Source organism: Telopea speciosissima, chromosome 2 (genome assembly GCF_018873765.1).
Source record: "Telopea speciosissima isolate NSW1024214 ecotype Mountain lineage chromosome 2, Tspe_v1, whole genome shotgun sequence".
Classification (NCBI taxonomy): domain Eukaryota; kingdom Viridiplantae; phylum Streptophyta; class Magnoliopsida; order Proteales; family Proteaceae; genus Telopea; species Telopea speciosissima.
Window position 1 is genome coordinate 78,540,786 of NC_057917.1, and position 72,089 is coordinate 78,612,874.

A 72,089-nucleotide genomic window follows, 5' to 3' on the forward strand; every position below is an offset into this window, starting at 1 on the left:
TATATTGATTTCAACTCTAATGTGGAATTTGAGTCTCTACAGTAATAATAAAAGAGTACCCATAAGCTGGAAAGCTAAGATTAAGAAGATTATGACCATATAACATTTCCAAACAAAAAAAATTAAATGAGGAAATGTATTGTCTATTAATCCATTAGTGATAGATAGGTTTGCTACATTAATCCTCAACTATAAATTATAGAATTAATATGAGAGCTAATTATTTCAATCAATTCAGATAGGTTTTCTGCATTATTTCAGTATTTGGTCTTGGTTGACATTAAAATCTTTACCAACATTTAAATGCATAAAGACTCTCCAAGGATTAACACACCTTGGTTAGCTAGATCATCTAATTCAATGTTACTTAAGAAAATTATGATAACTAATGTTGTTTGCTTAATTTCTAGCTCCCTGGGTCAAAGACTTAATTGGATATAAGGAAACTTTTGGGGAAGCTACTTGTCTGATTAAGACAGGTACTTAGTTTAAGGGTTTAACTCTTTCTGAACTTCTATTCAATCAGTTCAGATGGCCAATGCTACAACTATGTCAACATCATGTGGATTACAAAATCTTTAAAAGATTATACAACATGGTCCACCATGATTGTCTTCAACCTTAACTATGGTTTAAGGATTGATAGGTTAATTTTCAGAATTATTCCAATTTTTTTCCTCTTGATTGAGACATTAGAATGCAAATAGCATAGACAAAGTAGAGTAACAATTTCTTGTTATAACATGAGTTGGTATTTGAACAAAGATGTAAGCTAATTAAGGAATTACTGAAACCATTCCTCACCTTAATGATAATGGGAAAATAAGCTTCTTTTATTTGAAAATTCCAATTTAGTTCCTTCAATCTGAATCAAATCACTCCTCCTTGTTGGAGCATCTAAAAGCCTCTGTTGAACATGGTCATGCCACCTCGAACGACTTTCTCCTAATACTTCTTAGTTTTTGCCACCCATCCTTCTCAACATCCTCATCACTGCTACAGTGAGTTTATCTATATGATGCTTCTTAACTGCCCAACATTCTGCACCATACATCGATCATAGCTAGTCATATGACTGTTCTATAGAATTTTCCTTTAAATTTTAAAAGAATACGCCGATCATATACCTCTCCACCTCATCCATCCTATTTTAATTATCTTTCCTGAGAGGGGAAAGAAAAAAAAATGTGAAAGAGCCCATAGGTGTTATGGAACTCTTAAGTTTTCATTCTTTGATAGTTCACAAAGGGGTTTTTGTGCCACCATAATATCTACCCGGTAGCCAATTAGAAAGAGCCCAAATTTTGTGGAGAGATATAGCTTAAGTCCCATGCTGACATGTTAAGTTTTGGTCTCTCGAAAGTGATCATTTAATTTCGTAGGACCTTTGTCCTTTTGGATTTTTCAATCCAAGACCACAATGTTCATCTATGGGTCTATGGGTCTGGGCCCACTCCCGGGCCCATTAAACCCTAAACATGGCCCACATTAAATTTAAACCTTGAACTCTTTTTTTTTTTCTTTTTTTTGAACTCCATTGACCCTAGTAATTGTCACAGCAAGAACAGTCTATTGTAGACTAAAGCGAATCTATTGTAGACTAAAGTTAAACTATGAGTTGGCAGTTCCAATTTATCCTTATTCAGTCAATGAACTGGTTATTTTTAAAAAATAGTAGGATCTCTCTCTCTCTTGCTTGGGTGTTGGCAAAGTGGTTGGTGTTGGGCATTAAAAGGACAGCTTTTAGGTGGTTTGAGTGTTAACACAAACATCTTTTAGATATAGAAGTCATCTACTATGGAATTATGATTCTTCCTTTTTCTTTTCATTACCAATGCTTATGCCCCATTCAAATATGAGTTCAAACCTAATAATTGAGTTCTGGATTTGGTTGGATTTTTGTCTGGTTTAAACTCTAATCAAAACTTTGGCTGTAACAAATTGTGGAGTAAACTATTAGAAGCTTTCTAAGATTAAAAACTCATTTTTCTTAATTATCTAATTAAGTCAGATTTAGAGAGCCTAGATCCAAATTAGAACCAATCTAAAGCCATCTTATCCCATCAAATGTGAAAAGGTCCCACTGGTGGTTGTACCATCTCAACCATTTTGATGCATTTTAGCATTATAAGAATTCAAGAAAAATTAAACAAAGACAAACATGTATTTCACATTTTATACTTACAGAGTAGACACCAAACACTACCTTACAACCAAATAGACAGAAGATTTTTAAATTTAGGAATAAAAGTTAGGTGGTTACTTTGCCTGAGGCAAAGCAAAACCCTTTTGTTTTAAAGAATAAAAAGAAGTGATTAAATTTAATCCCACTTTTATACAAACCACCAGACAAAGAGATCCACCAAAAAATCATTTAAGTTAAAGCCAATTGATTAATGAAGTCCCCCTTAAACACAAAAGATTAAAAAAAACATCTGTTTGTCGGGTGAAAAGAGGTTGTAACTTCAAAGAGATGCTCTCATGCAATTTTTATATTGGGTCAAAAAAAAAAAGGAATAGTCCTAGGGTCCATACAAAAGTCTATGGACTCGGACTAAATACCCTTAATTTGGAATCTCTTTTGAAGTAGGATCAGATACATTACACTACAGTCTCCATCAAGGATGATATGCCTCAATGTAAGGATCATTGGATTGGGATATTTTACCTCCATCAGACGCACAATAAGAATGAGCTGCCAAAAAGTGGCTTTAAAGAGTATCAAAAGGGTAATCTTGGAAAAAAGCTTAGGTTTTCATCAAACCTTGTTCAGGCAAGTTTCCACTAAAACTCATCCTTATAAACCAACTCATAAGGTAAGGAGACTCTAAATTATATCAATCCACATCAAATCTCTTCCGTAATCGATGTGAGATCAACCTCCATATGGATCGTAACAAGATTCCCCCTATCGATGATCAGCATCTGTCAACTATCTTTTTCCTTCTCTTACGTATATGATGCCAAGGTAAACAAGCTCTGTGCCTGTTCCTATCTCCCTTGCATTATTTTTAGTCCAATCCTTTTCATACCTATACCCCTCAATGTATTGGTGGCTTTTTCCTACGCTTAGTGGTGCCCCACCTCATCCAAACCGTCCAATTGTGAAATCTCAATCAATTATATCAACAACCCTTTAACAAAGATTCCAAAGCAGTGAGTTTTAGTTTTGGTACAAAGACTTGGGTGTGGACCCTATGTCTTATTCTATCATGAATCATGATCCCTTTGAATTAGGGTTTTCTATCTATTTTTAATTAGCTCCCGACAGCAATTCGTGCGTGTGGTGTTTGGCTCTTTGGGGGCCATGGGACACTTTCTGCGGCTTACCTACCGCTATATTTGGCGGTGTCCCAAGTTGTTGCAGCGCATCAGGCAAAGCGAATCTCTGCCGTTGGATTTTGATATCTCTTCTGCCACATTTGGCTTAAGTACAGAGAACTAGACTGCGTCGGTGATCTGTGCATGAAGAAACGAGGAAAGGGACTTAAAGTGAGTCCCAAAGCGTGGAGTTTAGATCGCCAATTCCTCGGCCGAAAAATCGCCGGTCGGAAATCCACAAAAAGGATTGGATAATCTTGATATGTGGGGCCCGCGTTTTGGGGTTGGGGGAGGGGGGGGAGAAAGTGTTAAGAACCTCCCTCCCTTTCCAAGGTACAATGATTGTACAGTAGTACACCTGGCTTGGCTTCCCATTCTTCGATCATGTGTTTTTTTTAATCCTAATTTGTTTTTGGCAAAAGAATGTTACCGGTCGTGTAGCGGCTGCACTGATAATGAACTAATGAGAGTGCTCACAGAAGTATTGGTTTGGATATATTTTTTTGTTTTATTGGAGATTGAATGGTCTTTTCACACACTCTTGTGTCACATGATCGATTAATGTTCTTTTTCCCCTTATTACTTTTATTGTAAACATGCTTCTAAGTAGATCTCAGTGGCAGTGATTTACATTTGAGGATTATATCCAAGATTTACAAACATAAATTCGGGATCAAGATTGGTCCTAGTTAATTCCGATCTGATTTGCTCTAGATCGGCTCTAATTGATATTTTAGCGCTCCAGCCATTAAGGATCGAACAAATTAGATTGTCTGATGGCCAATCCCAATCCAAATCGACTGATCTAATCTTGATTGTTGAAACCCTACTTGCATCGATCTTATCAGGCGAGTTAATTCATAAGTGGCTAGGGTCAATCTAGGCAAATATTAGTCATATCAACCGAGTTAATTCAAGATCGTTCAAGAATGAAGTTACTCTTAAGTCTAATTTCTAAATCAGTGGCTCCAAGGTGTGGCAATGGTAATGCCAATTCACCAATGAGGGGATTGATTCATTCATTTCAATCACAAGTACAGGATCGAAAAAGTCAATTTGAGTATTACACCTGGGTTTGACTTCCAAGGAAAGGTGTAGCTCGAGCTAGTTGGGGTTCTACCACATAATTGAATGATATTCATTTCGACCATTGGAGAAAAAGGATATGGTCTCCCCCTCCCCCCTCCATTTTTTTTTTGTATTGAGACATATCTGTAAATATCCTTGCATGTATATCAATACTTTAGACATTACTATGCATTCTTCTAACTATGAGTAGGATCAGATAATTTAAGTTAGAAAAACATAAAAATCGATGACTCGGATTTATTTTGTGCTCTTTAGAAACATCAACTTCCATTATTAAATAAAGAGAATTCATGACCGATTCCCGTATAAACATCCGAAATTGATATTAATCAGAGTGGGTCAACCTATTACAATTTGAATCGGTCGGTTCTGATCCGATTTCTGAACATGGGTTATGGCCGACGGCCCGAGTTCCACCCGAATCTACAAAAGCTAAGGTGAGGAAAAAGCTTTTAGATCCTTGATATGATAAATCATATGGACGACAAGGGTAGGACAAGCGAGGTGTGGCCCTTGTTTAGATATCCTCCCAAACTCAATCTTGTTGAAATAAACCAAACAAGGGATCACTCAAATCATGCCCATGTGGAAATAACTCCGTACCTCTGACACTGTTGTCTAAAATAAGGACACGTGGAGCAAGACAAATCTCTCTCTCTCACATTTAGGATGTAATAGTCAATAGATCATTGGATGAATCCAAGATCCAGCCTATTTGAGAGAGAAAGAGAATAGAAAGAGAGGGGATAAGCCTTTAAAGTATTTGTTTTTGAAAGAAAGAAAATTCATTGAATCAAGGAGTCGGTACAAACAATGGCTTCTGTCTTACACAGTCGAAGAAGCCAAAGAGAGGTGAGAAGCCAAACATTTGGGGACTTAACCGAAAAGACTGACCTGGCCAACGAATACAGGACCTAGTTATTAATTCTATGAATTATTCGGATGAACCGAATTTGCTAACTATGATACTGGGTGGATTTTATTGGTTTTAATCCACAAAACAATTATATATACATAGTTTTCTCATTACAAGAAAGACATATATAGGTAGGTAGGATTGAGTTTTCCTCCACTCCACCCATGGTGAATGGGATCTCATTCACCAAAGGGTGGGAGAGAACCGGAAAAGGTATTGGGAGGGTATTTTGGAACATATGAAAACTCTCGGAGGGGTTTGTGAACTTTAGGATGGTGGGTGAACAATCCTCTATGGGTGGAGGGAAATCTAGTCTTAAGTAAATTTACTTGATAATCATAAACATTGGGTCATATAGTAAATAGAAGATTCATTCTATTTTGAATAAAACGGGAACAGCAAAAAAAAATATTTGTTTATTGAACGGCTTGGATGGTCAATATATGGTTAAACATTTCGAAAATAGTAAAAAAATTGAGAATGGATGGTACACGTTTTACACGTTTAAATTTGAAAATATTGAACAAAAAAAAAAGCATAAATTATGAGATCAATTTATATTTTCTATTAATTAAATATTGGATGATGGTTTCCTCCAGGCGAATTAGGTTTCCCCAAATTGAATCTTCAAATAAGGGGAGAGAAATTTAGGGGATAGGATGACTGCAGGGCTTTGGGCGTGAGTCTACCACAAGGTTTCACACGCTATGCGAAACCTTAATTTTCCCTTAAATATGAATAAGGAAAAAGAACTATATCCGGAGTGTGGCCTACGCCGCTCTTTCATGAGTCTATCTCTCTCCTCCCCATGTGAAAAGACATCTCTATCCTGTTGTTTTGAGAATGAGACAGATAGACACATGAAAGTGCTGGCCTACGCCACACTCTAGGATAGAAAACTACTTCCCAAATGAGTATTTGATTTATTAATTATGAATTTATAATCATAGATATGTAATACCCTCATAAACTGTAATTCTTACATATAAACTTAATTCATTAAAAATTGCATAATGTTAAATTGTAAATTACATAAGATATTGTAGTATAATAAGCGAATCAGATACTTATAATAAAAAATATAGGCATATCATTTTCCCAAATATTCGCAAGGAAAAAGATAAAATCGAAATAAAAATTTAATTTCTGGATAAGACTATGCATGGTGTTCAGATCCTTTACGGTGCGCTGCCCGTAGCAGCTTGAGTGGCACAGACACAGGGCGCAGCGCAATGACCGCCTTACCTCTGCCTAAGCACCTTGCCAGAGCAGGGGTAAGGCGGTCATTACGTTGCGCCCTGTGTCTGTGCTGCTTAGGCCGCTACAAGCAGCGTGCCATAGAGGATCTGAATCCGCGTGACTGTGCACGAAAACTTTAGTCATTTTTTTATATAAAAAATGGGAAAAAAAGTCGCAGCGCGACCGATAAAGTTGGATAAGCGCACCGTTATATGCAACGGTTAAATCTCAACCATTGAGATTTAACCAGTCGATCTTAACCGCTGAGTTTTCAACCTACAACCGGCTCTCCTACCAAGTAGGGTTCCATTCTCTCTCCTCTCTCACAACGCCGCAAACCATCTCTCCAACAATTCTCCAACGGCTCTCCATCTCTCCGACAATCAGCTCAAGATTACAGGCGAAGGGCGATGACTCGAGTCTCCACTGATTACAGGCCTTAGCATCACCGAGCATCAACAACTGAGTGAGATTTGAAGCTTTGAAATCACATCTGGCGACATCACATTTTCATGGTTCTTCAAGGGGTCGAATCTCATAGCAGAGGAAGACTTGTGCAACAAGCACTTGGGGTTTGAGTGGCCCTAAGGTGGGGGAATCTTAACTCTAAAGCTTGAGGAACAAAGATTGGTGAGGGAGGAGATCGAACCAATATATCTGGGGCTGCTACTACCGTCTAGAATAGAGCTTGGAAAGAGGAAACAGAAGAAGAAGCAGAAAAATAAGAGGACAAGAAGAATAAATCAGAAGAGGGAAGAGATGCACGCAAGGCTCCTGACTATTTCCATTTCAGCAGTTTGATGTTTTCCTCATCAAACTGCCTTGTCGCTTCTAATGTCTCTGTGTATGTGAGCTTGTTGTTGAACATGAAGAGTCACGGTAGTTTCTTCCCGTCTGGTTTTGATCATGAACCTTGTTTGTTTGTGTGCTTTGGTTAAGAAGAGATTCTTGTTAGAAGAAAGCTACTAACCTCTCGTTTAAAGAGAAACAGGCAAAAAAGGAGAGTTTTTTTTTTTTTTTTTTTTCTTTCTTTAATCTGCTTTGACCATGGAGATTTTAGAGGTTTAAAGAGAAGAGATTCCATTTCAGGTTTCCTAGTTTTTGGGTACTGGATAATAAAAAGCTTAAAATTGAAATCCCTATTTTTTTTTTCTGTATGTTAAGCGGTGTTGGAAATCAGTTTTGCCAATCTCAACTTCTGTGTTACATGGCGGTTTCATGGGTTCAATGGTTTCTGTAGCCTCCCAAATATTGCAAGTGAGTTCGAATTCGAAATTATACTCTTATCTTTGAACGATTAATCAAAAATCTAATGTTTTCTCTATTTTCCATTTTCTGCTACACATGGGAATAATAAGTTTGGGGGAATCCAACAGACGAAGCGATGCTTAGGAAGAGATCCACATCAGTGACCAGTAAGCAAGTTCTCATGGCTGATCATGCCTCTCTTCCATCTCCCACGGACAGATACATCAGGCATGCTTCGTCTTTCTTCAGTTCTCCAAGGCAGTTTACAAGTTTTGCTGCAAAGGGTTTTTCTGAGACGGATGCAATGGTGAGTCCAACTTCAGTTCTTGACATTAAACCATTCTCTGGTCCTGGAACTCCCACTTGGTCCGACAGAAACATTATTAAATCCCTAGAACTCAATCTGGAGAACAAGCATCCATGAGTATTTGGTATTGTACCCGAGAGGCGATTGTCATTCAATAACAGTGACCTTAGGGATTTAAATCTAGAAATCTGCTCTGGGACTTACCCGTCAAACTATTGTGACCCAAGTCGAGCTCCCTCTTCTAAACCCAATTGCCCCCTCGTCGACGAGATCGAAAATCCCCCAAATCACCTCAAACACTCCCCTGGAACGAAGAAGAATAGGAAAAAGAATAAACTTGCTGTCACGGTGAGCAAGTTGATGACTTTTTTTATTCAACGACTACGATTAAGAGATAAAAAAATATAAACAATTCAGACTAAGCCGTTGCATTTAATGTTGCGTTTAACGAAATTACCCGTAGCCCTGCTGCCACCCACTCATAAAAAATAATCGGAACCATTGACAGCCAAATTTTGACCTTCCAATGCCAACTCACAAGTAGGTTGATGGTAGGGCTTTGTAGAAGAAGCACAACACCCAAGAGATCCATCTCCCCCACACGTACGCCAACAGCAATCCATATCCTTCCGTGAGTACGGAAGGCAACGGCGGCCTTTAAGTCGCCACCTGTCATGTTTTTTCTAAGTAACCTTTTTTATATTAGGGGTATTTCCGTCAATCCAGTCCTTTTTCATATAAAATCTCCGACGTAAACATTCACTAACACGTGTGGCAACCGCAAAATGTGAAATGTCGGTAGCCGCTGAGTCAACTAAAACCCCATGAGTCAAAGTGACAATTAAAAAATCGTCATCGCACGATTTAATCGCCACCTCCGAATGTTCCTGCTAAAGTGCGCCTTTCTCCCTTCAAAACTCCCACTATATAAACAACTCCATAGACCTATCCTTCGTCACCTCTGCCCCTTCTCTCTAAGAACTCATAAGCTCTTCAGCTCTTCATAAGCTTCTAAAGCTTCACTTCTCTCTTACCCAAAAAAAAAAAAAACCTTTACTTCTCTGCAACAAATGGCGGCAGCTCCCATCCTCGACTCGACCTTCGGTGTTGACAAGCTCACTTACGAGATCTTCTCTATCCTTGAAAACAAGTTCCTCTTCGGTTACGAAGATCAGAAGCTTCTTCACTCTGGAAAACCAGAAATTCCAGTTGAAACACTAAAGTCCGGAAAGAATGCTACCGGAAAGGTCAGAATTCTCTCCATCGACGGCGGTGGTGCCACTGATGGCATCCTAGCTGGAAAATCCCTTGCGCATCTCGAAACCTATCTACGCAAGAAATCCGGCAATGCAGATGCTCGGATCGCCGATTACTTTGACGTGGTTGCTGGCTCCGGTTACGGTGGAATTCTTGCGGCTCTTCTATTCACTCGGGGAAAAGACGGCCGTCCAATGTTTACAGCCGATGAGGCACTGCGATTCATTGTTCAGAATCGTCGGAAAATCAGTCCTTCCTCGCCGGTCGGTGCATTCCGGCGGATTTTCCGATCGTCCAAGGCTGAGAAGCTGTTTCGCCGGACTTTTGGAGAGTCAACGCTAAAGGATACGGTGAAGCCGGTTTTGATTCCATGCTACGATCTCTCAACTCGTGCGCCCTTCCTGTTTTCCCGCGCTGATGCGTTGGAAACTGACAGTTACGATTTCAAGATGTGGGAGGTGTGCATTGCCACCTCGGTAGATCCGACGGTGGTAGGAGCAGTTGAGATGAAGTCGTTGGATCAGAGAACTAGAATCCTGGCCGTCGATGGTGGGGTTGCAATGAATAATCCAACAGCTGCAGCGATCACGCACGTGTTAAATAACAAATACGAGTTTCCGTTCTGTGGTGGTGTAGAGGATTTGCTCGTGGTGTCGCTTGGAAACGGTGAGTCAGATTCCGGCTGCCGGGATCTCACACCGTCGGCGGCGGAGTTCGTTAGGATCGCTGGTGAAGGTGCTTCCGATATGGTGAGTCTCAACTCCCAACTTTCAAATTTCACCCAACAGAACACTTTTTGGCTCAGCTGTACGCTTTGTGTCTTTCCAAATTTTTAAAAGACTGAAAGGACAAAAATGCCCTTGGAATCCTTTCCATTTCCCAACTCAAGTTGAATTATTAGTACCGCTTTAATCTTTAATTAACTCTAATCATGAATGTCTTAACCTAATCATGTTTGTTCTTTTGCTGTTATTCATTAGGTTGACCAATCTGTTTCGATGGCATTCGGTCACGCCCTGACAAATAACTATATTCGAATTCAGGCGTCCGGAATTGATGCCGGAAAGTACCCAAAAACCTTGAAATCGCCGGCAAACGGGGAAGCTATCTTGGGCATTGCAGAAGAGATGTTGAAACAAAAGAATGTTGAGTCTACACTCTTTAGGGGGAAGAAGATCACCCAGAACAGTAATTCAGAGAAGCTTGAGTGGTTTGCAGGAGAGGTAATTAAGGAGCATGAGAGGAGAAAATCAAGTAGTCTCCCTACAGTCATCTTCAAGCAATCATCCCCTAGAACTTCATCTGCTACTGTATCTACTGAATCTTCATATTAGATGTTCCCAGCACTATTTGTCTTCTTCTTCTTCTTCTTCTTCTCTGGAAGGCCTTAATTTGGTTGATCTTGTAGGTGCTTGCCGCTCTTGATGAATCAAAACATGAGGGTCTGGGCTGAGCTAATTACTGTAGGGTTTTAATTAGGTAGAAATAGTGTTGAATATGTAAATGAGATTAGGGGAAAATTTGTTGTAATTAAAGGATTTCAATTCTGAACAGAGTGATCTCTACCTCTTCTATCTTTTCTTCATTGACTCCCAAAGGGTTTCTTTTGTGTTTGGTCTAAGCATCCAGAAATTTCAATTTTTTGCCTAATATGGTGAGGTTTAAAATCTATTAAAAGCATCTACAAACCTTTAAAATTGCTTCTTGGTGCATTTTTTTCTTATTAATAAAACTCCTTTTGGGGGGAAGGAAATACAAATGTAGTGAAAAAAATAATAATAATAAACGACAAGCATACTAGCATATCCCTACCCATATGAGTTGATCCGGATTCCATATTGAGGTCAGATCTACTACCCACATGGGGACGAGTGGGGATAGATCTAAACCCTCCATGGGGGTGTGAGACCCACCTCTAAAGTGTGGGATCCACGCCCCATGGAGGAGTCAGATCTATCCCCATCCATTTCCATGTGGGTAGTTGAAATGAAGGATGATTTAGACAATCTGAAGGGTTGGATACATTTGGTATTCCTGAATTAATCGTCTATATCAAGTCTTCTATCCCTAAAATAATAATAAAAAAATGAAAAAAGAACATTATCCCACGCCAATTAAACATTTACACCCTCTCATGTATTAGCATATTGCCTTGTGTTTTTTGTTATTTATTTATTTTTTTTTAAAGTTTCTTTTTTCACTAGATTGTCCTAGTTTTATTTAACCACTTAGGCAATTCCAATTCGGAAATTTACAGGCAGTATGCATTCCTAGAAATCATACGAAACACAACCTTAATTCAAATGTCCACTATGCAATTCCAAACACTTTCAAAGTACAACTATATAATTCATTTTCTTTAATGACGATTTAGAGTTGAGATATTCAGGGGTCAAGTGCCCGATCGAGATCCATAAAATCTTGAGGTTGAGAAGATGAGATGATTGATCTACGTTAAATAAATAAGGAATCTAGCCAGATGGTTAAGATCCTTAGTGAAAGATTAAGGTTGTGTTGGGTATGATTTCTTAGAATGCATTGTCGTACTACAATGCATTCCAAGAATACATACAAAACATATATACATATAAGTACCTATCCACAAAAATCACATTTATCCAAATTGCCATGGGGCAAATATTGATGTTGTCTCCAGTCTTTCCAGACTAGAAAAACTATCACGTTTTAGAATCCTCTTTTTGCCATATGAAAAACTTTATTTTATTGTAGTTAAACTATGTAGAAGGTGGGTCCTATTTGTGCATGTGTCATTTTAGAATTCCAAGTTGTCATTTGATAAAAAGAAATTGGGGAAGTATTTCACGGGGAAGAGCGCGGATCTTGTGCATGAGTAAGCCAATGGGAGTGTGCACAGAAGCATCAATAGGGGCTGCATTTCTATCGTTCATGGGGGTGGGGTGGTCATTTTGCCACCTTAAGTGTCTGGACAGTCACCACGTCCCCCCCCCCCCCCGAGTTCTTTTTTCCTATAAATTATTAGTCCTAGTAGCTGTTATGTCACAATCTTTTGTTCAAAGAAAAAACTAATTATACAAAAAATACTACACATGACCTGCACGCGGGTGCAAATTCTTCGTAAAAAAAGGAAAAGAGAAGAAAAGAAAAAGCATTTAATGTGCATGGCTATAAAATGTTTTTCTTATGAATGTGACCCATAATGTTCAGTAATTATTAATCAATTAATTTTGCATTTAATTCTCATCTCAATGACTAAGACATATATTGATGTAAATTATGGTCAACAATTTGCTATGTCATGAATTTATTTTATTCATTTAATGGGGATTGGGGAGGGAAGAAAAAGATTTAGAGGGGTAGGGAGGGAAGAAAACAAAAATACCAACTGTCTTCTATACTTTTCATTGAGGAACATTTCTATAATTGTACACTTGCATGGTTACATGGCCACGTGGAAGAGAGACAAAGAAATTTTTGACCATTGGATATATATGGAATGGTTATGGAATGATTTTGAATTGGACATTTATCTAATTTTAGTGACAAATTCAATTTTATATCATCGATTGCATTTTTCACAATTGCGAAGGTTTCATTGATTAATAGTCATTGTAGGGACGGCTACATTGATGCAAATTAATGTCAATAATGATGCACTATAGACCTCGACCTAGACCAAGTTAAATGTCATGAATTTATTTTGTTCATTTAATGCGGACGGAAAAAAAAAAAAAGAGAGGGGGTGGAAGGGAGGAAGGAATCAAAAAAGACCAACAGTCTTTGGTACTATCCATTGAAGAAGAATTTCTTTCACTGTATTTAGATGTGTTGTGTGAAAGAGAAACATAGCAATTTTGATTATTGGATATATATGGAATGTTTTTAGATTGTCCATGAGGCATTTTTCATGGTATTCTTTAACGGCTATTTCTTTTTAATCATTTCAAATGTTTCATTTTTCTATTAGATTCTCAAAGCTTTTGAAAGTTGATGAATTCTTATTTGGGCTCAGACAAGAAAAGGATTTTGGAGTCCAATTTGCAATGTAATAGATATTTAGGTTATTGCGCTAAAGTAGGCACTCTTTAGCACAATAAATATTTTTTTTTATGAGAATTAGAACAATAAATGTTGTTTATGTCTAGTTGTGACCGTCTTCAATGTGAAGAGTTGTTTTGACCATTTTTGACCGTTTGATTAGTAGGGTGGCATTTTAACTCATGACGTGTCAAATCTTATATTAAACTCAATCATAAGGTCTATCATGTATTGGATGATCTCTTTTTATATTAATTATCAACTATCCAAATTTTTTGACAATTGTTAACTTCTGAATTATGTCATGCGACATTTTGCTATTAAATTGAAGTCATACCTACTCAAATAGAGGGTTTTATGGACAACATTGATTGTGACAATATTTTCTTAGGAGCATTTACCATCACTTTGGTCTGTGACAATCCCTCCGCACCCCCCGGAAAAATAATACAACAAAGAACGGTGATGTGTAAAGATTAAAAAAAAATCAAATGGTTATCTAGAAAGGATAAAAAATAATAAATATTAAAGGAAAGAAATAGTTTCTTTTCACGAATGGCGAAAAGAATCGAGGGTTATAATTCTCCCTTATTGTACAAAGCTATACATCGCACTTATTAAGAGTCTTATCCCAACTGTAATGAAAACAAGTTATCTCTTTACCATGGGTGAAGAGAAACTCAATCCATAAAAAAATATATTTATGTGTATTTATTTGTAATTAACCGTAATATCTATTTGATTTATGTGTGTTTGTTTATGGTGACACATTACCGACATATTAAATAAAAGATACCCAAAATTTAGATAGATTGTGCAATCCTTAGGAGGCATAGAATAACAAAATTGCTTCTTGTAAATGCATAATAAATCCACCTAGAATTTATTATCAAGCTAAGATCTTTGATGTAGATTGGCCATGTATCTAATTTAGGAGACAAATGCACTTTTAGATCCTCTATAGCTTTTTTCGTGGTATTCTTTAACTAATATTTCTTTTTAATCATTCCAAAGGTTTCATTTTTCTATTGGATGCTCAAAGTTTTTGAAAATCGGTGAATTTCATTCAGGCTGAAATTTGACATGCGAGCAAAGGATCTTAGAGTCAAGCTATCCACAAAACCATTGCCCTCTAGAGCTATGGATGTTGTTTATGTCTAGTTTTGCTCGCGTTTAATGTGAAAGGCTTATTTAGTATAAATATTTATTTTAAACCTAATATTTATACCAAACTAAATTTATCCACTCTGATTTCTATCTATCTGTGTTTGTACAAGCATGAAAAGTTTTAATGGAAAATTTCAGAATTTGGTAAATAATTACTGGAGCTCACCAATGACATTTATAATGTAAATGGCAGAAGGTAGAAATCACTGATTAAGATTTACAGCATTCGAGAAAATGTAGTTGGATCCCATGGTCAGATTGGAAATGCCATGTTAGAAGAACTTAGACTCCATTCAATGGATCTCACCAACTTAGACTCTCTAGCCCAAACGTTAATGTAACTTTATTGCATTTACTTGGAGATAGTTGAGGTGGGAAGAGAAAGAAACTTATGAAGAATAATTCATGAATTTTTTTTTAATTCTCAATTTAAAAATAGATTGAATGGCCCTTCTCATTAATAATTTATTGAATATTGATTGACAGAGCAGATCCATCAATATGATACTAGCTAGACACTTTAAAAAAAACCAAAAAATTTAACTGACTAGTCTCCATTGAACAACCAAATGAATTCAGTCAAAATCCAACAAACTCGATTGAGTCATCTTGTGATCAATTATGATAGACTATTAGTAATTGGTCCAGCAGTGGCGGGAGCCTCGTGCATTGGATCTGACTACATTTCTTTTAAAGTGTCTCAAATCTCAATTTGAATTTTCTTATGAATTGGATAATCTAATAAACTTCAGTTAATTTTTATAAAAATATAAATATTAATAAAAACAAACGACAAGTCAGACATTGTATTCTTCTTGGGAAAAGGTTGCGCATACCACTAGGGTACCCAACATGTATCATCCTCTCTCCTCCTCCTTTGAAAAAAAAACCCCTTAACTTCTTGTGTCCAACCCTTGTGATTGGTTCATGCTGCTAGCTTACAGAAAGCTAGCAACCCTCTCCTATTCTTCTTATATCATAATAAAATTATTAAATATATTTGTTTTATATCTATCAGTTATGATTATTAAAGGATTATGTTCTAAAATAGATTATCATTTGAGTGGTTCATGGATATATTGTTATTTGAATTTTTTGTCCAATCATTTTCCAATCACCAATAGGTATTTAAATCCATATATATATAAAAAATTTAGTTATATGGTTAAAAATCTAAATAAACAAAAAACATATCACTCTAGATTTTCTACAATTTTCTTAAATCCCTTGATATTTGGTTAAACCATGCAACCCAAAAAAAAAAAAGGTGACCCATTAAATACAAACAGGTAAGAAAATAATTATTAGCTATTTGCAAGTCAAAAAACCCATCATTTTCTCTATTTTGAGTAATATGGCATGTGGGCCTCAAGAAAAATAAAACTCCTATAAGGCCCACTTTGGCTCAAAAAGGAAGGGAATAAGACCTGAGCATCAGAATAGAGTAAAGTCCGATGTCCATATACTAAACCGACAACGTAAATACAGCCACCACTGACACCCACAGATTTCCATGAGATTACGAACTCATGTTACTATGTTTTAAGGTGGTCCATGGGCTTAGGCTTGCTTTGATGTTTAGGTTGTTGTGGTGGGAGTGGGATACCCTACATGGGCCTTTTGGTTTGTAATACCATTTAAAGCCACCGTTTTTTTTTTGAAATTTAAATAGAGTGACTTTTTATTTTTGGTTCAACCTACCGAGGGCCCATAGGGCATTAGGTACCCATGTTGAGGTTCCACTTGAAGAAAATTATTTTATATCGGATGTGAGTAGCATGATGTGAAGATTTGATTTGAGCATCCTATCTCATGGAGGGGAGATTGTTGGATTCTATGCGAAAGCAATTATCGCACATTAGATATGAGTTGTGCGATGTAAAGATTTATAGGAATTTGGGCACTAAACATAGAGACTCGGATATTAATACATAATCCTCAGCCTTTTACTGTCGTAAAATGCAGATTTGGTTCAAATCGGTCAGGATCGATCCAAAAAACCCTAGAATCGGAAAACTAATTGACCAATTCACCAATCCAACTCCCATAGCGACTCAGTTAAGTAATATAAATAATGTAAGTCATTTTCTTCCCCTGGAAATGTTTAAGCACCAAGAGATAACTCAAAAAGGTATGTTGATTATAGTTCATAGTTTTTAGAACCGGATTATATAGAACAAAAACGTGTCGAGGGACCGGCTTTTGGTCCAACCTGGTTCTTCTCCATTAAACCGGAAAACTGCAAAAATAGGGAATGATTCATAATCGAGTGGCTCTTGGTAAAGTTTTCTCTAGTGGGGAGAAAAAAAATTATTCCATGTTGGCGCTTGAGTAATTCAAAGTTAAGGGAAGCGTATCTGTGGGAAAGCATGGCACTTGCACGTGCATGGGCCAATAGAAGCACACGCCAAAACATCAGACGGGCAATCATTTTCTCCATCATGGGGAGGAGGCAGGGCCGTCATTCACTCATTCCTCCTCTCTTGCCTGGGCATGGGCCGTACAGTGCCACACAAGAAACATTTCTCCTTCAAATTATATTAGCTAGAAACCCTACAAATTCAAATTAGAGTCGTTAGACATAAGAATAGAACCATTCCATATTCTTTTTTAAAAGAGGAAAAGCAATTCTTCCTGCTTTGAGCCTTTTTAGCGGTTCTTTTTATTTGAAACGAAGTTCTGGAGATCTTGTGGCAATGGGGAGAGGTTTGACTCGTTAGGGTGGTCCAAAGAGTTGGTTTCGTTTCCGTGGTCCCTGAAAATCAAACTGCAAGTAGTGTGTCACCCTTCATTGGAAAAAGAATCTCTTTCGCAATGATAATTTCATTTGCTTATTAAGTAAGCTTATATTATTGATAGACATTTGTCCAAAAGTAGACGAAATTATATAATTATAAGCACGTGCTCATGGTTGGTGAGGTCTGAAATAGAGAGAAGCTCTTGAACCTTCAATTCTTATTGAAATAGGTAAAGCCTTATTTGGATCTTTTATTTTCTCCAGTTTTCTGTCCGGTCCAGTTCCTTAGTTCCTCTAAAAAGGAGGGGCAGGAATGACCACCCTATTCCTGTCCAAATATTCTGTCCGGATGGGATCCACCACTCCCTATTAGAAGAATTGGGGAACTAAGCTGGACGGAGAATTCGAGGAGATAATTTTCCAGCCTTATCCCAATAAGTCCAAACTATCTATCAAAACATGGCAGTGCAATCAAGGTTCGTAATACCGGGATCGTTCATGATTCATAACAATCCGGATCAGTCAAAATCGTCTTGGATTGACAAAAAATGACTAAAATCCAAGTTTTTTTGGATCGGGTGTTGTATCAGTCATAAAAATATTAAAAAAAAAAAAACAAAACAAGGCATAAAACGGTAATCATTCCCTAATCCTTTTTTTTAGATTGAGCTTACCTTTTCTACGTCCTCAACCTCACCCTCTACTGCTATTATCTAAAAAAGCTGTAGGTTTTGTGGGATGAATCAATGTTTTCATGGAATGAAATCTTCCCGTAATAGATTCCTAATCCAAATGGTAAGATCCCCGCCCCCTTTCATTCACGAATTGGAGGCTAAGTCTCAAAAGACCGGCATGAAAGACTGAAGAACATGAAAATCTAGGTTTTAAAACCCAAACTACCTTAAGTAAATCAATGTTTATATAGAATGAAATATTCCCTTAATCGATTCCCTGGTCAAAACTTAAGATCCCCCATTTTTTCTTGCGGATTTGAAACCCCAAATCCATGAATCACAACTTGAAAGGCTCGGGATGAAGAAATAATATGGGTTTTAAAACCCAAAAAGGGACAATATATCGGATCGGATCGGCCGATCCAAGGAACAATCTAGTACAACCTTGCCATATCAGTCTAATCTCAGGATCAGCCTCGACCGATACCGATCTGATCCGAGATTACGAACCATGGGTGCAGCCCTCCGACATCTCTTGAGAAACCTTGGTCAACTGATGAATGCATATGATTTTTCCATTTCAGTCGACAGTTACAATGAGACCGCATTGTCCAAAAGTCTTTAAGGGGTGATAGACGTAATTGTTTGAAACCATAGGGGTGGTAAATGTAAATTTTCCTCTTGTAATGTGAGTAAAATATTATAGGAAGCTTGTTCTTGGGTACTTGGAGGAAAAAAAATTCAGTGATTTTTATTCACATAGGAGAAAAACTACCTTGATCCTTATGCACACAATAAAGAGTTTTTCATCATGATATCTATCTACATTGAGTTAGATTATTGTTATTAAGAAATTACTTTTGACAAAACTAGAGTATCTAAACATTCTTTGGCAAAGTCCAAAAATCTTGAAAGAACGGGAAATATACTCTTTGGCAATTTCGTCAGTGAATAAGGCACTCTCTAGTTAAATCAACAAAAATAATGAATCAAAAAAGCACTCTTTGGAGAAGTCCAAAAATTCTGAAAGAATGAGAAAAACATTCTTTGGCAATTCATAGCTATAAATAAGGCACATTTTGATCAAATTCACTAGAACAATCATAAATTGGAAAAACTAAAAATTGACACATTTTCTGGCAAAAATCTCGTAGTCCTTATTCACCAAAGAGAGAGACTATTTTGATCCTTGTTCATTTAAAGTCGATCGGAAACACTATCTTAAGAAGTCACATATTAAACATTCTAGGACGACCTTGTTCACTTCATGTGGACAAGGCTGCGGTGATCGGTGTGGGTATTTGATCAAAAACCTAGATCCTCCATACTTAGCCATCTTTTCCTTGTTTTAAATATTTGATTTTTTTTTTTTCCCGTTAAAAGGTCATGTACATTAAAAAGAGAAAAAATTAAAGTACAATAAAAACTGAAAAAAATCAGAAACACCAAACAAGAACTACCAAATGAGAAAAATATTTGACTCTTTCTATAACATTGAATTTATATCGTTCATACATCTTGGAAAAATCTAATCATGCATTGATTTGAGATATAATTTGATTGTTTTGCTTTTTAACAATTTTATATCATATTCTTACCTTTGATTAAATACATATTAATTGTGTTAACAAGGTTGTGACAATTGGTGTGGCTTTTTTATCCAAAACCCAAATCCTCAACGCTTACCCTATCTTTCTTCATTCTAAATATTTAATTATTTTCATAATGTTGGATTTATAGTGTTCATATATTTTTGAAATATCTAATCATAGGTTGATTGGAGATCTAGTTCGATTTTATTTATTTGTTTTATTTTTTTTCCTTTATGCAAAATTTTACCATTTTTTCATCGTTAGTTTAAACCACCTGTTAATTGCGTTGACAAGGCTCTGCCAATTGGTGTGGGTCTTTGATCTAAAACCGTAGATCCTCCATGCTTACCTTATCTTTCTTCGTTTTAAATATTTGACAATTTTCACAACATAGGATTTGAATTGTTCACATGTCTTGGAAAAATCTAATCATGGGTTGATTGGAGATCTGGTTCTATTTTGTTTATTTGTTATATTTTTTTTTCCCCTTAAACCTAGATCCTCCCCCTACATTTCCTTATTGTAAATATTTGACTGTTTTCATAACGTTGGATTTATAATATCCATATATATTAACCGTTTCCTTACTGTTGGTTTTTAACGTATAATCATGATTGTAGATGAATGATGCCTGGCTCCAAGGGCTCCCATTCCAGTGTCCACGGGGTATCTGGTTGCGCTCTGGCAGGGGAGGCAAAAGTGGGGAAGAAAGTATTTTATTCTTCTTATATCAAATAAAATTATGAAATATATATTTGTATTGTATCTATCAATTATGATCATTAGAATAATTATGTTCTAAAATAGATTATGAAGGGAGTAAAATAGCTTTGCTGACTCCCTGACAAGGAAGGCACTATCAATAACATGCACGATAGTTTAACCAATTTTCGATCCATGAATCGTGGACATGTGTTCTATTCCATCCATGTATACTCCACGTTAATCTCAATAAAGTGATCTTTCCACACAAAAAACAGATTATGATTTTCACTGTTTGAGCATATGGCAATGGGCCTCAAGAAAATAAAATTCATCTAAGGCCCACTTTGGGTTGAAAAAGAAGAGATTAAAGACCTGAACATCAGAATAGAGTAATTTGTCAAATCGGATATCCGTATCCCAAAACCGACAACGTAATACCGCCGCCACCGACAAAAACAGATTTCTATGTGATTGCGAACTCTCGTTGCTTTGTTCTAAAGGTGATCCATGGGCTTGGGCTTTTATTTCTGTTTAGGTTGCCGCTCTACATGGGCCTTTTGGTTAGCAAAACAATTTAAAGCCACCATTAAAAAATAAAAATAAAAATCCAACTATACCTTTGACTGATTTTTTTAATAATAATTTATATAAAATGACTTTTTTTGGCTCAACCTATCTATGATCCATAAGTCACTAGGTGGGTGCCCATGCTGGGTTCCATGCAAAAGCAATTATCTCACATCGGATGTGAGTAGTCCGATGTGAAAACTTATAAAGACTTGGACACTTTTTCTCTAATGACTAGTTTTAAGGATAAATCCTACCCAAGTCTCAATAGTCTAAGGAGTTGGCCTGAATGGGGGTGGGTCTCAGGGCTAGTGACAACCAACATTGCTATGTGCGGGAGGGGTGTCTCAGTGTCTGGTGCAAAGGAGTCATGCGATAATACAATGTTCTTTTTCCTACAGATAATATGAACCGGATTATATAACAAAAACATGTCGAGGGATCGGTAAATTGCAAAAATAAGGAATGAATCACAAATGAGGGGCTTGTGATAAATTTCCTCGTTTTGTCTTGAATCTGTAAAAAAAAAAAAAAAAGAAAAATGATCTGAGTTTCTCCAGTTTCAATCAATTTTCATTGAAAATGCAAATCTATAATGGACACTTGGACTGTGTTTCATATGCATTTTTAGAATACAATTCCAAGTCAATAATGCATTTCAAGAAATCATATCAAATGTAGCCTTAGCTTTCCACCCATGAGCTTAAACATCTGGGCTTATCTAACATATATTTGTCATCTCACTTTCTCAATCTTAACATTTTTTGAGTCCTGGGCACCCCACCCCCTAAAGAATTTAACTTTAAATCAGGGTTAAAGAAAATGAACTATACAACTATACGTTGGAAACATTTGGGATCATTAGTGGATGTTTTGAAATTAAGATTGCATTTGGTATGATTTTTGGAATGCATTATCGATGTAGAATCTATTCCCAAAATGCATATCAAATGCAATGGTTGAATAGACGGGGAATCATGTTTCAACCCATTTTGCTTTGGATGAATAAGAATTAAGAAATCTTTCTAAATAAGAAGAAGTAGAAAAAAATTTACAATTAAGAAATCCTGCTTTAAAGTCTCCGGCTTGCATCGTTTGTCATTATCTCATTAATTTTTTTTCTTCATGCTGTTAATGTACTATTTACTATATGTTTTCTCACAAAGGTTTTTGTTTTTAATTTTTTCTCTCCTTTCAACCACGTCAATCATATAGGTGATACCATTTCCTGCACTATCATTGGTATAATTCAAATTTACCAAATTATCACCACAAACTTTGTTGGATTAAAAATGGATTTAAACCAGGAAAACAAACCAAAATGTGTCACTTTGACTTATGAATTGCAAATCTTACATCGACTCTTTCAATTCAGCGTTGGCGCTTGAAGAAATTGAGTTATATTAGAAACACAACAAATTCAAATTAGAGTTGTCAAAGAACCTAGGATGGTGGCTTCAACCACTGGTGTAGGAAAACTTTCTCCAAACAAAAAAATCCTAGAAATGCACTAGTAGTTGAAGAAGTTGGATTCAAAAGATCCACAGGAATATAAGCCAGAGAAACTCCCCAGTCTCCCCCCGAACATGCACTTTTGGGGGTTGCCCCCACAAGCTAACTTATGGCCTATGGGGCATTTTCAGGCAATAGGATTTTAAACGAAATAATTTCATTGAATATTGCTTCTTAGACTTTAAAAGCTAGCTTTTCAACTTATCTAAGTTTAAAGGACATGCCCAACCGGATCTTTATCCCCTTCAATTCCCTGCCCAGCCCAGTTCCTTCAGTGCTGGTAATACAGGGGGCGCAATGCCCATCCTACCCCTGCCCAAACACTCTGCTTAGGTGGGGTCCACCTCCTGTATTACAGGCACTGGGGGGAACTGGGCCAAGCAAGGAACTAGAGGACATAATTTTTCTAGCCATTTTCTTTTGTTTAGAATATTCATAATAGAAGCCCGATGAGCTTGAAAAATCCTTTAACCTTTAGGCATGGTACTTCTCAAGCTCGAGGCAAAAAAGATTTCAAATATATTTTGAATGACATGGGCAAGCTTAGAAGCTTTATTATTACAAGGGTTAGGATTCTCTTGAGGAAACGACATAGAGGAGTACACCAATGAGTTGCACCAAAATGATATTATATCTTGGTGGGCAGCAAGGTCATTTCAAATGCTTAGTATATAGATGGACAAAGAGGTGCTAGCATACCTTATCGGCTTACCCTAACGACTTGGAGAATCTTTTCCATTATTTACACAAGGCAAAAAGAAAGGCTGGTTGATCATGTGCAGCTTGCGCCCAGATACCACCCTGCTTCATACAAAAGGAAAAAGGGTCGGATCCCCCTATTGCCGAGCTGCCCGTACTACATCGTTCACCCCAGACACACACAAGGTGGCGAAAAGACCACCTTACCCTTATCGAGCGCCTTGCCAGAGTGGGGGTAAGGTGATCTTTTCCGCTTTACTATGTGTGAGATGCACAGAAGTAGAGGCAGCTCGGAAGTAGGGATCCACATCCAAGGAAAAATCCCCCATATCCATGCTCCCTACCTGTCCTCTTATCGGCCCCCACGCAGGTTTAGGAGCCACACAATTGGCTAAGTTTTTTTTGCTAAGATCTGGGAATTTTACATGTGACTAGAATGGCAGGTGTGGTCCGTGTGGAGCTCCATATTAAAATGGTTCTGATCCAACGGTTTTAAGCCGAGGTAACAACTGTTTCTATCTTCCTTGGGAGCATAATATTTCCCATTTATGTACAAAGGCTAAAACCCTTCTTCTCTCCTTAAACCCCCGGCTGTTCTCCGCCCACTTGACCACTTCGCCTCTTCTTCCCTTCTCCTCAGAACCCCAATTCAGTTCTCGGGGGTTCTCTATCAGTAAACTCCGTTAAATCTCATATCTCTTTGGCTCTTAGGGCCTTTACTGTTACTGTATTGAGTTTTAGAGATTACAAACACATTACACAAGATGAATCACCTGTTCAGGAAGTCAGCTTCGATTGCTTCCTTGGCATCAAAGCAGACTCGAATTGCTTTGATCTCAGTGGGGTCATTTCGTTTTGCTCCAGATGCAATAGCTACTGAAACTATTAAAGACGCTGTGCTTAGTGGTGGATTTCTTTCATCTTCGTGTTGTGAGTTTCGGGCGAAGCTTGGGTTTGGTTTGGGCGTCAGAGATTTTCATCTTTCGACTGTTCCGTTGGAATTTAGAGCTTCAATAGCTGCAAGAGCGGAGTATGCGGTTGATGATTACTATGATGAGGAGAAGTCTTCGGGGACGGTCGGTGGTGAGAACGAGGAGGGGCTTGAGATTGCGAAGCTGGGGATTGCTCCTGAGATTGTTTCTTCTCTCGCAAGGAGAGGAATCACTAAGCTTTTCCCAATTCAGGTATCATTTTCAAATGCACTGCTCTGCTGCTGCTGCTTTGGTTTAGAATTATAGGACCTAAGATTCAACACACTCAACTGAAATTTTGAAAGACGAAGGGAAACAAGTGTTTCTCATAGTCTTAATTTGTCATTTTTTTCCATTTCCCTACCTTACAAATTGTGAAGGTTTTCCATTTGTCCTTTGTTTTGATTCTCTCTTCCCCCCCCCCCCCCTCTGTATCAGCGACCAATGTGCTTAATCTCTCTGTAGAAATATCATCTTGAAATGGTTGAACCTGCTGTTGGAAAACATGGGCAACTTGCAGTTTGCAACATGCTTATATTCTGTAGGAGGATTTCAATTGATCACTTTGAATTTGAGTATATATGTTGATGATACCCCATGAAACTAAATGGGACTCCAGTTAATCAGGGGTGTTCAGGGAACCAAATCTCAGACTTCCTCTGTTTTCATGTAGAGTAGCACTTTACTTTAACTTTGTTTACAGTGGTCCTTTCTAAGCATGCCTATTGCATGCTATACAATAAACATCACCAAAATGGGCGCTATACTTCGGTTATCGTTTATTCATTGAGGAACCATCCCCCACATTGTCTAATAAATCCTAGATACTAATTGATCCCCCTCATTGTCTAATGAACCCTAGATACTTATTTACCTACATGTTTCTCTTGATTTTAAAAAATTGGTTCTATTACCTGACCCATAATACCATTGCAGCTCTATTTATTTATTTAATTCTCCTGACCTTTTTTGTCTAGAGAGCTGTGTTGGAACCAGCAATGCAAGGCCGTGACATGATTGGCCGGGCTAGAACAGGAACAGGGAAGACTCTCGCTTTTGGGATTCCCATTATGGATAGAATAATTCAGTTCAATGCTAAGCATGGGTATGTTGCCTTCTGCCACATTAAGTCATTTATTCCACAAATTTTAAGTATACTGGTACGGTAAATTAGGTTTTTTGTTGGCAGAGAAGTATGCTTAATTTGAGTTGTGATGTTTCCTCTCCTCTTTATACATTAAGAAATTTTCTGTCATCTATTCAGTCGTGGGAGAAATCCTTTGGCCTTGGTATTGGCTCCAACAAGAGAGCTTGCTCGGCAAGTTGAGAAGGAATTCCGTGAATCTGCCCCTAATTTGGATACACTTTGTGTTTATGGAGGTGTGCCAATATCGCAGCAAATGAACACTCTTGATTATGGAGTTGATGTTGTTGTTGGCACACCTGGTCGCATTATTGATCTGCTTAAGAGAGGTGCCTTAGTTTTGTCTGAGGTTCAGTTTGTCATTCTCGATGAGGCAGATCAAATGCTTGCCGTGGGCTTTGATGAAGATGTTGAAGAAATATTAAAGACGTTACCTCAGAAGCGTCACAGCATGATGTTCTCTGCCACAATGCCAAGTTGGATAAGAAAGCTCACCCAAAAGTATCTAAATGATCCATTAACTATTGATCTTGTGAGTATGCATTTTACTTTGGTTCATGTTCAGTTGATAAATCATGAAAGTATCATAAAGCTGAATCTCTTGGGAAATGTTTAGTGGGAGCTTGGATTTATATCTTGAAGTATGGATGTAGTTGACCATGTTTTGTTCGAACTAGAGACACTGAATCTTTATTCTGTTGCATGAAATGGCGTAATGAGATAGCTTGCTTTGTTCGTTTTGTATTTGTCTTTTTTTTGGGGGTGGGGGGGGGGGGTGGGGGGGTGGGGGGGAAGGACCCTGTGTTGGGGGAACGATGTCTTGTATTCTGTCGCTTGGTTTGTGGGTTGATTCCAAAGGGCCTTTTTTTTTGGTAGAATTCCAAAGGGCCGTTAAGAGGCCATAGGCTCTGAAGAACAAATTTTGAGGGCTATTTTTCAGTAAATTTCCAGTATAGGGCTTCGTTATAAATATGTAGCAAGTGTTCTTTCTCTGTAATACAATCTGAGGACGAACGGCTGTATACCTATTCTCCATTGATAGTGAAACAGATCTCATCTTACTGTGGATGTAGGCAATCTTGCCAAACCACATAAATCCTTGTGTTCGTTTGTGTGATTCTTGTTTGCGATTTCCATTCTTTTCTGCATCGTTTTAGGTTCGTTTTCAACAGCCTGAAGGGCACAAAATATGGAAATGCTCATGTATTTCTTTTTGGGGTGTGAAATTTTATCTGTTGCAAGTTTCTTTACCACTTTGATTGCAAACCTCTTTTGTATGAACCATGTGATTTCTTTTGCAGGTTGGAGATTCTGATCAGAAGTTGGCAGAAGGGATTACTCTATATTCAATTGCATCAGACATGTATGGGAAGGCATCAATTATTGGTCCTCTGATAACTGTATGACTCCAGAATTTCCACTTGCTTTGCATCCTTTTCCTGCTTTTTTATTTTCTTGAAGCAGCAGCATTCTTGCCTTGGAATCATCATGCAAGCTTGCATGCTAACCTAGTTCCTGTAACTGAATTACTATATTGAATTACTTAACTTCCCCTCCAATGAACCCCAAGGAGTACTATGCGAGTCTTCAGTTTAAATTAGTCTCTCTCTCTTTCGCTCTCTCTCTCTCTCTCTTTCTCACTTGGTGGCAATCTCATTCTTTTTAGGAGCATGCAAAAGGGGGAAAATGTATTGTTTTCACACAAACTAAACGTGATGCTGATCGCTTGGCATATTCTATGGGCCGCAGTTTTAGATGTGAAGCTTTGCATGGGGATATCTCACAAAATCAGAGGGAAAGGACACTTGCAGGCTTTCGGGATGGGAGCTTTAATATCTTAGTTGCCACCGATGTGGCTGCCCGTGGACTTGATATACCTAATGTTGATCTGGTAAGAGGTTTCCTCATTCTGGCTTTTAAAAACATTGAATTAACAGCTTGGTTCTGTAGTTTATGTATGATATTGTTGTCATTATGGCATTCAAGTTTCCTTGTATAGTTTGGAGGAAGATAACCCAGGCCATAACCTTTGTTACCATACAATTCTTGTTCCCAAGACATACACCAAATGATCTCTTAATATCCTTTATGATGTAGATAAACTATGCTGGAAGCAGTATAGCCGCAAGAAGAAGAAAATTCAGGCCCTTCAGTAGGCCACAATTCTTCAACTGAACCTATTTTGGTTCAGGCCAAACCAGCCTTGGTCTGGGTGTTTGCTGGTTCGCCCAAAACCAGAATCGTGAGGGTTATTTTGTAGTACTATTATTAGTTAGCCTAGTTACTAATTTGGATACTTAGTAGTCAATCTTTAGTTTGTAATTTTATTTGTTCTATTTCCTTGATGTAGAAGGCATAAGTACATGTGTGGGCCTATTTTAGTTCTTTCTATTTTGTCGCTTTCCTTTCTAGAGGTGTACTACAATCCTCTTTATATTGTAAGTGGGCTTTAGAGCCTTTCTCACAATTTTGATAGTGAATAAATATTGGTCTTGTGCCTTTGTTTTTGCTGTGAGATGCAGCTGTGTGGTGAGATGCCCTATTGGTTAGTGGAATACTGTCCAAGTGATGCAGATTCATGGCTGAACCGGCTTGACCCTTCTAGCAATCTAGACTGAGATGAACTGTCCAATTGGGTTTTTTATTCAGTAGGATATTATAGTTATTTCTTTATTTAAATTTATTATTGGGATTTTATCTTGTAATCTGTTACTTTGAATGGGCTACTTAGTGGTAGAGTTCTTTCCATGTTTTATTTTTAGAGTTTTATTTCAATTTTGAGTCCAAGTTAGAGTCTAACTTGTGTTTTAGTCTTGGTTAAGGATTAGCATTATTTGGTCTAGTTAGGAATTTTTCTTTCTCTTAAAACCTTGCTGGATTTAATAGGGGTTGGTAGTGCGACTTGATATCCGAAGTATTATATACTCATTGGACCTCTTACAGAAGAGATCCCTTCTTTGAAGTGGCTCCTCCTTACCACTGGTTTTCTGTTTGTGTTGTGAGGTTGAAGAAGACTCCTTCATCCCACGAGTCTTTAGTCTTTTTTTTGTTAATTTTATTCCTTGAGTTTCCAAAATACCCCCCCTTTTCCTTACTTTAGTCTCTGTTAGATTGACTTCTTTAATTTACAGAATCGCCATTCACTCACTATTTGAGTTGTGTAGTATTCTGGTGGGTCCATAAGCGATCCAAACCTGATTATTGGAACCTCGGATGCATCACCAAGGCCATAGGGGAGAGGCCTTGATCATATCCCCTTCTTCCCTTGTTCTTTTACCATATCTCTTGCAACCTTATTCCTCTTCTGAAGCTATTCAAGACCTATTTTTGGAGCTGTGTTCACTGTCCTGCTGTACCATCGTGGTGGAGTTGCTGTTGGTGATATCAATGTCCATTGAAATCATCACTACCTCTTGCATACCCTGCGGCATCTTCTCTTGGAGTTCCATTGCAGAAGTCTTCTCTTCCATATATCTACCAGTCTGCTCAGCAGATCCTTGTAGTGTTTTGAAGAGCTCATCAATTGTTGGAGACCTTCCATCAATCAGAAATTAAGCCCCATCTAATGGTTAGTTCTGCGACCAGTAAGTTACTAAATCTGAACCTACTTACTAATTTCATGCCTATGTTTCTATCTCTGAATCTTACCATCAGTTTGATGATATATTTGGGGAGATATATCCAGCCATCAATCCTTACCTCTGGTTCTAATGTGGTATTGATCTGTCCAGCAGTTTGTTAGATCTTGGTTGTTGATAAATCTGAGACCTACTTTCTATTTTTGTTCTCTCCATTTTAGCATCCTGTATCTCCATAGTGGACCAGAATTTGGGCTTGATCCAAGCCTTGGTTCTTTAGTCATCGACCCCCTTTCTTTTGCATGAATTGTACCCTACAGTTCTATTTGTGGGTGCGGTGTAAGTGTGTAACTACTTGCTGTTAAGTTGAGTTTAGCCCTATCACTTGATGGTGATGCGCAGTGGTGCTTCATGTTTAGAAACAATGTTAATCCAGTCTGTATATAGGGATTTTCTTTTATGATATTATTTCTTATCTATTCTCTCTATTTAAAATTTTTTTTTGGGGGGGGGGAATGAATCTTCTCTATACTCTCATGTTTAATCTCTGGTAGTTTGTATTGTCATAACCAGGATGCATCTTTGAATTGGATTTAGGTGAACATTGAGGCCTCTGAGAAGCCTTTGAGTTTTCCCTGTACAGGTTTTAGTAGTTGGTTACAGGTTCCTTAGCCCACAATAGCCATCTTCTGCAAGAAAGTAGTCATTTTTGCAAGGAACAATGACATGAAATTCCAATTCTGAAGGTGAAATTTAGAAATCTAAGGGGCGGGAGGATACTGACTGCTTATTTGCTTGGTTTAAAATCCTATACTTCGTGTGACTGGTTTTTGTTGCTTGTTAAATGTGTGAGATTCTTATTCCCAGGAAGGTGTTTGCTACCTGTACCACTGTTTCATGTCTGTGACAGATGTATATTAGTATTTTCATCTTTTAGGCATACACAGATGAGATAAAAACTACTTGCTTTAAATGTAGTTGCAGCCATAAGAAGATGTATAGCATCATTCGATACATTTATCTTATGGAAGCATGCTTACATTTCTTTGCCATAGTGGTACATAATTTGGAGCATTTGCTTTTGGGACTTCTTGGCCACTACCCAGTAAATTTCCTTGACCAAAATCTTGAGATGTTTACAGTATATTGCTGACTCCATAGCAGTCACAGCATCTAGGCGACCCAAAGCGTGGAAGGGGCATGGACGCAAGGCGACACCAACAAAGAGACCAAGGCATCCAAGGTGCCTGGATGCCTAAGCAATGACAACTATGACTTGCTCTTTCAATGTCGTTTGCTGTGTGGACCAAGAGGTGCCATGGTTGAGAACTTTTGGTATGGTTGGCATCATGCAATTGAAGGCTTTGAAGGATCTCTCCAAGATAGTTCCTTCCCTTTAGTGGAGGAAAGCTAATTGGGAGGCTGACTTATTGCTCTTTTTAAATGGTCAACTGACTTCCTGATGTGTTATCTGAGGGCTATGAAAGCAAAAGTGAAACATTCAAGCATAGTTCCTACCTTTTGTTTGTTTACAGCTGCTATTTTCCCTTTCTTTCTCTTGTCTGACTACTTAGTATGGTTTGTTGGTGCAAATTTTTTTTTGGGAAGACTAGTTGAAGGCTATTATTGTTTTCGGAATCTGTTTCTCCATTGACTTCCCTAATCACCCCCACCTCTCTCTCTCTCTCTCTCTCTCTATATATATATATATATATATATATGGGGCTGCCGTGAAAACTCATCAGAAATGTGTTGGTTCTTCTCTAAGTACCACACGCATGGAAATTTGACTGAAGTTGCTGAAAGGAATGAATTGGCAAAAAAATGAAACTTCTTTTCTCTTTGAGGGTAGAGGCCACTGCAACCTGAATGCCCCAACAAAGTAGCCAGATATGTTGAATTGTTTGTCAATGTGACTATAGGTGGTTAACTAATTCCTTTTGCATATGAAAAGTTTTTTCCTTCTAATAAAAGGTAGGGTGACTGCTTAATATTGTTGTATTCTTTTATGATAGTATGTGAAGAACAATCAAACCAAATATATTTTTTAATTTTGCCACCAATTCGTCTATCTGAAGGCATCTATGTATGTGTATCTCATCCTCATATTCTTTGAATGTCTTATCTGAATTTTATGCATGCTTTAATTTAGGTGGGCTTATGTGATGCATTATTTATCTTGCATTCTCATTTTATGCATAAAATTTTACTTCATTTACCGCTATGCGAAATACTTAAGTATTTCTTGTTGTTCTGCTATGTATTTTCATCTGTTTTCCAACTTGACTTTTTTTATGTTCAGGTGATACATTATGAGCTTCCAAGTACTTCCGAGATCTTCGTTCATAGGTCTGGCCGAACTGGACGTGCTGGAAAGAAGGGAAGTGCTATTCTGATTTATACAGATCAGCAGCTGCGAGCTGTCAAAATGATAGAGCGGGATGTGGGATCCAAGTTTACAGAGGTTTACGTCAATCTCCATCTTCATGCATCCAAACACACACAAACAATACCTTCAGAGAACCTGTGTGATCATAATCCATGACCTTTTCCTATGTTACTGTCTCTGGATGAGCAGTAGTTTTAAAAACACCTTAATGAATTCTTTCCATTTGGGGGGGGGGGGGGGTGACAGTGCATTGTAATGGATTTGTGTGTGGTTACCTGGTAAGTTATGTGGTGGTCCCTTAATGTGTGTCAATCTCCATCTTCGTGCACCCAAACAACACAAGCAATTTTACTATTTCCTACCACTGGATATATAGTAGCCCAATTCAACTGTTGGGTCCGATTTGTTGGACTTTCTCCTTGTTATATAAGCCTTCATACCATTTTAAGAAACATTTTCTTTTCAAACATTTTTTTGAAGCTTTATTCTGCCACGTGGTAAGTGCATTTGGACTGAAATTTTTTCTAGCTAATTGGGACCCTTTTTTAAGTGCTATCTAAGCTGCTACATGTGGAAAGAGGGCCACTGCCATTTTTCCTATGCAAAAAAAAAATACTTGAAAGAAAACGGGACTATATAGATGCTATTGCGATTGCTACTACCTACACACACACACACACACAAGCCTACACATTCACATCTGCATAAATATGCTTTTTGTTTCTTGTAAGAGACTGATTACCTTATCACTTGTCCTCAGCTTCCCAGGATTGCTGTTGAGTCTGGGGACAGGGTTATGTCTAGTGAGATGGGTGGTGGTGGTGGTCAGTTTGGCTCTTATGGAAGTACAGGAAGTGGTCGATTCAGGGATTCTGGTTTCAGCCGTCCTGGCGGTTATGGTGGTTCTGGATTTGGCCGTTCCGGTAGCTTTGGTGGTCCATCATCAGGACGTATGGGTGGTTATGGTGAGTCCGGGTCTAGTCGTTTGGGATCCTTTGGTGGATCAGGCTCGGGTCAATCTGGTGGTGGATTTGGTAGTTATGGATCAAGTCGTTCTTGCGAATTTGGTGGTTCTGGAATTGGCGGTTCAGGTGGCTTTGGAAACTTTGGTGGTTCAGATGGATCAGGCTCGGTTCAATCTGGTGGTGGAATTGGTAGTTATGGATCAAGTCGTTCTCGCGAATTTGGTGGTTCTGGAATTGGCGGTTCAGGTGGCTTTGGAAACTTTGGTGGTTCAGATCATTCCAGTGCTTATGGTGTGTCAGGTTGCTCCAGTGGTTTTGGGGATTCTAGTTCTGGTCGTTCAAGTGGTTATGGGGATTCTAGCTCGAGTCACTCAAGTGGTTTTGGGAATTCTGGTTCAAGTCGATTTGGTGGATCCAGTTCTAGCTCTTTTGATGGCTTGAGCGATGGTAGTCTTGATGATGCCAGGAGGTCTGGGAGGACTTCATTTTAACTTCTTTGGATGTAAGTTCTCTCTTGCTTCTTACACAAGATGGTGAATATAGGGTTTTAAATTTTCTGCTTGTTTGGTTCTTTTTATTTATTTCTTTTTTTGGGTGGGGTGCGGGGTTTAAATGCAGTAATAGTACCCCACCCCCCATCCTACATAAAACCATTTTCCTGTTCTACTGTTACTTCCGCCTTGGTTGTATCTATTTTCTTTACTTCTTTGTGGGTTCTTAGAAAACAGCTATATGGTTTTAGGATTACTTAGTTTCCTGTTTGAAGACTAATAAAAATTACATTGCATGCAAGCCTTATCCAGCTGCATGTCTCGTGGCACCAAGAGATATGCATGCAATATAGTAGTTGCACCAACATCGTGACATCTTGGTAAACCTGATGCTCTAGATAGTTGACCACTTGACCATCAAATTTTCCATTGTGGTGGTGGAACTGGTACTAATGTTAAATGGCATCTAGGTGATATGATTTTAATGTAGGAGTTCCAATGTGTTGAAGATCTCATAATGGCAAAAGAAAGCACACCATAAACACGCCCCCCCCCCCTTTTCCTCTTTAAAAAAAAAAAAAGAGACTATCAACAATTCCTTGATACATTAATAGCCTATTATTTAGTCTTGTGCCAAATATTCGTGTGTGCTAATGAATCAATCTACTACACTTTTTTGATGGGCAAATGAAATTTGGATGGTATCCACTGAGCATCCAAATGCTGACTGATTGCTCCTTGGCCTAGCAGATGACTTTTTGCTGGGACCCATCCACTGTTGCGTCCTAACCTCCATCCACCACATGGCATTAGGTCATATTTCCTCATTTGAATTTATTCTTCTTTTGGTGCAAGTAGTATAGGTTGTTGCATTTGATTTTCTGTGATCACACTTGACCTGAATGAATGACAATTGGAAAATGTTGTGAATAACATTGAGAATGTAGGGTTCTTAGATGGACATTACTGTGTGTCTATGATTTCTGTTTTAAACAACTGAGCTGCATTGTATTACTAAACTTCTATTGGAGGATTATAAACTGTTTGGTTTTCGTGATACAGTTCTTATGATGGCCATGGGTTGAAAGAAGGATTCGAACAAGGAGCAATGGTGTAGCATCAAGATTTGGTGAAGAATTGGCCATGGGTTGGATTACGCATGCAATTGAAGGGAATTAAATGACTAGTTTATGGTTAAGTGTAAGCTTTACAGTTTACTGCTAATATTAGATCCTTACATAGAAGAGAAATCATTCTTATATTCTATTTCAAATCCTAAATTCCATCTTTTTATCTTACTTTTTAAAACTAATTTTGGTTACTAAGTGAGATAAAAACATAGATGTTGGTGGACAGATTAAAAAGCGTATAACGCAACAGTTATCCTCATTCGTGTCAATAAAAATAGCCCCAAAGTTGAGAGAAAAAGAGAAGCCCCAAATCATGGACAGGAGGCAGTACTCAGCCCTTCCCTTCCCTTTTGGAACCCTTTATCTTTCTGCTGCTCCTTATCCATAATCTATTTTATAATTAATTAGGGAAAAAGAAAGCTACCTGGTCGCGTGATCTGCGTGGTTCTTGTACCTAGACACAGAAATGTGCAAAAGTAATGTGCTGCCCCCATTGGAAGGCGGAAGCCCACTTGTACAGTCTCTAGAGGCCCAGGCAGCGATCTCTTTCCCAATAAATTATTATGTTTTATTTTTACTCCTGAAGTTCGCTTTTTCAGGTTTTGATTCTCTCTCGTGTTATTATTTAAAGCTGAGGAGTTGTACACAAGAATAGCTATTGAATATGGTTGTGTTTGTGGTGATGGTAAGGATCTTGGATGGTTGTAGTAAGATATTGTTATGGATTCTTGTCTTCACAGGGAGACATCTCGATTTCAGGTATGTCATGTACAAACAAGTTGGATGAATCGTCATACCCCTTGCCATGTCTCTACCATCATCAACCTTTTGAAGGCTTACCATCCCCAACCCCTCCCCCCTCCACACAAAGAAGTTCCCCCATTTGCGTATATGCCCTCCTCCTTGTGGAGCTCACAGGGTGGGCCGGGCTGGGCCATCTGCCATGCTCATCGTCTACAACAGTGGCAAGTTGAACAGGCCTGCCCTAAACTAAGACCAAGTCCAATGAGTCCAAATCATGAAGGCCTTGGGGAACTATGAGCAACATGTTGGTTGTGTCTCAGTGCAGTCCCTAACAATAATCTCCCCCTACTTTGGGGGGGGGGGGGTGTGTTGGAAAAGTTGCAGGTGTTCTATGATTGAATTATTCAAACATTCCAACTAGTCATTAGTCTATGCAAGTGGCCTCAACAGATGGATAATTAGTGGAATTCAACATGTTATTTTAAATTAAACCAAATTGCTCATAAAATGAAAATTTTGAAAAAGATTCTCTAAACAAGCAGCATTATATGGGAGCGCATCTCATTAATGCGACAAAATGAAATTGTACACAAGAGGGAAGTGAGGTGGCTCAAGAATCTTTTCCCTAAAATTTTATAGGAAAGTATATAAAAATGCATCAATAGGGGTGAGATTTCTATCTTTCATGGAGGGCAAGGCAATCATTTCACCTCCATCATGTGCATGGATGCATGAGTTACACTCCTGGGCAGAGGTTTTTTCCCAAATCTATTTTATCATCATGAAAGGAAAAAAAATGGAAAAAGAAGGCTGCCGGGCTGTGGCATATGCACCCAAACACATAGAGAGGAAGGGTGAAATGACCTTTTTCATCGTGATGAAAAATTCCATCGTATATGCATGCTCTCATTGGCCCAACACTGGTGCTGGGGCCACACAGCCTGGCAGTGATCCCCTCCCAAGAAAAAAAATTAAATATTTAAAATCAAATTAATGAATCTATTATAAGCTCTGTACGTGAGTATGGCTGATGTAGATAAAGATCTGATCGATGCTCTTCATTAACTTTTATTGAACTCATACTCATAATTAAGCTCAAACACAGGATTTAAGCTAATACACAAACAGATGAACCCCCAATGTTCATTTCATGTTATGTTTTTCTAATCCCATACATACCAATTCAACAAACGGGTTAGGGTTGCCCATTTCTGTAACCCAAACAACCCCTATGAAACTTGTTTTCTCACTTTATGTTAGAACTCGCCAACTCTTCTATATATATGTTTTTCCATATGACCGGGGTTTGGAAGTTCAGGGTTTTTGGAATCCTGATCGAAGTTGGCGCCCTTCACTAATCCTAATCGTTATGTGAGAAGGAGTGAAGGGGTAAAAAACCCTAAAAATAATTGAAACTGAAGACACTTTTATTAAAAATCCTAGTGTAACAAGGAACAGATGAAGCCATGCCACTAAGTATAAATAAACATGTCCCATGAATGCACATTGTGATCTCTTCTCTTTCTGATTCTCATTGCGCATATAGGGAGTTTATAGTAGTGCAACAGTAGTACTTTACCCTTCCAATTAACGACACCATGGGTGTGTTCTCATGCACTGCCTCCATTTTCGCGGGTGAATACCTCGTCTGCCTCCCTTTCTACTACTGGTTTCGACAAGACGATGCTCATCCTGAGATAAGGTGTATATGCAACTGCAACTGCAACTGCAACGTCGACCTCGACTTCGACTTGTGTTGTCGCAAGGATGAATTAAAGAACTAAACCAACAATTTCCATCTTTCGAAATTCTAACATTCATGGAGCAGTACGTGGGAGCTAATTAAGGTAGAGCAAGAACTCTGCTGTTTGATACAATCTGCAGCAGATACGGCATTGGCATGAAGATCCCCCAAATAGTTTTTGTTTTTAGGTTTATTAAGAACTTTGTCTTACACTTTCTGGTTTTCTTGGGTAAGAATGTAAGATTGATGATTTAATTGAATTGCTAGTAGTTTGTCTCTTGTACTGCTTTGATTCTAATTCCTTATCTCTGAACGGTTGTGATTTGTTCATGTACGCTTACGTATGTGAATATTCCCGATCTGTACTCCAATTCCATATGGTTGGGACAACACTTTTTTTCCCCCATTTGATAAACAAGACGTAGGTGAATTGAATAGAGAATTGAAGACGTAGGTGAATTGAATAGAGAATTGAAAGCCTGGTCTGAAGGAAAAGTTTCTAATTTTTTTTTTTTTTGGGCAAGAGATGGCTATCTGGTGGTGGTGGTTGTAGCAGCATGGGAGTCAATAAGAATGTGTGCAGAAGCATTTAATTGAATGAGATTTTTTTTAGTTCATTAGGGATTGAACGATAATTTCACGTGTTCTTGTATCTAGACGTGGGAACCACATGACCTGTTAGCAGTCTTTTTTCCCGTTTTTTCTAATTCTAACTTCTAAGAAGATCTAAAAAGTTGCCAAGGTTGGGTTTGGTTGATGCCTTTAAGTAATGTGATCCAAAAAACAAATATGATCTTAAAGAAAGTAGTTGTTCCAATACGACCTAGTAAATAAGTGCAACAGCTAGTAAAAATCCCAAGGGTGCGTTTGTTTCTTTTTGGAGATTGATGTGCAAAAACTCATATTGCACCATAGGAGACGACTATGATCTTAAAGAAAGTGATTGGTGGCATGACTCAACCACATCAAATATAGTTCGTGATTTTGTTCTGTGTACTAACATCTCTTATTATTTCGTAGTTGATGATACATTGATTATTGTATGAGAAAACCCTAGCAGAATTTGCATATCCCCAACCATTAGATTCATCCGGGTCGGTGGGTCGGGCCATGATTTGGAATCTTACTCATGTCTTGTTTGACAACGTTGCTTAATTTACTATATTATATACTTGTATCTTCTAGTTAACCTGTTCATCAAATTTTATGTTTTGAGAGAGACATGACAATGCAACTTCTACCCAGAAAAAAAATAAAAAAATGAGAATGTTACCCGACAACTGCTCCAAAGGAACCTAAATAATTTATTTTGTGACAAAAAAATCAGTACGAAACAGACTTCAAAACAATTCAAAAAATTTTCTTAAAAAAAGGCCACCAATTAATATAGTAATGTGCTGCCATTAATCATTGCAGATTTAATTAATGACATAATCCCATAAGATTTTTTGTTGGAGTAAGATAATATAGTCTTGGGAATGTTTACCAAAGAAAATATATAGTTTTGAAATAATTCCACGTCTACTAAATCTGGTACTTGGATGACTTCACATGACTAACAGCTTCTTTACCACTAACTATCATGGCCATTCGCCCTTTTCTCTGGTTGCTCAAGAGGGTGGGCCAAGAAAAAAACATTGGAAATCCATCGCGGTAAAATATGAGACATCAAAGGGAAAAATATCACCTTATTTTGCCTACCCGTCAATTTCCTCAATTCCCTCTAATAGAGTGAGGTGGACCCCACTCCGGGCAGTGTGTTCGAGCAGGGGATAGGATGGTCAATTCTGCCCTCCTATTAGATGGAATTGAGGAAATTGATGGGCAGGCAAATTGAGGGGATAAAAATCCCACCAAAGGCACTTGGCGGCGTCGGACTACCAACTCCCGATGCCAGTGAGTTTTGTCAAGGGTCGGACAAGGAGTGTGTGTCCGATCAATTTGGATCCTTTACTGCGGAGCTGCTCGGTAGCACTGTGCTGCGCAGATACGCCGAGATGGGAAATGACTGCCTTATACCTGCTCGGGTAAGGCGCTCGGGTAGGGGTAAGACGGTCATTTTCTGCCTTGTTGTATTTGTGCAGCACGGTCTTGCCGGGCAGCTCGGCAGTAGAGGATTTGATCCGTTTCCAATGGGGTCTTGACAAACCTTGGCACGATTTGCTCTTTGAGCAACACTTAATGCACCAAACCCGATGTCGGCATATGGGGGGCTGACCGGTACGGTTGTGCGGTTCCTCTCATAGGGGGGGCTGAAATGACCATTCCACCCCCTGACCGAACACACTGTCCGAGTGGGGTCCACCCCCTTTTATTAGAGGCACTAGGGAACCGTACCGGGTAGGGGAACCGCAAGTGATAAAAATTCATGAATCCAGCCTCCGCCAAGAGGAGGAAAAACTAAAATTTAAATTCTAGTTCGAAGCAAAAAGGATTTCATACACTCATGTGTGTAACAAATACCTCGAATCAATCTAGGACATGTGGAAGGAGCAAGGTTCTAAAACTCGAGTTTCGACCAGCCAGAAATCGAGTTTGTCTCGGTTTCGACCATGATCATGTGGAAGGAACAAGGTTCTAAAACTCGGGTTTCGACCAGTCAGAAACCGAGTTCGTCTCGATTTCGACCATGATCATGTGGAAGGAACAAGGTTCTAAAACTTGGGTTTCGACCAGTCAGAAACCGAGTTCGTCTCGGTTTCGACCATGATCATGTGGAAGAAACAAGGTTCTAAAACTCGGGTTTCGACCAGCTAGACACCGAGTTCATCTCGGTTTCGACCATATCTTGGTCGAAACCTGGGACTTTTTCCATGCAAACTCGAACCTTGGTTTCGAGGCCCCGAAGTTATTTTTTTACCCTGATTCTTGTTGTGCTACCTATTTTTAGCATTATAAACCCAATCCATGCATTAGTTTCACATAGAGAATACTAAAAATATTACATGTGTTTTTTATCCAAGTTTGATACGATATATTGTTCTTGGACATGGTATTGAATAACGTTTAACCGGAATATAACTCCTTCAATATAAATAAGATTTAAGCAATCTTGGATTTGTTAGAATTCTTTGTTTTGATAGTTTTCCAACAAGTCCAAGATTGCTTAAATCCGATTTATATTGAACGAGTTATGTATCGATCAAACTTAATTTGATGTGCGCGAATGTTGTCAAAATCTCTCTGAATGAAAATATTTTTTTGGACTTCAAAACAAATGAATATTTTACCACACTTTTAGTTTTTAGCAATGTTTTACCATATTAAGATATACGGAATTTTAAGATTTGAGAAAAATCCTACCAATAGAAAGTTGAAAATTACACTTACCGACGAAAATCTAATTTTTATTCTTGAACTGGGGGGTTGATTTTTTTTTCTTTTGGAATTTAATTTTTTAACTATTTTTATTGGATTCAAATAGGGAGTAATTGCTTATTTATGAATAATATCTTAAGTAAATGAAAATGATATTAGACATAACTAAGTGTTTGTCCTGGTTTCTGACAGTTTTTGGCATAAATACCTGTTTGTCCTAGTTTTGAGCCAAGTTTCGATGGGCATAAGTGTCGAAACTACTAAAATATGGTCGAAACCATCGAAACCCGGTCAAATCTAGGGATTTTATAAAGTCCCCCTTCAACTTGTCTCAGAAACCTGCGAAACCGAGTTAACTCGATGGTTTTGACAGGTTTCGATCGAGTTTATCTTCCATGGGAAGGAGAGATATCTATCTTCAAAGAACCCTGCCCTTATAGTTCCCATTTCTATTTATTAGTCTCCCATCATCTTCTTCCACTTCTAATGTGGGATTAAAGTTCCCACACCAAAGGTGCTTTATAACAAGACAACTTCCAAAAGATCAATTCATCAAAAAAAAAATTTTAATTTTTTCGAAAGATCAAAGAACAAACCCTGTAGCTTGTTGGGGGAGAACGGAGAATACTTCCAAAAAAAAAAAATTTTTGGGAGCAAGAGATTGCATGTAGGGGCATCAACATGGATGCGATTTTTTAGTTCAAGAAAGGTGGTATGGTAATTTTGCCCACTCCTGTATTCAGGACTTCAGGTATAGGAACCACATGGCTAGGTAGCGTTCTTTTCTCTTTTTTTTATTTTATAGGGAAAAAAATACTTTAAAACTAATCATTAAAATACATGTTAAGCACTAAAAAACACCCACAAAAGGCTTCTCCAACCCCCCAACAAAGTCAAACAAAACGTAGACATTAATGTAAGTATGAACATCACTGGTTTACTTGATGCCTTTAATTAGTATTAAAGCTTACACGCGCGGATTATATTAAGGATTTAGAAGTTGGGAAGTCTTAGGAATTTTTTCCAACAAAAGATCTCCACCATTATAAATTAGATCAAAAGGTTGGACTTTTTGGCTGCTAGTGGAGTTTTATCTTTTATGTTTTAGTGTTTAATAAATCACAACAACAAAGAGTAGTACAATAATTAGGTAAATAATTATTGAAGAAGTAGTTGTCTTAAGTAATGATGACTACACTAAACCACATAAAACACGGCATTGAGCTGATCGATACTAGACTGGAGTTCTTTCCTCTTTAATTAATTAATAATGTTTGTCTGCTAACAAATTAACACTTAACCGACTTGACAAGGTCTGCGTATATATGTTTACTAGGAAACATTGTTTTTATATATATTCTCCAATCAAAGAACTCATTTAAAGCTCCATGTTTCCTGTAAATTAGCTTAAGCATCTGATTAGAGGGCGTTAATTAATTGTATCCTTTTTCTTTTTATGTTATCCTCTCCCTTTGGATTCTATAAAATATAAATAAATAAATAATTCCTCTCCCTTTGAATAATGGAACAGTTTTTTTAAATCTAGAAATTGAAGAACTAATTTAGTGACTTAATTGTGGAAACAAATAATGGTCAAGCATGGAAGAAATAACAAGGAATCCACCCACTAGGGAAATCTTTTGACAGTTGATTCATGGAAAATTATTTCCTACAATTCCCTGTCCGGTCCAATTCCCTAGTGCCAATAATAGGACTATAAGAAGGTGGTGGATCCCACCCGGGCAAAGTGTTTGGGCAGGGGTAGAATGGTCATTGCACCCCTGTGTTAGGGGCACTAGGGGAACTCGACTGGGCAGGGAATTGCAGGGGACAAAGATCCATTGATTCACTCCTTGCACCCATGGTTCAAGAAATTGAAATTTATCGCTATTGATTTTGATCCTAATTGACCCGAATAGGACATAAAATGACTTAGGTTTACTCGATCAGATTGGCTGGATTTGGGACTCATTGTCGACCGTTCCAATACCAATTCCTTAAACCTTGCTCGCACAAGAAAATGCTCAGCCTAGTCAATTACTCTCTCACAATGCTAGCCCGGTTTCTAATTATTGGAAAATTATCTAAAAAATACCAACATTAGTGCAGTAGGGAGACATAGGAAGGCAGCAAGGTCATTTCATGTAAAAAGGATAAAAATAGATATATACATGCTGGCATATCTTACCTCGGCAGCTCAAAGAACATTTTCCCTTTAATCATATATTCAAATGAAATAATGAATACCCTAAATGGAGTTCCAACTAACCTCCCCACCCCAAATATCACTCTCGTATTCTTGTTTCTTTTTATTCAATAAATTTTGTTTTTGATGCCTCTTGTTGATTGGATGTTTTATTTATTAATCATTTTTTATAAATTAACATAAATTCTTTTGTATTAAAGAAATCTGTTAAATTAAACCCCAAGTGTTTCTCCCCCAAACCCAAATCTCTTTCCCATCCTACAACTTCACCGCTTCTGATTTTCTAAACATAAAAGTTTATCCTTATTGGATCCTCTACTGCTGAGTTGCCTGACAGGATCATGCTGTCAAGACACGGTGAAGTGTGCAATGTCTACTTTACCCCCACTTGGGCAAAATGCTCGGATAGGGGTAGGGGTGTCAATACCCAACCTGAATCGATGAAACCGGCTCGAACCAGCCCGAACCACACTGGACCGAACTCTTAATGGTTCGGGTTCGGTTTGTGGATCCAGAGAGGCAAACGGTTTGGTTTGGTTTGGGCTAGCCCGACGGTGCACTGGTAGCCCAAACCGTTAGGCCCGAACCCGAATCGAACCGACCTAACCCGATAAATAAGTAAATAAATAAATGCCTAATGCCCCATTGCCCCCTAAATGTGTTGTGATGGTTTCTCACTTTATCTCATATCCTTTGTTAGTGATTACCCAACCAATTGTATCCATAGGCCATAGGACATAGGATACAAAGATGCATTGTATTTGAAATATTTTATGTATTTAAAAGAGAAAGAGAAGAAAAATTAGCACTAACCGAACCTTACTAGTTATATAAAACCGGTACCAAACCGAATCCAAATCGATATCAACCCGTTATCATAAATTGAAACCGACACGAAATCGAAACCGCACCGGAACCGAACATTTCTTAATGGTTTGGTTTCGATTTCTATAAAAGTCACACCGAAACTGAAAAGCCCGAACCAAAATCGACCCGAACCGACCCATTGACACCCCTAGATAGGGGTAAGGCGGACATTGCATGCCTCATGGTGTCTTGGCAGCATTGTCCTACCGGGCAGCTCGATAGCATAGGATCTTAATCCTAGTTGAATCTTCCAATTGAATTTTCTTTTATTCAAAAGAGGTACCAATTAACTTTTTCTTTTTCTTCCCTTTGATTTTTTTATTCAAATTTCTCATAAGTTTGTTTTCATAACTGTCTCTCATATTATAAAATATTAATATATTATATCTATAGTATAATATATTATGTTGTAAGATATTAGTATTATAAATGTATTAATATATTAATATACTATAATAAATAAGTCCCAAATTCGATTAGATTTTGGTTCGAACCGATGGTTACTATGTTATAACCGAAATCGAACCAAATTTGATTTCTACATTTCAGATCTACGTTGTAACCAAATTTTATTCAGTTTGATTCCAACTTTGTTTTTCAATTTTGGTTTCAATTTGACATCCTTATCCTGAGTCTACGTTCTAACATGCCCAAACAGTCAAACCAACTTGAACTGATTGGTCATTTGGTCAAAGTTAGTCAACATACTCTTTTGTGATTGATTATCTCATGTTTTTCACGGGTTTTTAGCAGTCAGATTTCCAAGCATTAGTTTTACTAGTTCTTTTTTAATCTTTGACCCCTTCAGTAACTTATTTTTGCCCTTTTTGGTGACACAAAATAATACAATATTATATTTGTCCTTCAGGTTCACACCTTTTCCCTCATTAATCAAACAGTGAATAAGCTTGCAGCTATTCCAGGGTAATATGACCCTTGCAACCAGACAGCCGTTATACTATTTTGGGCAATCAATAGCTAATATCCTCAAAGGCAGCCATTCCTCCATCCCTTGGAGAATTGAGCATAGTGTTCGCGATTGTTGGCATTTGTTTACGGTTTTTTTTATAATCTCTTTTCTTCATACTCACAGAGGGGAACTTCGTTGCTAATGCCTTGGCAGATTTTGGGGCTTCTTCTCAAAAATCTCTTTCATGGGAGGACTGCTTCCCCTCTTTCATTTCTAGTTGGTTGTACTTTAACTTTTGTAATATCTCTTTCTCCAGGGGTTTTCGTTAATAAAATTGTTTACTTTCTACCAAAAAGAAAAAACAAAAAGCTAATTATAATGTGATATTGTGATGATCAGACATGGCGTTGGCAAACGGGACTAAGTCCTGTTTGTTTTTGTCATGGCCAAATGTGAAAAGAAAGGCCCATAACTTCTTGGCCCTAATTTATACACAAACAAAACTCATCCTTGTTGAGTTATTTCTCATTTGTGACTTTTTGAATATTGATCTTGTTTCAAGATTTTACACCAACATTGTGTTCCAATAACAACCATTTGGTCAATCTGATGGAACTGCACGTGGTTTGGTTATTACTTTACATTATGTTTGAATTTAGTGGAGCCCACCTAAAGCTTGAATAAATTAGTTATGCTTCAATGACCAATTAGGTTTTCAAATCAATATTCAAATCTCTCTCTCTCTCGGAGTATATGCATTGCACCTAGACACTGAGGGGGCAAAATGACCGCCCCACCCCCATAAACAGTAGAAATGGAAGAGAGAATTTTCTCCACACACATTACTTGGTCACGTGGCTCTTACACGAGCATGGGACTGGGGACCAATAAGAGCGCACACCCAAACATCCAATATGGGGGGTGGGGTGGTCAATTCACCACCCATGTGTGAGGGTGTAGGTGGTGTGACCAAGCAACCTTCTTTTTACCTATATATATATATATATAGGGGTGATGTTCTTTGTGCCGCAACGTAGGCTACGTCTAAGCACATGGGGGTGGACACAATGACCATCCTGCCCCTCTGAGTGGCAGGTCATGTACTTGGGTGCAGCCTGCATTGCGGCATAGAAAACATTCTCCTATATATACTTATGAAAAATGATGTACACATTAAGCCATCAAGGCAAGGTATGCTAGTATCTCTATATCTATCTCTATATCTGAAATGACCTGATGTCTCTTTAATAAACAATATCATTTTATCACGTTTCATTTGTGAGGCTCTCCTTAAGGTGTCAATGTTATTGAAATAATTTCTTATTCCATGTGCATGATTATTAATTTAAAGCCATAAAGATAGGAGCCGACTAAATTGAAATTACTCAAAGAAAGTCTACAACTCTATGAGGAATAGTTTTTGTTCAATCAAGCCCTAAGAATCGGTCCGATCGTACCGAAATCAAAATTGACCGAACACTGAGATTTCTTAACGGTTTATTTTGGTCTCACCATTCTAAAACCGAAACTGATTCAGCCCGGACTGAAACCGAGCCGAACCAATCGTTTGACACCCCAATAGATTTCGGTTTAAGGTTATGAAAAAGTATTCAGGTTCCCCAGTTTGGTTTGAGTTGTACATATTATATCCTAAAATGAACCGAAAAATCAGAACCAAACCGGACCGATCAACACCCTTAGTTGGTCCTCAATTGCTTTGTGGCTGATCTTAAAACCAACTTAATAGATTGATGATTTGATTGTAATGTCTTTAACACGAGGGCTTTGGTTTTGGTTCACCAATGCATCATTTAATAACAATACGATTTTCTGATAAACCAATACATAAAAACAATTTTATCATATTATTCCCAACCTTAAATTAAAAAATCTTGGGTTGACCCAACTCATTCACAACTCTCATAAAATTGGTATTGACATGAAGCAAGTAGTTGTCATGATTAAGAAATTTGCAAATTCAAATTAATCTGATAAAAATAATTAATATTCAAATTAAATTAGGGGCATTTGTGTGGAATGAAATCTCTCATGTCAAGTCAATGGGAACACAGGAGGCAAGGGTGGATGGGATCTTTATCCTCCCAATTACACTGTCCGTATTTGACGTCAAGGACATCTAATAGAGGAGGTAGAAATGACTATCCTACCCCCTGCTGAACATACTGCCCAAGATGGGGTCCACGTCGGATCCACCTCCTTCTATTAGATATACATGTACTTGACGTCAAGTACGGGCAGTGTAATTGAGAGATACCGAGTTTATTATTTCTTTTTTTCATCCCTTACTACAAATTAGGTTTGTTTTTTGTTTTTTTTTTTTTTTTTTAATGCTATTACATTTTTTTATGCTACAAAGTATAAACTAGTATTCGTACCCCAAAAAAAAAAATTATAAACTAGTATGTAATTTATTTTTTTTTTGGTAGAAAGATAATCCATTAAAAGAGAAACGGATCACAGCATGATCGTTGTTCCAGTAGGGAACATCAAAGCAAGGATCGGAGTTAGGTCAAACAATCATATCCGTAATGGATTGGACCCTCCTAGCAAGGGTGTCCGCCAAAATATTAGTAGCCTTTAGAATGTAATGGAAATCACAAGCATCAAAATAGAAACTGAGGTGTCTAATGTCCTCCACAATCGACCTTATAGACAATGTCGATTCCTTTCCTTTCTTTTGCAAGCAAGATATGATCTCCTAGTTGTCGCTCTCCACCATCAACTGTAGTGTGCCTTCATATATTGCCTCCAGAAAGCCTTCTCGAATTGATAAAGCCTCACCAATCATGTCCGAGAAGGGAACGGGATTCGACACCACCAATCTAGTCCGGCCATTGTGATCCCGTATAAGGAAACCAATACCACTGCGCTTGCTATCCGAGTTATATGAAGCATCATAGTTCAATTTCATATAACCAGCTGTAGAAGGTTGCTAAACCAATGCTTGATGCACTCCATGTACCTGTACAGCTCCTGTAGATATGTTACCGGCAGATAAGAAATCATCACAGGCTCTATGAGCAGCACTAATCACGTTCATTGGGGACCAATCTTACATTCTTACCTCGCTACAAGCTTGTCGTTACGGGCACGGCAAAGGAAAACTAGTGTTTAGTTGTGGATTACTTTTTTTCGGTTAAGGAGGAGGATCACTACGCCGCCGCCGGATTGGAAGCACACCAATGGGAGAGGCAATTAGTGCTGGGTCAGAGAAAGAAAAATAATAATAAATACATATGAGAGATCGAGAGTATTTGATGTGGCCAACATGGCGATCTTTTTACCTTTTACTAAAATATTTTAGAGATAATTTCTTCCAGAGATGAACTTAGCATGCACTAATCTATCAGCACTTCATGATTAACTAGAGCTTTAACTTTTGTAAACAATCATTTAAAAAATAATTTATTGGAATTGAAATCAAAATAGTATATTTTTTATAGGGGTGCAAGTTTGGCCTTGATGGCCGAACCCACCCTGAGCCTGAATAGAGCCTACGTTGAGATATTCTGACTCTAAGGGTGGGTTAGGGTTGGGAATTTTTGACCCTGAATCAAGTAGGACTGAGCTAAGGTTGAGGCCTCGGGCTGAGCCCGACACGGCCCAACCCGACTCTTTTTTCTTCTTCCTGTTCTTTCTTCTTTCCTTGTTTCCTTCTTCTTTTTCTTCTTCTTCTTTCTAGCCAGGGCTGCCCATCCATCTCCTTTCCCCCATGGTCAAGGCCAATCAGGAGGGCGGGTCAGGATTGAATTTTCTTGGCCCCATGTCAGACAAGCCGAGGCTAGCCTAACTAAGGGGGCTCAGGGTTAAACTTGAGTTTTAAAAGGCCCAGCCCAGCCCAGCCCAACCCGATCCTATTGCAGGCCTAATTTTATAGGTCTTCCACACACCTCTAAACTCTAAAAGCTCATGGTTTAGAAGCATAAATCTTGAGAAACCAAATCGCATTAGATCCCTGTATACAATATGATTCTCCCAATATGCTTCTTGGGTTCAAACTTCTAACAGCTTGTTTGAAATACAAAGATTACAGATTCCCATTCCCCTAAGCCCCAATTGTTTTCCTCCAAAAGAACATATAATAGAATTGGACCTGCTCGACCAAGTGAAAATCGTTGGATTAGAATCTTTGGTGCTTGATTTGACTCAAATAAAGATTCTGATCTAATGTATAGAGTTCAGTTTACAATTCATTCATGATTCCAATCCCATGGTCTTGGATAGGAGTACAGCATAGAGATTAACGCCTAAGTTCTACAGTTTTCACTTGCCCATCTGCATTGCGGTTTACGCGGATTTTTTTTGTCTTGAGTCTTGACTTCTCAACTCTGTGTTTTCTTCTCTAGTCTTTGGGAGATTCAAAGATCGTACGCAGCCCTTCGAGGACTTTTAAAGATATCTAAATTTCAGAAGCAGAGCTTATTACTATCCGTGGCTGAGGAAAGCTTCCTCCTCCCTCTCTCTCTCTCTCTCTCTTTCTCGTCCCCTTGTGCGTCAACGTGGAAGATATAAACCTGCGCGCCTTTCATCTCTCTCTCTCTTTCTTTATCTCTTCGGCGATCTCTTTCTTGGTCTATGCTGCTTCAAACTGGCCTTGAAGGTAAATTACCTACCTGGGATCCTTAGAATGTCGATGGTTTTCCTTGGATTCTGTTTTTTTTTTGGGTTGGATGTTCTGGTTTTTTGTGTGATTTGTTGAAGTGAGTTGCAAATGTTAATGGACTTTTGGGGCTAGTTGAGATTCTGGGTTTCTAAAATTTTGAGGTTTTTTTAGTGGTGGGCTGTTGGGATTGTTCTTGTTTACTTCTGTTCTTTGAGTGAATGATATATTTGCTTGGTGTGGTTGTTGAAGGGAGTTGTGGATGTTGGTGGGATTTTCAGATTATTTGACATATTGAGTTTTTAAATTTGGTCTCTTGGGATTTCTCTTGTTTGTTTCAGTTCACAAACAAACAAGATGTCAGTTTTTCCCTTTTGAAGAGTTGCTGTTCCTGCAAATATGGTCTTGCAATTCAGATCTTCCTCCCTTTCTGGATTTAGGAAAGTACTGGGCATAAACCCATATAGGGATTTGATAATTCGCAGATGACTGTATAATTCCCTTATAGGATTTTGATATTCATTTCCATTTGAAATGATTCTCGGATGTTAAGTGCAGGATTGTGATGGATCAAACAGATTTTGAGCTTCCCCTCTTTTTTCCTATGTAACTTTGACTTTGACTCACTGGGTAGAATTCAGAGGTTCTAGATTTCATTTTAATCAATAGTCTGATCGAAACTTCATAATAGGTCCACTAAAATGCTTAGACCATGACCCTTTAAAGAAGTAGATGTGCTGAAGTGAAAATGTTTAGACCATGGAGTTACTTCTATTATGTTTATTCTATTTCCTGTATTTTTTTTTGGATCGAGAGCTGTATGATTGAGAATGAGAAGTGCAGGATGTTCACACAGAATGCCTTTCTCCAGTTCTTTAAGTCCCCTCCCCCCCCCCCCCCTTCTTTTTTTTTTTTTTTTGGGCTTTTTTTTGATCCAGTTCTTTATGTTGAGAGGTCTAGAACTGGTGATTGGATTCTTATTCATAGTCTAAATGAATACTTTCTTTGGAAGTTAATGATTTCCAAAGTGAAACTGGGGATTCATTTTTCCCCTTTCACACTTTATAGTCCCACAAAAGGGAATAATTATTATTATTTTTGATAGGTTAAAAGGGAATAATTATTGGTTTTGAGGAATTACCATACTGCTAACAGTTTCATTTGCTTGATTTGTTCTCAGCTATTAGTGTTTTGCCATATTACTTGTATAAATGGGGGAGGAATTGCTTCAACCCTTTGCCTCTTAATGCCTCTGGTTGGATCCTCCTTAATGGCTGAATTGATGGAAACAACACTGGGTGGACATTGTGGCATTAGGAGACTGATCCCATCAGATACATTATGAATAAGCATTCCTCTGTTATAAGATAGCTATTATAAGGTTAATGAATCTGAAGATGACCTCGTAGTTTATACTGCTGCTTCAATGGTTCATTTTTACTATATCATGGGAGACTTGATCGTATGATTTATCAATTGTTGCACAAGTGAAAGCCAGCTTGTTGCTTCCGCTATGGCAGAAATGAAAGCTATATTGACCTATAAGCAAAGAAAGAAAGCTGATTAAAGCAATCTAGGAACTGCATTCTTGATGCAAATGGCTAGTCCTTCCTAGGTTCTCTTGGTTCCTAAAACTGTCAACTATTCTGCTTCACTCTTTACTGGGGGGGAAAAAGAAAAAAAAAAACACTATTCTGCTTCATTCATCAATGGAGTAAGTATTCACAAGATATCTCATAATGGTTTAATTGGAAGTTATTGGTTATAGCACTAAAGCTTTTGCTGCCAAACAAGGTATTTAAAGGTGAATTGCAAAACCATTAATATTTTCTATCTTTGACCAAGAAATTAACTGAATTCTTCCTTTATCAGTGAGATATGGTGGAAACATCATCCTGAGTTCAGTAAGGCTGGTTGATAACATTTTGTTCTTTGTGGTTCATATTGGCAGGTTTTGGATTCTTTAGAGCTGACGATTGCTAGACATTGAAAGCTTGTAAGTGGTGTGCCTTTTGTAGTAATGACTTGTTTCTCTTTCTTGTCGAGAAAGAAGGAATCTTCTTCAGCTAGAGCAACTGTTGAATTTGATGAAGGTAACCACCTAACAAGCAAGAAACTTATGGGATTGAATAATTTCTCAAGAGGATTACAAGGCTTAATGCTTATACTTATTTGAAGTTGATCCATTTTTTTGCCTATAATTTTATTAGTCAAACATATGTGCGTGCGCGCGTGCACACACATACACACACAGAATCCTCTGGGTGTGTTTGGTGAAGGGGATTGTTTGGTAAAATATGTACATCATGCATCTTTTGTGTTCAATAAGCTCTATTAACTAAACTGGTATTGATGTAATTCCTTGAAGCTCTGCATTTGAATGGTGTTGTAATCTTTAATAAAGGACTTCCCAAGAAGAAGAAACAGAAAACGCACCGAGTGCTCAAACCAGAGCCTGTTTTCTTTTAGCGTGTTCCTCTCCTGTCCAGCTTTCTGGATTTTGAAACTTTAGTTCTTTATTTATTTTAATTTTGTTCAGAATATATTTGTATCTTTCTTGTGTTTTTGTGTTTCGATTTCTTCTGCCCTTTTCACATTCCATATTATGCATCTTTCATTCTTTAACTTTTATCTTTAACCATCAGTTAACCAGTTTCATATTTCCTCAGAGGTTTCAGGCATCCAGAATGTTACACAGTACACTTACAGAGAATTGAAAAATGCTACTGGTGATTTTAGTCAAGCAAATAAAATAGGGGAAGGGGGTTTTGGTTGTGTCTACAAGGTATATTGCATAAAGTTTTCACATTTTATTAAAACAATTTTACCTTTATTCTAATTGTTCAAAATGGTTTCTCAATGACTCATATGGCTTCTTACATCTCCCCAAATTTTTATTATGCTCAGGGAAGGCTTAGAGATGGTAAGGTTGTTGCTGTCAAGGTACTATCAGCCGAATCAAGGCAAGGGGTTCGAGAGTTCCTGACAGAGTTAAAAATGATATCAGATATAGAGCATGAAAACCTAGTCAAGTTGTATGGTTGTTGTGTGGAAGGAATCCATAGAATTTTGGTGTATGGCTACCTTGAGAATAATAGTCTTGCACAGACTTTCCTTGGTAATTCCACTTTCATACTTGGTTTGAAAATTCTTACTGTGAAAATGCATAGCATATCAAATAGTTTCTTAAATGTGATACCAATTCTGTGACACCATACTGCATGAGGCTTCTATGATAGATTTTCTTGTTTAATATTCTTAGCAGTTGAAAATTTTCTTATATATTTTGTTTTGAAAATATATTGGCTTATAATGATAAATGTTTTTATTAAAATTTCTATCTATTTTAGAAGTTTGATTAAGTACATACAAAAACATGAAATTTGAATGAGAGTTGGCAAATCTGTCAGCCTCCAAGCCTGCCTTACCCTCATGGCTTAATGGGGTAAGTGTAACCCTCCGATTCCATCCCTGATCCCAAACTAACCAAATTTCCCCATTAACATATTTTTATCCTGATATAGGGAATAGTTTTTCTAGTCTGGCAGACTAGCGCAATTATCTACCATGGAGCAGATTTGATAGAGCTGAAATTTTGTAGACAGGTATGCCCCTAGGTCTCCTGTTTGCATGTCAAGTTTCTTCCCAAAATAGAGTTGGCCAAGTGGCAAATGAAACTTTGAAGATCAATGAACATTGCAGCTTTTCTAAAAGGAATTGAATGACTATAAGTGGGAATCTGCCAATACATGAGAGGATATATGGATAAATCTGAGTCTGGAATTGACATGTGGCCAACCTAATCCATTTTCTAGATTTCTATAAATTGAAATTTCCATCACACCCTTCCATGTGGCAAAACTTGGTGCCAGCTAGAGGTGTACCCTCTAGTCTTGCTCTTGCCAGACTAGAGAAACTTTTGCCCATTACAAAATAATTAAAATTAAGCTAAATTATTGTTTATTTTATTACTTATCTTAAGCTGGTCACTGAACTCACCTGATTAGTATGGTGGGCTTTTGGGCATGCCTTCCCCCTGCCAATTTAATAATCGGGCTGGTTCAGGCCTGGCTTGTGGCCTGAGATATCATTTCTCAACCCACCAGAACCTGTCAATTTCCACCTTTAATTGAAACATAAGAATATGGATTTGATAATTGGATAAGAGGAAATCAGGATATGTATTAATATTACTTTTATCAATTACTGTGCTTCTAATTGATTTTTCAGAATCTATAACTGTAAGCCATTGTGATTTTTTGTCCTATTTATTTCAGGAAGCCACAGTAGCATCCACTTTGATTGGAAAACACGTTATAAAATTTGTATTGGTATTGCACGCGGGCTAGCATTTCTTCATGAGGAAGTTCGACCTCGTATTGTTCATAGAGATATCAAAGCAAGCAATATCCTCCTTGATAAAGACCTCAATCCCAAAATTTCGGATTTTGGTCTCGCAAAGCTTATTCCAGTCAACATGACACATGTCAGTACACGTGTTGCCGGAACAATGTGAGTTTGAAGGATCCACTTTAGTCTTGTCAAAATTATTCCTTTTTGCTAGTGAACATCAATTTCTCAGTCATCTTGGTGTAGAAACGCTGCATTACATTAACCCAATAGTGCCTTAATGCAGCATTAAGGCTTGCGATTAGGGTTGTTTACCAACATAAGAGTTATACTGGAAATAACCAACTTTGGACTAGTGGTCCTTATGAAGGAATGGGCATCTGTATTTCGCATTCTCACAATCTCAATCAAAAGGTATATGCGAAAAGGTTGAGCTTGTACACTATTGTAATCATCTGCTAGGACTTTTCTGGACTGTTAATCAGTTCTATTTTTCAAAATGATGTTGGTCCAGTGATTACTTTCATAATCTGTTTGTTTTTTACAGTAGACAGAGTCATGAATAGTTGGCCCGTGTGGCATTTTCCTTCCAGATTCTTTGCACTGTTCTCACCACTTATTTGTCTATGAATGTCGGAGTGTATGTGGGTCCTTTGAACTAAGATTTTCATGACTCTCTTTTGGACTTCAACACCATAATCATTGAATGCAGCAGCAGAAATGAATCTAAGTTGCTGTAGCCTTTGTATCTTCAAAGTCTGCAATTGTACTTCTAACAGCATAGCATTGGAACAAGGCCAGATCAATGTTGGCTGCTACGATTGACCAAAAACGTTTTATCTGAATATAGGATTAGCCTATAGAAGTTAGCTTTTGTTTTTGATTCCACACACTTTCATTCTCCAATATACCTTTTTTATATGTGATCCTTTATATTCATCTCCTTACTGCAGAGGTTATTTGGCACCTGAGTATGCAATACGGGGACAATTGACACGTAAAGCAGATATTTATAGCTTTGGGGTTCTCCTCCTTGAAATAGTAAGTGGCAGATGCAACACCAACACACGGTTACCTGTTGAAGAACAATATCTTCTTGAAAGGGTAATGTACTCTTGAAAACCTGTGAGCCTTCTCAATGTTTTGCCCTGAGATGATGTCTTTTCGTGCACAAATTTGTAGCATTAATGTTAGCTAAATTTGCTATAGCTGGTAAGAGAGCATTTTCACATGGAGCACAAGCAGGATTGTAAAACCATTCTATTGATTTGCTAGTTGCGTCGAATAGATTTGCTTTAGTAATGTTCTCCCTCTAATCCTTCCAATTACTTGTGATGTATTGGACATTACATTCATCGAAAGCAATGGTATTTGACCCACCAGACTTCCTTGATGGATCAGTGGATGATGTTCCTCTATTATTTGATCCGATAGACTTTCTTGATATTCCACTAGTAGATTTATCTGGCCATAAAAACTGGAATACATTTGTACCAGTTCTACCAAGGAATATTAGTATGTAACTATGTTCCCCAAATTGGAGAGACTATAATGTCATAAAAAGTCATGGAAACCAAAATCTTGTAGTGTGACTCATATTGAACTGTGCAAAGGATTTGAGACACATGATGGGAGGAAAAAGTTGCATGAAGAAGAAAAGTTTGTGACCTGACCTTTTATCTATCATATACTGCATAAAGTTGAAAAGTATAGAGATATGATACTTCTGCCTACCTATGTAACTTCTGCATGGTACCTGTTTAGTTTCAGGACCGTAGGGTGTTTGTTCTCTTCTTTTTAGGGTAAATTATACCTGGGGTATCTAATGTTTAGAGAAAGTTAGTATGGGGTACCTCGCGTTTGAAATATTATGTTTGGGATACCTAACATTTTATAAATGTTAAGTTTAGGGTGCGCTTTTTTTTTTAAATGATGTTTCCAACTTTGCCTATAGATAGCAGAACCTTCACTTCTCTGGCCAATCTGCTGCAGCATACACCCACAAGATCGGTAAAGAACGAACAGGTCTCTGACTCACTGCATACTGCTTCTGCCATCATTCCTGTAATCTGCACAAGCCTCCTCTGTGAAGCCATCAAGGAGCTGCAGAGACGAAAACAGCTCCTCTCTCCCCCTTTCTCTATTTTGTAGGTGACAAAGATTGTTCGTCATCTGAGAGATTTCTGATTCTCTTCCTTAACAATCTTCTGGAAGCCCAAGTGCTGCTTCACTCAGAATGTCATCTCATCTCCGAACCCAGATGACGTTTCACTCTCTTTAACTTTATCACTTTGGTGACGATTCACTTCAGGGCTCCTGAGTTCTGTGATAGTTTTCACTCAATCCCTTTTTTCCCTTTTATCTCTCTACTCTTTGTCGTCTCCACTTGGATTCTCGATGAACAGGAGCAATTTCAGGTTGGTCTTCGGATTTGAATTAGTAGAAGATGTGTTCTATGACTCCCAAGTTTCAATGGAAATGACCAGTACTGAGCCTAAACCGAAGGCTTGATATAATTGCAATTTGATCACACAGCTTTGCAGGACTTGGACTTGGTGGGTTTCTAGTTTTCAGTTTGATGCTTGAGGTTCCACCATTATCCTTGTGGAAGCAGTAAAGATGACCATGGGGACATCCACGAGGGAAGTAGAGTTGTTGGTGATTGAATGCTTGAAAGGAAGCTCATAAAAATCTGACTAATAGAAATGAAAACATGCCTCAGACAGGTGACAGTGTGGAGGAGCTGAAGATTGGAAATCTGTTGAGCAGTTCCAGAACAAAAAAGCATGGGGTGCAGAAGCTCCTCCACACGTCGTTCAAGAAAGAGACATCGATTCAGGTCCGAGTCCAACATGGCTGAGATGAGTTCGTTCAAATGCAGGCCTATATCGTCCCCAACGAGGCTGCCAAACAATCATTTGGTTATGCCATTGTGGGCTTTGCCTTTTACGAAACTGTTGCATTGTTTTTCTATTGATGGCATTCCTGATTGTATTTGTATTTTAGTTGGATCCGGGAGGAAGCAGAATATGTGGAGAGAGAGAGAGAGAGGTAGCGGAGGGCTTGGGCCGAGCCTTTGGAGGTGTATTACCTTATTGTAAGCTGAGGGCTTGGCCTGATAGGCCCAAGCCCGGAGCTTTTGGAGGTGTGATTTAGCATTTTTTTTGTGTTAGGGTTTTCTTCCATCACATAGTGGATCATCTTCAGCTTCGCCTATGGATGTAGTACATCAAATTGGTGTGTGAACCACGTTAAATCTGTGTCACCCTGCTTGAATCTGTTTTGTTTCTTCGTGTTTCATGATGCTTGTGTTAACATACGAGGTATCTTAGATGTAGTTTTTCTGAAAGTTTGGTACCTCAAGTGTAATTTACCCGCTTTGTTTTGGGTCGGTGGTTGTCATTTTATTATGTTGGTTCCTGAACTGAGATGGGGTGCAACCCATTAAATTCTGTATCTAATTTCTGCATGTGCTAGCTTGTTGACTTGTCCTTCATGCTTGGTAATTACTTAGATTTGCCCTTGGAAATATCTCATTAAGGACTTTGAAGCCATATTATTAACGGTGGTTTGCTTGTGTTAGATTATTTATTCCAATTTTCTAAAGATCTCCAATGGTGGCTAAGACACCCTTTGTGGGAATTCTCCTCTTGCAGACATGGGTGTTACATGAGCGGGGGGAGCTTGTGGAGTTGGTTGACACATCATTGAACGGGATTTTTGATGCTGAGGAAGCATGCAGGATCTTGAAGATTGGCCTGCTGTGCACCCAGGATGCGCCTAAGCTCCGGCCATCAATGTCAACTGTGGTCGAGATGCTAACAGGTGAGGTGAATGTTGAGGGCATGACGATAATGAAACCAGGTCTTATCTCTGATTTCATGGATCTCAAAGTCAGAGGACCCCAGAAAGAAAAGACTGATGCGAAAATTAGATCTGACACAGTATCCTCTGGATCAGACAAGGTGGATAATTCATCCTTCTCATCAGAAAACACCACTTCCACATATAACAACACAACAAATGCCACCATGACCTTCAACTCCATATATGAAAGAAGTAACTGAGAGAAGTCATTACTACAAATCCCCTGCAGATTTTCCAGGTTTCTTGTGTTATGTAAATTTTTGTGTAAGCCCATTAATTATTATTATTTTTTCATTTTAATTGTTTACAGTGGTCTATATAGGAAGGTAATCTTGTAAATGAGGACTGTTTGATATGTTAAAATGTGTATAAACTTCAGACAGGTATGTCAAGATGAGTTAAGTACCATGGTGTTACCAACTTCTTCTCATTTTAATCCTTATTCCCACAAAAAAAGAAGTCTTTATGTACACAAAGAACAATGAACCATTGTAGTTTCAAAGGTGAAAGAAATTTATAGAATTAACCAGGTGTCCTATTCAAAGTAATGACTTCCCTTTTCCTTTTTATATTTTTTTCAAACTCACTCAGAACAAGGTAGAACATTCAGATTTTAGTTCAAAAATGTTCAGCCACTCTTGTGTTTCTGGTACATATCAAATGCCGGGCTTCTGGTCTGGTTTTATAAAGAAATTCATCATCTGTCCAACCCAGCTTGGCTGGTTACGCATACTTTAACACACTACCTCATCTTTGACCCTCAAAAAGATAAAAGAAAATCACCCCCACTATAAAGTTATCTGTGGACCCAATGGACTTAAAAGAATGGAATCGGGAGACCCCGTGGATTTCAATCCCGATTGGATTCGAACCGGCATGGATCTATCAGGCTGACCTTACAAATCTCGACCGATCCGATCCCGATTCTTAAAACACTATGTGGGCTTTGTCACTATTCCGCTGTGGGGGAATGTACCAGGAGGGGGGTAAAATGACTGCCCTGCAACCCATAAAAGGCAATAATAACTACCTTTGACCCACATGCACGCGTAAGGGTCAAGTTCCCCCACAGAAATCTTGCCCATAGGTTATATATTTTGGAGGATGCTAGGTTACAACATATTTAACGCTCATAAGGGTGTGTATGCAGTTTCCATTGACAAAAAAAAAAAAAAGGATGTGTATGCAGTATGCTAAACAATGAAACATTTAAGAGGTCCTATACAAAAGTCATTCTAGGCAACATAATGATGTATAGTGAGCGCTCCATTATTTGTCACTTGACAGTACATGGGTTAGTCCATGTCACAGCCACTCCACATCTATCTCAATGGTCAAATTTTAGTCCAAAATAAAAAAGGAAAATTGTTCAAACTCTGAGTCATAGTTTTAACAAAATTACCAAAATACCATCAAATGGAGATGAATATAAAATACACGTACAATGACATCTTTTATAAGTTCAGCTACTTTGTCTGCTCATTTTAAGCTGAAATTATACTAATGAGATGCTTGTGTGGTCCTTAATCACATGCAATAACCCATATACTACCCTGTGACAAATAGTGAAGCATTATATTAAAAAAAAAAAAAACACCCTTCATTTTTCTCCAATTTGCGCGTGCAATGTTATATTCAACTAACATAATTTCAAAAGTTAATATTGATCTTCAAAGGTTAATGTCATTGATAAAGTTTTTATTAGTTCCATGTGATAAGTGTACATGCATCTTGCTTGGAAATGACCATGCCATATATGTGTGGTTCCATTCATTATTTTGAACTCGATATGTGGGGTCCTCTATGACATAGAACTGAGTTTGCCTCAAAGTGGTTGACAACATTTTATAATTATTCACAAGTAACATATTCTCTGATTTTTCTTTCTTTGGATGTACATAGGCATATTTTAACAAAATTGATTATAAAATAATAATAATTAATTAAAATAATTAAGAGAAGTATCTTAAAAAATAATTAAATAATTAAAAGCATTTGTTAGGAGGCTCTGCTTTACTTTTTTAGTTTATATTATTTTTTAATTTTTTGGTTATTCTAAAATATTGTGATTCCATCAAACTAGTTCCAATTAATATTCCTTTCTAGACCTCTTGTCTAAGATCATGTGTAAGTACCTTCTTTTACATATGATCAGTTTAACATGATATGGCAATAGAACATTGAAATTATTTTTAGTTTAGATAATCAAAGTAGTAAGGATAAATTGTTGGATCTTGAATTATAAATGTATTTACTTTCTTTTCAACTATTTGTTCTGTATTTTCTTATTCCAAATTGATTTTATAAATGATGAAATAAAATAAAATTCTGGATTTTAGAGAAATAATCCAATGTATCTTTGTCACTTTAACTTTTGACTACTAATTATGGTTATTGGTGAAGCACTGATACATATAGAAATTTAGGAGCTCCTAATTAACTATGTTCATATCCCTAACATGAGCATGAACAAGAGTTTCTATTGGATTATTTCTCCTCCCTTCCTCCTAAAAAAAAAAAATGAGTTCCTTTTTATTTTTTTATTTTTAGTTAAGAATACTGATATATTCCCTTTTATAATTAATCAAAATAGAAATGCAGGATTCAATCAAGTGAGAGGACCACATCCCCATCCCTAAAAGTGATTACATCATTTTACTAGACATAACAACATAACCCTTGTCTATTGTTTGGTCTTTGAAAAAAAAAACCCTAAATAGAAAAGTAGAAATGAGTTTTATTATAAAAAAAAATTAAAAATAAATTAGTTCTTCTCTCTATGTTTTGTAAGTCTATGATGGGGGGGACCTAGTTGGTCCCTAGAGGATGAGCTGCCATTTTGAAACATGAAAGAAACAAGATCCCACTTAAAATTTGGAAGGAATCATCTTTATTCCAAGACAAAATCATCCAATCAGCAACTTAAAGAAGCAAACTTTGTTCAAAACATTACCTTTCTAGTTGCATCCAACACCTCTGACAAAATTGGCAAAAAAAAAATTTCTACTTTTTTTTTTTTTTCTTTTAGCTCATAGTCCTCAACATCCCTCTCCCACTTCAAAAAAAAAAAAGGGGTAAATTACAAGTCACCCCCTGATTTTCAAACAAAACTCAGATGACCCTCTGGTTTTTGAAAAAACTCAAATCACCTCCTCTACAGTATTGTTACTAGTCTACTATTAGTTATTGGTTTGAAAAGACTATTTTACCCTTGTACTACAACATTAGAATGAAATTTATAATACTACCTTTCTTTCATCTTCAACATTGGTCAAGGGTAGTTTAGAAATTTAAATTTATTTAACTGGCTAACATCATCACTTAATAGCATAAAACTAATGGTAGGGACTAATTTGTCATATTTGGGGTCTAAACCAGGGGGTGATTTGAGTTTTTCAAAAATCAGAGGGTGATCTGAGTTTCGTTTGAAAATCAGGGGGTGACGTGTAATTTACCCAAAAAAATATTGCCATCTTTAAAAAGAATTTAAAACAAGGTAACAATGAGATGTGGAGTTCACTTAAACCCTAATACATGAAAGAAGCTAAGCCTGACCCTCTAGGGAGGTAAAGTTCAAACTTGGATTGCCTCTACCTTGATCTTTGGTACCTCCCAAAATGATCTTTTCAAAACCCATATGTGATACAGTGTTAGGGAGACCTCCCTTTCCCCCTTAAACCACTTATTTCCTACAACTTCCATTCAAAGTGAAGGAAACAGCTTTTGACCACCTTCTGCACTAGGACTGCCATGATTCTATACAAAGGCAAAGGCTGGCCAATAAGTGGCCTCCTTAGTATTTCTCTTTCCACACAAATTATGTGCTTGAAATCCTACAAAATCACAAAGCATGAGCTGACATCTCAGTACTCTCTTCAAATTACAAGATAAACCTCTTTTCAATTTAACCTCCAAATACTCTTTTCTGTTCCTGACACAGTTAAATGTTTGTATAGAAATTAAAGAACTTATTACTTAAAACCCATATCCCTAACAACATTATAATACAGCATAGTTTACTTAATCTTAAGTCTTACTGTCTATTTTGTTGAGGTTTTGTACTTGAATCTTCTCTTAAATTATGTACCTTAACCCTTAAAACAACTCTTGTTTAGAACTTCTGTTATTGGAGAGAGAGAGAGAGAGAGAGAGAGAGAGAGAAAGAGAGAGAGATTTCTTTATCAATGAAGCTCCCTGGCTACTGTTGGTTGTCCTTGACAGCCCATAAGTAGGACCACATCCATAAGAGCATCAGAAGGAGTTGTTACTGCTGCTGTTGGAATTTGAACTTCCATATAATTCTCTGTTAAATTATAACCCTAAAAACAAGTCTGTTTTAAGAAATTCTTAGTAGGTTTTCTGAAGTCTAATCAACTATACTAAGTGGGATTACACCTTTTTAATTTAAAGAAAACAAAACAGGCCCACTTGAAAATATTTTAAAAGTGAAGAGCACTACTGAAAAAACTTGCACTTTCTAAAGAGCTTTTTGGCTTTTGGTGTTGGTCCTCACCATTATACTCGAATATCGATTAAACTCATATATCTTAACAGTAATTCAAGAAATTAAGTTTCAAATTCAGTTTTGTCTCCTCTAATTAGCTATATATACTTCTCATGCACATGCTTGATGCCTGCAATGGTTGTGGGGGCCGGCATGCTTAATAAGAAATTCAAATTCTATGAAAATCCACCCTGCCCATTTGAGTAAATTCATTATTTTAAGTTGACCTATAAGAGATTACAATTCTATTTGTTTTATTCATGGTTTAAGAAAGGAAAATGACTAAACTAATACAAACTTCTTACCATCTAACCTAATACTTGTACTCCATTAATGCTACTTAATTACTAATAAATTTTCAAATGAAAAAGATAGACCAAGATAGGGTTTTAAGGCTGCAGCATGAGAGCTAGCATTTACAGTTTCCGAGTTGTTTGGGTTTTGGTAATAACAAATTCAAAGACGTCCTAAGTGTTTTGGGAGACAAAACCAAGATTGACTATTTATTCCATTGTTTGTCACTAGGGTTTTTTATTCCTTTTTTTCCATCTTTGTGGTCCAAATCCACTTCTGAACCATATGCAATGCAGGTTAAAGAATATTTCTGTTGGGTTAGGTTTTGTATCCCTACAATGAATAAGGTATTTGAAGACACAGCTTTGTCTCTCCATGAAGTAGGTATTTATAGAAAAAGCTAGATTTTTTTTACTGCATACCCTTATTAGGGTTCCAAATAAGGATTTGGTTGGTCTTGAAAACTAGTAAAAGTATCAAAGCTACTTGTAACCCTAGTTTCAAGGAAACAAAGAAGTGAAAGAAAAAATTGTTAATTGGAGTCCATTTCGTAGTTGCTTGGGGTACTTAGGGTTAGGGATTGTAAGAGAGGCCTAAGGTTAAAAAACACTCCGTATTCCCTTTTACTCCATCGATCAAAAGAAGAACCATCATCCTCGTGGACGTAGGCACACTGGCCGAACCACGTAAATCGCTTTATCTGTGTCTATGTGTTCTTCCATTATTGGTAACATAGGAGACTAGATAATGATGTATGGGACTGTACATAGATTGAATCTCTGTTTGTTGTTTTGTTATTTTTTAATGGTTTTGTCTGCTAAAGAAAACAAAATTACGTTGGCCCTAGTCCCTAACTTATCAATCAATATGGAAAGTACTGTGTAGCAACTTGCATCAACAGTTGTGATAACATACGAGAGTGACTATCAATCTATCTGCAATCACTTCACGGCCAATGGCTGAGGCCCCACAGAACAAACAGATACCAAAATTTGTCCAAAATGAGAGATGATGATATAAAAGAGAAATCTTAAATCTGGAAATTGAAACAATCTTTGGTAATACATGATCTTAATCAATTGACTTACTCTATTTTTGGGAGCAATTGTCACAATATTGGGATTAAATTCAATATGAGCGCCCAAACAGGGGAGTTGCAGTGGGGCCCACCGATTAGGGTTGGGAACCCTTGGCGATTTCCCTTGTTATGTATACATGTGTAACTGTGACAGAGGGTGACATGCGGTTGATTCTCTTTGTGTGGCTCTCTCTCGTTTAGTCTACTCTCTGTTTCCCTCTTGAGTGTGTGGCTATCTCCGATGACATCCATCGTAGTCATTGAATTTGGAGAGTAGAGTTTCTATTGAAAGAAACATGGCGAGATTCCAACTAAGTCGTTTGAGAAGATGTTTTGATAGAAAGCTTTTTACGTTGGATTTATAATCTCAAATAATTGAGATCCTGACGTTACATATTTGTTTTCCAACGAGATGAAACCCTAACCCTAATTTGTTAATAACAATAAAATGAGAGCTTCAAAAAAAGTTTGATGGGACAATGGATGTTATAACTTAAAATGGTGTTTAGCTAGAAATTAATATACATATTTGAGTAATTTGACTCCTTTATAGACAATATGATGGGTAGTTGTTAAATCATCTTTGTTCTTTCTTTTAAATGATAATGACACCTTAATAATCTATTTTGAAATCTCAAGATCGCGATCTCTCTTACTTTACGTCTCTCTAATTAAGTTAATCATCAATGATAATTACTAAGGTGTTAGTGGGATGGCTTTATCAATAATCATTGTTTTAAAATATATAAAAAAAAAAAGGGGCTTTTTTGACCCAAAATTTTGACCAAGCTAAAGCAACAAGAGCTTTCATAAGACCGTTGTCTCGAACCCATGTTATCAAACATCCCAACGAGGTGTTTGATACCCGTTGGACGGCAATGATATGGGTTTTGCCTGGTTTAATTGGGACCCCTATATGTAAAACCGTAGATCCTTGACCTATGCAGCATAGGTCAAGTTACAAAGTTTTGCTTTTGTCAGTTCAAGTACAAAGTCATAGACATGATCATCATGAAAGAAGAAAGATACCCTAGCTCTACACTTGCTCATTCCCCTGGACCGGGTTTAACCTCAAATCAGAGTTTCGAACTATTATGTTGCACAATCATTTCGGGTTGATGGTTCGGGTCAAAGATCTACCTCTCTCTCTCTCTCTTGCCTGTTCTCAGGAACTAATAAAGCTTTGAGGGGCATGGTTTTAGTGTACGGTATCGGCAACACGAAAAACTGATATGATATCAATATGGTACGGGTTTGGATCGGTTGTATCGGATAAAATTATCCCTTAATTTCCTTAAAAACAAGTTTTTTGACCATTTTACCTCTTGTGTGTACCGTGCTATCGATACAGTATCAATACAATATCAATATTGGTGACTAGCAAAACCGGTATGTATCGCCCGATACGATATCGATACTTAAAACCATGTTGAGGGGGGCATTTTGATAATGAGAAAAAGCTTGATATTAATTAAGGGTCTAAATGGACACATGTCAAACAAAAAGAGGCTGCTTACAATTAATCCAAGACAAAATAAAGTCGGATTGGGGCCACCCGCCTAAGGCTCACTAGGGCCCAGAAGCTCCCGGTTTGTGCATGGTGCGGGGGTCATGTACGAGCCCAGGAGGGGATTTAATCCGCCTAAAGTCGGATACCCCTCCTCTCTCCAAAAAAAAATAAAAATAAATGTATTTGCATAATTATGAATAGTGATTTGTGTCTTTGGAAACTGAACATGCACAATCACCGAAGGGTACGAAAATTCCAATACAAACATGAAATTCCAAGGAATAATCATTTTAGAAAGCATGAGAAAGTGAGAATCAAACACCATCTGCTCCTGCATTTTGAAAAAGCCAAAGCCACAAAAACCAGGGGAAAAGAAAGTAAAGGGAAAGTAAAAGGAAAAGCAAAAGCACAAATGAGAGAGAGAGAGAGAGAGAGAGAGAAAAAGTTGAAATTCCCATAACCTCATATACATCAAAGATCAAACAACAGAGTGTGCAGAGAATAAATTTAGGCTAGTGACATGTGGAAGGAAGTTCTTACATTTAAGGTTTAAAATTACCAAAATACCCTTTTAAGAGGATGAAACAATACAAAGAAGCTCCAAATAGGAAACACCTCATAAGCCAGATGATTACGATTAAGCTTTTTTTTAAGGTTGAGAGAAGGAAATCTTTAATGGATATATACAAGAAATTATTCAAATGGGTATTTTGAAAAAGAAATATCAACTCATGAAAGAGATGTTTATAGAAATAAAGAAAAGAAAGAAGAAAGTCATATCACTAATAACAGCTACTAGATTGGAGGAGGAGAGGGGGGAAGGGAGTTGCTGAAGATAGCTGTTATCAGACTTATCAGTCTTCATTGGAAGGTTTTAGCGTAAATCACGGGCAGGAAATCTTGACTGATGGGTAGAGAACACCCAAACGTAGCCTTATTAGAACTATCAACCTTTTATATGACATGACAAAGTTTTGCTACCTTAGATTAGATTAGAAGAAGAAACAGAAACAGAAACAGAAACAGTGATCGAAAAGAAAGAATCAAGAACATAAAACATTAAAACATTACATTACAAGGAGAAACAAATTACAAATTTTCTTTTTTACAAGGAGGAATTTGTCATAATGAAGTAGATGAAGGACAATTTGGGTATAGTAGTTCCTTTAGCCCTTTGGATGTTTGAGAAAAAAACTTGAAAATGGTGATGAGGTGATGCTGTTGTGGATGGGTTTCACACTAGTTGTCATTTTCTCACGGAAGCATCTTTGAAAATTCCTGCGGCAAAAAGGACTGCTGCACACATCAGTCTTTGTTTTGATTAAGAAAAAAAGCTGCAACCTGAGAAGAAGCCTGTCTTCCATTAGAACACATATATGAACCTAATAAACATTAAAACAACAAAAAAAAAAAATCACTGAGAGAGAAATAGAACATTTTATGTATCCATTGCATGTGTTTATGTTGAAGGAATTGAAATCTTTAACATACCTGTTTCAGAAATGAAAGAAGCTTAAATTGACAAAAACCTCCATTATGAATTGGGTTCTTCTGTACATTTCTTACTAAGAAATGCATCAAAGTAACAAGAGAGATAGATAATGATATAAATGCAGAGAGAGAAATAGAGAGAAAGAGAGGGTATGCTTGGCTCCTCGCACGCCACCCGCAACAGCCGATCAATAATCAGATGGGTCTCTACGTGTGGCATACAGGGAGCCAGGCACAACCCATTTCACCTTTTCTTCTTCAAAACCTCTTCAGCACCTTTCAACAAATAGGTAAAACCTATCCCAACTCACCACCCCCAGCCAGGGGTAGAAAGAGAGAGAGAGAGAGAGAGAGAGAGAGAGAGAGGGTAGGGGATGAAGTGATTGTGGAGGATTTATAGAGCTCCAAATGAGGATTTCTTTATAGAGCTCAACAGGAGGATTTCTTTCTTTCTTTATTTATTGTACCACTGAAAAAGTGTCCTTACAGGCACCTTCCTCATAAAGCCAATTAAGAAATAAAAAATCACACCAGATTCTAAATTAATGACAGATAATGAGTTACAATATATGATCACTACCATCCCCCCCCCCCCCCAAAACAAAAAACAAAAAACAAAAAACAAAAAACAAAAAACCAAAAACAAAAACAGAAACCCTATCTGTTTCACACAACAATCTAAACTCCAAAGACTCCAAATGGGTTTTGAGAGTTACATTTCATAGCTGAGGTTAGTGGAACCTCTGCAATACAATACATGTAAATAGTGAGGTGATGATTTAATTAGGTTTTATTTTATTTTTTTGAAAAGGGTAGAGAATCAATCCTTGGCTACCCTTTTCCTTTCCCACCCCCATTTTCCAAGCCAATAAGTTTGAAAGCCTTTCCTTTTTAACCTTTTTAAAGGGATTGCTTTTCCCCTTCTGGAGCCTGATTTGTCGGGCGTGTTTGTAAGAACTGAGGATTCTTTGCACGACCCAAAGCCACCAATCAGATCGCCCCAAGATCTTTATTCCTCCCCTCCTCCTTTTTTAGCCCTTTAATGTTCACTTTTTTCTTTGGGGCCCTTTTTCTTTTAATTACATTTTTCCCACTTAAGGCCAGAGTAATCTTAAAAATAAAAACCCATTAATTCCTTCTTAAATTAATTGATTTGAGCCTCTATATATGTGGGAAATTGAGAAAAATTTATAAGGCCCAAGGTAGAGGACAGGAAACCATTGTAGCTTTATATACATCTCTTTCATATGGTATAATGTACCCATTAAGAAAATTAACCTAGCAGAGATCCCGACATACAACATCAAAATGCTTTGGTTATTGCAATCACCTAACTTTTAGACAAAAGAAAAAACAAAAAAAAAACTATGAGACATGTTTTTTGTATGGGAAAGCCTTGGATGCTACACCTATAATCACCAAAAAGTGTTTCATAAAACCTTATGTTATATTTATAAGGGTAATTTTTCACCTTTAGTATTCTTGAGCTTAGGGAACTATCTTGAAGTTATTAGCAACATTGTATGACTTTGATTTTAACTCATATAATTAACTAGAAATACTTGTGATGAAACACAGAGTTACAACCAATTAGGGTTTACCAAAAAAAAAAAAAAGGTACAACCGTTTACGGCATAAAAACGTAATGAAACTGATAGTCAAAATTAGAAAATCAAAGAGAAATAAGGAGATACGTATAGGAATAGGTTTCAGCATGAATAGGTTCAAAAATCCTTGATACGGGATCCAATCCAATAGTAGTGGGCCTTTCATGAAACCGTTGATGCATCAGAAGTGGACTCTTGGATTCGATTTGGTAACGGACACAGACAAGGATGTTGACGAATCAAATCATAGTACCGTCATAGAAGACCATCTTTCTGAAATTGACTTATTGGTCTTTCTGATCCGACCTAAGACGGATTGCAGAAGGTGCATTGTCAGTTGCTCCCAAGTCAAAGAGAAGTCGCAACAGGCTTCTTCATTCCATCGAACATAGTATTCTAAGGACTCAACCCATAATTAGAGAGGAATGATTGGTATGCATTTTCATGTATGCTCATGCAAATGCATTATCGATAGTGCATTAAAAAGAAAAGTCATCGGCGTAACCGTAAGCAAAATCAGCTAATCCTATGAGCTGAGCAAGCTCTCTATGCAATACTTTTAGCGTAACCTCTTTCATTTTAGATAAACGTACAAAGCTTGTGCATTATTGGTTTATCTATTGTCTTAGTAACAACCTCAATGCTCTTCTTCTTCTTCTTCTTCTTGTTACCATAAAAAAGCGGGATTTTATCCCCGGCTTTGAGAGAAGGCGATGACCCGCCGTCCTTACCGACCAAAGTAGTAAGCTAATACCTTAAATAAGATCTATTCATTAAATTCTCCCTACAATCTCTCTCCCTTCATATCCATACCTTTAAAATTTTATGTCATGATTGGTTTAACCACCTTCTTGAATTCAATCTTGGATAATCTTCTCCTTAAAATATTTCTAAAAATTACTCTAATTCTGCTAAAATCTTTCTAAAAATTGCCTTAAATCCTCCTAAAATCTTTCTAGAAATTACATACAAAAAATCAATCTCTCTCTCTCTCTCTCTCTCTCTCTCTCTCTCTCTCCACACACACACATTCAAATATATTAGAACTCTAAAACATAATAGTTATTAGAAACATTTTGATTTTATTATACTATACAAATACAAGTGGAAATGCAAATACTTCACTATTTTCAGAAAAAAAAATCATTGATGAACATTTTCCTAGAAATCAACAGCAAAAGTTTACAACAAATCAAATACAGAGCAATACCAAACGAAACATATACAAGTCAACTTTTGATTGATTATGTTGCTGAAACAGCAATAATGATGAAATATTTTCTTGCTTGGTGAGCAAGTCAAATTCATATATGTCCACCCATTATCAAATTCTAATCGAATTTTTGAGGAAACGGACCTTTTTGATCAATTTATATTTTTGAATGAATGAAAAATTTATTAAGGAACAAAAGGAAAACACACCCTAAAAGGAACTCAAACAAGATCTACAAAGTGCCCAATGCTAAAACCAACAAATACAAGAAACAACAAGATGAAACAAATTACCAACAAACAACCACAAAAGCAGGGGGACTAAGGAGGGGGAAATGAATAGGCAGGTCCCAAGCTAAAGCAAGATACATTGTGTTTGACCTTTAACGCCATAGATGATGGATCTCCAAATCTACTAAATAGTGCGAGAGAATTGAGACCGCTTTTTTTTGTTTCTTTCCCGTCAAATGTGATAGATCGAAGCATGGAAGGCAAGCTTCACAACAGAGTCACAGATCAACTTTCCGTTAAAATCGATCTTTTCGACTAATTTTCTAGTCTTGACTCCAACAAGTCCACCTAGGTTGAAACTTCACATATCAGTAGAATCCAAGATATGCAAATATTTTGGGCACAGAAGAAAATGGCTTGTGGTGCATGAAAGCATTGAAGAAGGAAAATAGCTCTATAACAATGATGACCGTACAACGAAATAATAATAATAATAATAATTTCAAAAAAATGATGTATTTCTTCTTCCTTTTTTGGAAAATTTACAAAACACCCCCTGAAAATGGATCGAAACTCGAATCACCCCCTAAAATTTGAAAATACTCAGATCACCCCCTGGAATAGAGCCCAATACTCAGATTCAACCCTACCGTTAGTTAACTGATGAAATCAGCTAGTTAAATTTTTTGAAAATCCTATACTAGCCTTGAGAGTATAATTACTATTTATTCTTTTTTTTTTTCTTAAATAAAATAAAGAATTCGAGAGGGAATATTCCCTCTCCTCCTTCCCCAATTCTTCTGATTTGCTTCTTCGTTCTGAGAGAGAGAAAACAGAGAGAAAACAGAGAGAAGAGAGAAAAAAAAGAAGGAAAAAACAGAAATCTAGGCTTTAAAAAAAATCCATGAAGATTGTCTTCAACCTTCAGCCAGGAACAAAGCCAGCGGAAGGAGAAGAACTCCAATTGCATAAAACTCCTTCAACAAGGCACAGTTGGATTTGAGATTTTGAGACAATTGTCGAAATTTCAAGCTCTTTTGAATGCAACCATCAATCAACTCAATTAATATGTGAAAAGGGACATTCAACTCCTGCAACCCTAACCTGATGGTGAATACAGTTTCAAGCTTGGTTATGGTGCAAAATCTCACAGCAGAGAATGATTCTGGGGAAAAAAACTCCTAGGGCTTTAAGATTTAAGGAATCTCTCTTTCTGTTTGGGGTTCTCGATTAGTAGAACCGAACCCAACCCTTGAAGCAAGCTTTTAGAAACTCTTCGAGTACTGTTCCGATTGCAAGAAAAACACAGAGGTGGTCGTCGACCACTCTGCCGGCGACTCTCTCTAGCCCTAAATCGACCAATTTGAAAATACTACATGTTGGGTTTTAAGATTTGAAAATACTTAATGGGTCATCGACCAATTTGAAAATACTAAGATTTCTCACCTTCTCTGATTTTTCTCGCTCTCTTTCCCTGATTTTTTTCTTCTGAAATCCCTCCCCCGAAATCTCTCTTTTTCTCAATCTCAGATTTGTTTCTGCAATTTTTTGTTTTTTTTGCTTTGTTATTTAACAATCGAAGAGAACGATCACTGAGATCAATCGAAATTTCTACAAATCCGCCCGATTCCAGGTATGGTTCTCTATCATTCTTGGAATTTCTTGATCTATTTGAGATTCTGAAGTTCGATAATCGACGGTATCTCTCTGAAAAACTGATTTTTGCTCTAGTCGATCAAACTCAGAGACGACATTTCTATGATTTTTGACAAAATTGTTGCAATTCCTCAAACCATCTACAATGGTTCCATTCTCGAATTTCGATCTGAGATCCACGTTTTGCAAGGATTGAGGCTGCTAAAGCAAATCGACGGGAAGAACATCAACCAGATTTTTGTTACCCAGTTCAATGCTTATTATGAATCCCTCGAGTTGCAGAAATCTCCGGCGAAATTGCAATGGTGAGGTCGGAGTTGCAAAGTGAGGATTACGGGGAGAGGAGGAAGAAATGGGTGAAAGTGGGTATTTTAGGTTGAAGATGAAAGAAAGGGTAGTATTGTAAATTTGATTATAATGATTTAGTACAAGGGTAAAATAGTCTTTTAACGTCAATAACTAACAGTAGACTAACACCGTTAGTGTATAGGTGGTGATCTGAGTATTTTCAAATTTCAGGGGATGATCCAAGTTTCGATCCACTTTCAGGGGGTGTTTCGTAAATTTCCCTTCTTTTTTTTCCCTCATGGGATGATACTCTTGTATCTTCTGGGCTTGTTGAATATATTATTTTATTCATCGTAAAAAAAAATGTTTGAAAACTAATAACCAGTTATGGGTTAATCAAAATATAGACTTCTGTTTTTAAGGTGAATATAAAATTAAATTAAAGAGATAAATACAAGAGATAGATAGACAGACTTTACAAAGGGAGGGTCCCATACAAAGGAAGGATCCGAAACGTATTAAAGCAAGGGAGAAATCCTAATCAAAGAAGATACATCGAATAGCAAAGAACCCAAACAACCAAAATAAACCAAAGCAAGAAAAGCGTACCTCAAAATTAAATGAGACACATCAAATAGCCAGGGGAGGGGAACAATAAGTGGAGGGTCCCAAGAAGAGGCAAGATCCTAATTCCTCGCAAAGTCTGAACTTGCATTACGAATAGGAAGAAGCCTATTCCTGTTTTCTATTTCTTTTTTTTGAATATTAAAATGGTAAAAAGTAACAAAAAATGTACTATAGTACTGAAAATTAAGCTTAACTAATCGAATCAGTTTCCTTCTTTCTAAATCACCAGCTTGAGTAATCATTCTCCTTTCAATATTTTCTTAAGATGTTTAAATAAAATTCATGGAACTTTCATAACATGACGAGAATGCACAAAAACAACAATAACAAACTAAGCCTTATCCCATCGAAATGGGGTCGGTTACATGGATTCTTGCATATCAAAGTAAGAGAAAAAAGAATTGAAGACACAAGAGATGATAAGTGCAAAAAAAAAAAAAAAAAAAAAAAAATGAAAGAGAAATGAAAGTAAATGACGAGAATGCACAACATTGTTTTAAATCTTTTCTTGCTTTTAAGATCCTGGATGTGAGGTGCTAGTGCAACAGAATTTTGGAGTACAAATAGCCTAGTAAAGCACACTAGCATCTTTATATTGATTTAGATTTGAGTTTCATCTTGTTTACATATATTCTCTTATATATATGTTTGTGATCAAATTAATAATATTACTTTTAAAATGTAAAAGCATATCCACCCATATAAAGTGTGACTGTCCTAACTAGTTGTCCCTTGTGTTGTATACCATCTCATCATATCTAGCTGTTCTATCATGTCTAGTGACAATGATATTTGTGATCAAAGTGATCAATCAATTTTTCATGTTATCCCTCTCTATGATCTCTAGCATCTCATATGTAGCTAGTCTAGTGTCTAACACACAACTGAACCTTCTTCTTCCCTTATCCCCTCCCCTAAAGTGAACATCAAAGTGACAAAGTTTTCGCTTTCGCTCTCACTTCTGAGTCAGGGTAGCAAAGCTAGCCCTTTGTTTTCGTTTAACGTATCATTCCAGTTTAGCCTAACTACGAACAAGAACAACTAGTTTGGGTTTAATAAATATGACATTTTTGTTGGGAATTGGGCTCCTCTCCTTGGAGGGCATCGCCCAATGAGGCATCTAGAGGTTGGGCGTGTGTTATTGACATCCTGATGGTTAACTGGGTGTGTTGGGATGTGTGTAGTACAACCCAGCTGTTGGATGTCTCATTGAGCACTCATTGGATGATATAAAAATGAAGATTAGACT

The 72,089-nt window shown here is 37.4% G+C and overlaps 3 protein-coding genes and 1 long non-coding RNA gene across 14 annotated transcripts; 3 read left to right on the forward strand and 1 right to left on the reverse strand.

The window, feature by feature from the left end:
- The first annotated feature begins 9,097 nt into the window (after positions 1-9,097).
- Positions 9,098-10,949, forward strand: LOC122649806 (patatin-like protein 6). The gene is made up of 4 exons (XM_043843045.1): positions 9,098-9,141; positions 9,176-10,126; positions 10,358-10,720; positions 10,764-10,949. The coding sequence occupies exons 2-3, from the start codon at positions 9,191-9,193 to the stop codon at positions 10,709-10,711; spliced, it is 1,290 nt and encodes a 429-aa protein (XP_043698980.1). The 5' UTR covers positions 9,098-9,141; positions 9,176-9,190; the 3' UTR covers positions 10,712-10,720; positions 10,764-10,949.
- A 6,762-nt stretch (positions 10,950-17,711) lies between these two features.
- LOC122651350 lies at positions 17,712-28,938 on the reverse strand. The gene is made up of 3 exons (XR_006331441.1): positions 28,745-28,938; positions 27,324-27,327; positions 17,712-17,723 (listed from the first exon to the last, which is right to left on the reverse strand). It is a non-coding gene; the product is annotated as an uncharacterized LOC122651350 (long non-coding RNA).
- On the forward strand, positions 23,694-33,784 carry LOC122651347 (DEAD-box ATP-dependent RNA helicase 53, mitochondrial-like). 10 transcript variants are annotated; one of them, XR_006331440.1, is made up of 10 exons: positions 23,694-24,231; positions 24,996-25,123; positions 25,283-25,694; positions 26,464-26,562; positions 26,829-27,053; positions 31,043-31,204; positions 31,890-32,211; positions 32,299-32,596; positions 33,336-33,398; positions 33,648-33,783. XR_006331440.1 is itself a non-coding variant. In XM_043844707.1 (10 exons), the coding sequence occupies exons 1-9, from the start codon at positions 23,812-23,814 to the stop codon at positions 32,583-32,585; spliced, it is 1,989 nt and encodes a 662-aa protein (XP_043700642.1). In that variant the 5' UTR covers positions 23,694-23,811; the 3' UTR covers positions 32,586-32,596; positions 33,648-33,784. The 10 variants fall into 10 exon arrangements, 9 of the variants coding, with proteins under 9 accessions (XP_043700642.1, XP_043700644.1, XP_043700646.1 ...); XM_043844707.1 differs by lacking the exon at positions 33,336-33,398 and having other exon boundaries at positions 32,299-32,406; positions 32,473-32,596; positions 33,648-33,784; XM_043844709.1 differs by lacking the exon at positions 33,336-33,398 and having other exon boundaries at positions 31,890-32,220; positions 32,341-32,406; positions 32,473-32,596.
- Positions 33,785-47,883: 14,099 nt separating this feature from the next.
- On the forward strand, positions 47,884-56,778 carry LOC122651349 (cold-responsive protein kinase 1-like). Of its 2 annotated transcripts, none has more exons than XM_043844712.1 (7): positions 47,884-48,125; positions 50,077-50,218; positions 50,795-50,910; positions 51,033-51,243; positions 52,403-52,637; positions 53,429-53,579; positions 56,102-56,778. In XM_043844712.1, the coding sequence occupies exons 2-7, from the start codon at positions 50,146-50,148 to the stop codon at positions 56,540-56,542; spliced, it is 1,227 nt and encodes a 408-aa protein (XP_043700647.1). In that variant the 5' UTR covers positions 47,884-48,125; positions 50,077-50,145; the 3' UTR covers positions 56,543-56,778. The 2 variants fall into 2 exon arrangements, with proteins under 2 accessions (XP_043700647.1, XP_043700648.1); XM_043844713.1 differs by having other exon boundaries at positions 47,887-48,125; positions 56,132-56,778.
- Positions 56,779-72,089: the final 15,311 nt, after the last annotated feature.

Coding starts and splice junctions, on each gene's coding strand:
- LOC122649806 (XM_043843045.1), top strand. CDS start 9,191: ATGGCGGCAGCTCCCATCCTCGACTCGACCTTCGGTGTTGACAAGCTC. Junction 10,127..10,357: donor GTGAAGGTGCTTCCGATATG/GTGAGTCTCAAC, acceptor GTTATTCATTAG/GTTGACCAATCTGTTTCGAT.
- LOC122651347 (XM_043844702.1), top strand. CDS start 23,812: ATGAATCACCTGTTCAGGAAGTCAGCTTCGATTGCTTCCTTGGCATCA. Junction 26,563..26,828: donor TTATTGGTCCTCTGATAACT/GTATGACTCCAG, acceptor CATTCTTTTTAG/GAGCATGCAAAAGGGGGAAA. Junction 31,205..31,889: donor TGGGATCCAAGTTTACAGAG/GTTTACGTCAAT, acceptor ACTTGTCCTCAG/CTTCCCAGGATTGCTGTTGA.
- LOC122651349 (XM_043844712.1), top strand. CDS start 50,146: ATGACTTGTTTCTCTTTCTTGTCGAGAAAGAAGGAATCTTCTTCAGCT. Junction 50,219..50,794: donor AACTGTTGAATTTGATGAAG/GTAACCACCTAA, acceptor ATATTTCCTCAG/AGGTTTCAGGCATCCAGAAT. Junction 53,580..56,101: donor AACAATATCTTCTTGAAAGG/GTAATGTACTCT, acceptor ATGGTGGCTAAG/ACACCCTTTGTGGGAATTCT.